Source organism: Gossypium hirsutum, chromosome A09, assembly GCF_007990345.1.
Source record: "Gossypium hirsutum isolate 1008001.06 chromosome A09, Gossypium_hirsutum_v2.1, whole genome shotgun sequence".
NCBI classification, from domain to species: Eukaryota; Viridiplantae; Streptophyta; class Magnoliopsida; order Malvales; family Malvaceae; genus Gossypium; species Gossypium hirsutum.
In genome coordinates this window covers 71,690,183-71,751,130 of record NC_053432.1, presented here as the reverse complement: position 1 = coordinate 71,751,130, position 60,948 = coordinate 71,690,183, and the positions used below count along the sequence as shown (strand labels likewise).

Here is a 60,948-nt window from a genome sequence, read left to right as displayed (position 1 = left end):
ACGGGATTCGATAAGTTTCCACGGCCGTGCGACATGGCCGTAGGCAATCTTGCCAAATCAACAATGACGTGCGACACGTCCGTGCCCACCACCCGTGGTCGAAACTGTCAAAATAACATGGGCGTGCGCATATAGACACGGGCATGGGAGAAGCGAACGAAACAGAATACGGCTGTGCGACACGACCGTGTGCACCAACACGCTCAAAGAACACGGGTGTGGGCCAAATTCCAGACACGCCCAAATTTGAAAATCACGAAACACACGGGTTGAAATAAGGGCACACGGGCGTGCCCCATGGCCATGTGCCCCAATATCTATATAAATCCCCACTATTCATCATCCCTTTCCCAATACCCTAACCCTATCCGCCGCTTTCTCCATCGCCATCGTCACTTAAGCTCCGACCATCACCCCAAAACCCACCATTTCTTCTCCATTTTCCTCCATACGCTTCAAAATATTCTCTCTTGTCCTCCCTTCCCTACACATTCCTTCGTTCTTCTCTCTTTCTCCACTCTATTTATTTATTTTATTTTATTATTTTTAATTTTATCTTTCTTTTAATTATTTTTGAAGACTTATGCTTTTATATTTTGAACTATGTTTATCCTAATGGTTATTATCGAATAAGCCTTAATTCTCTTCCACAGTGGGTTTATTTTCTTATTAGTAACTCAGAAACAGGCCTTTCATTGGCTATATCTATAAATCCAGCCTTCACTATTCCAAGGATTTCATTCAAAAATTCAGGGAAGTTTCGCTTCTATCCCTCTCTTTTGATATTATGCTTATATGATTATTATATATCTTTGTACATTGAGGACATTGTACATCTTAAGTATGGGGAGGTTATTTATATAATTATCAGAAATCCCTGAACTTTTATCTTGTTCTCAATAATTTTCTCATATCATTATTAGAGTGAATTCTGATTGATTTATGATTTTTATTGATATGTTTTTGAAGTAAATCATAGGTAATTGTGCATTGATTGTTTAAACTTTAAAGACATTAAAGAATGAAGCATGAGAAGTTGACTTTTGAGAATTAAAATTGCTAGGTTATTTCTCTGAATTGAGGTATTATCTTGAAGTTTTGAATTTACAGGATTGACATCAAATACCCATATATTTCGTGAGATTTTGAGCCTTTTAGAGCATATATCTTTCTTGCTCACTAATTTTATTGGTTATGAGTGAGTGAACATTGATTCATTATTCTAGAACTTGCTTCGATTATATATGTCAAGACCACCCATTTGATTTTATATACGAAAATGATAAAGGCACTTAGGTTTTAACCCATTTACCCCATAAAAGCCTACCCACATAATTGACCCTTAGTGAACCCCTTTGGACCTTAACTTTTATTTCTTGATTTTACCCTTAATAATAACCCACAATTTAACCCTTTTTGATTCATTATGAATTTCTCCCTTTTCATTGACTCATTTTTATCGAGATTTGATTTAATTAGTTACCTAACTTTGTTCTTTCATTCCAGTTGCTGAATTATTTCTTTTTATGTATTTTCCATCATTGTACTTGTTCTTATTCTTAAAAAAAAACCGTATAGTTACAATTATTTATTGAGCTTGGTTAAGTAAAGTTATTATATTGAGAAAAAGCTCTCATCATTTGCTTTAGATAGCCGAATTCTGACACTTTCTTGTAATTTAGCAATTTGCTTCATCCTTCTAAGTTTGGTAATTTATTAAATTAATCTCGATTCTAACCTTATTTTGCAGCCTTTATCCATACCTTTAACCCAAGCCCCATTACAACCTTGCTTAAGACCTTTTGATTTGTGTATCATCTCATTCAATGTGGTGGAGATTTGATTTTCATGCAAGCTTATGGTAATAACTTTTCATGTTTGGCTAATGAGTGCTTAATCATTGAACCTTAAACACACTAAGTGATTTGAGTGAACCTTTAGTGAGGATATTAATCAATGTCAATTTGAAATTAAAGATAATTACTTAGATAAAGGGGGATGCCTATAATTTTATGATTAAAATGCTCAACTTTGACTATTTGAAACCTTAATGTTCTTTTAGTTAAATTTTCAATGTATGACTGCTTGTGGATTATTTTGAAACATTATTGATGAGAATTATAAGTTGAGAAGAATTTATTTTGATTATGAGTTGAGGATTTTGCTTGAGGACAAGCAAACGCTTAAGTGTGGGGTATTTGATAAGTCGTAATTTATACATATTTTTATCCCATGCTTAGCACATTTTTGGATGAATTATCATTAGATTTGTGGAATTTGATGCTCTTAATCCTTTAATTTCTTGTTTTATACTTAGGTGAGCATATGAGAGTAAAAAGAGCGAGAACGGGCCGAAAACGGAGAAAATGGGTCAACGTGGGAAATCAACACGGCCTGAACTTCCTCACACGGGTAGACCACACGCCCGTGTCTATTTAGCAGACTTTAACACGGCCTAAGCCACCCCACACGGGTGTGGCACATGGCCGTCTCCCTGTCGAGCCCAAGTCTAGTTCTACTCGGAAAAAGCCACTTTTGAGGGTTTTAAAGCATTCTAAAGCCTATATAAACACCTGAGTGAGGCACCTAGAGGGAACACACGGAGTGGGAGGCAAGGAATTACTCGAAGAAAGCTGATTGATTCATCTCAGAAGCCGGATTCTCCTTCAAGACTGAAGATCTCCCTTCAATTTCCTTTAGGGGTTTTTAGGTTTCTTTATGTTTTGTTATTATTATTCTTCTAAGATGTTTTCTTTTACACATATGAACTAAATTCCCTAAATACCTAAGGGGGATAAAACCTAAGACGGATCTTGTTACTATTTTCTAAATTATATAATAAATACTTGATTTGTTCTTAATTATGTGTTCTTAATTCTTGCTTTAATATTCCAGGACATTGATTCAAAGTATTGATGTGCTTATTCAGAGGAGCAAAAGTCACTGTCTAAGAGTAGATCTAGCATAATTAAGCGCATTTGATTGCACCCCTAGACATAGGGTGACATAAATCTGCTGGATTAGGGTCAAACCTAATAAGGAAATTCATAGATCGAGTTAATGCAACACTAGGGGTTTTAATTAGAAAGAGATTTCAATTAATCAACCTAGGGTTAGACGTTGTTAGTTTTGAGAGAGATAATAATAAATTATGGATTTCTACGGATCGAGTCAAGTGAATAAATCGTCTAGTTCAGAGTCAAATAACAAGTGAAGTCTAGGTGGATTCTTCATTGGGTATTGTCTAAATCAATCAGTTTTCCCAAAAGTATTTCCCCAATTTACTTCCTGTGCATTCTTAGTTTAGTTAATTAGTTCAGATAAAGTAAATCCCTTTATTTTTAGGCTAGATAATAAAAAGAAGGTTAATACTAGTACTTTTAGTTCCTGTGGGTTCGACATTCCGGTCTTGCTATAAGCTATACTACTGTTCGATAGGTGCGCTTGCCTTTATCGTGATAATAGTTAGTTTTCAAGTATGATCAATCATAAATATAAAACTTATCACGACCATCACTTGCATATACATATGGCCTCAAATTTGCAACATCTCATGCATTTCAAATATACCAAATTCATCTATACAACTATTCCTTTTTGCCATTACCAAATTACCAATTCTAACTTCCAAAGTTAACAGGTTCATACCACATACAAAACCGACCCAACCTAGGTACATGTCATATAATGAACCAAAAAGAGATTATACAAACATTGTTGAGTCGAGAATCTCTTGTTGGATACTAGAATCACTTCTTGGAACCTTGAAATGTACTTATACCTACGTATGGGAAAACAAAACATACATTGAATTATAATGCTCAATGGTATTTCCATGATTCAAGTTAGTACAATACAAGTTTATATCCATTACATACATTCAATCTCAAATTCAAATATCAAGCAATACATATACAATTCATGATAATCTGCAATCACATACCAATACGTATATATACCACAAAGAACACAAGTTATGTAAAAGGAAACAACTATACATTGCCTCAATTAAGAAAAACTAGATGCACATATCATACCAATGTTATTAGTGTTTACATTTCTATTCAATTTAACACATCCAATCATATCCTATTTTTTATTTCCGATATCGAATCAATTCATTTGCTAACTTTCCAAATCGGCCCTCATAATCGTTTAACCGATTCGCATGGTCTTTCACATGCTATCAATAATCATATATTTTATATATGTACATGTGGTACAATTTCATAATATTAAATCATTTTGAGTATCATTTAACCAATTCACAATTTATATCATTTATTAAAATGACTCAGACTCGAATAGATACACATATCCTAACCATCACACCAATTTGGCACCCAATGCCTCATTGGAATGTCTGAAGTGAACAGAATGCACCCAATACTCATTGGTATAACCAAAGTAAAAGTTGTGCCTAGTACTTATTGAAACGTCCGAAAGAAAATAAGCCCAACGTTCACTAACATATAGTCGAAATAACTTGTACTTTATCAATCCTATGGCATGCCAACAATATTCGACGAGCAGGTCGGGTATGGGGATGTTACACCTATTTTGAACTTTTAGGTTTGATATTCAGGTGTCTCGAGATAGAGAATTCTTGTCTCGAGACATGTTCAACATCTCTCAACATCACTACTCAGGTACACTTGAAATAGTCATTTTTATTCTTGAGGTCTCGGGACATGACCATAATGTATTGAGAACAACAGATTAAATAACCTAAAATAAGCATTCCCAAACATATAACTTTCAACCAACTACGCACTAGCTTGCAGTAACCTATAACCGAACTTATATGCATCAAATTATTCTACCAATCATGATTCCACGTTTGCCCAATTTAGCATTAGGTGTACATAACCGATCCAAGCCAATGATATAAAAAATGATCAACCGTTCCTTGTATATATTCAATTCAACATGGTATATCATACTAATACATTAAGTATTAACAATTTCATAAACTATTCTCTAAGTACCTCAAAATTCCCATCCTTACAATTGGGTCTCCAAAAACACTTAGAAATAAATAAAAAATTCAAGCTTGATTCGAGCTGGTATCAACAATTCCCACTAGATTTCTAACATGATCTAAGCTTAAATCTTCATTAATTATTAAATTCTAAGCTTTATTTGAATGAAACTCAACAATGCCATCTTAAACTAGTTTACATAATGGCTAAAATTAATGAATAGTTTAGTTAAACCAAGGTTTCGAGACAAGAAATGTATAGAAAAATTACTGACCTTAGTAACGGCCTTGGATGAGGGCTCAATTCTTTCTTTCTTCATATTTACTTTCGGTCCATGGAGATGAATAAATGATGATAATACCCCATTCTTTTTTTTTCCCACTTAACATACATCATTAGCAAATAAAGAGATTAATTATAAAATAATTCAATGGTTAAGATCTCACCAATTTAAAGTAAAGGAAATGAGTGGCAAAGAAGAAGCGGTGCCACTACTCAATTTCAACTATGATCTAACTACATTTAGGCCCTTGGTATAATTGCATTTTTAGGATTTGATTGAAATTACAAAGTTTATTTCGCTAGGTTGAATATTTTCAACTTTGTGCTATTTAATTATATTTTAAAATAGATTTAGACAGATGTACGCTTACATTTAAATGAATTGTTCAGGTTGAATTAATCCCCACATTAGGGTTCATTAATTAACGAAATAATTTAATTTATTTATTTTTTTTGTCACGGATGACTCAATTGAGTGTGCCATTTACCCAATCATAAATAGTTACAACAAGTTAGCAGCAACCTTTGGGCTTAATTGAATTACAGATATTCCTATTAGATCGGGTCGGGATCAAAATCTGGCCAAATCTAAAACCCTGCCCAAATCTAGAAAATGAAAACCCTTTCCCTCTTTCTCCCAAAACCCTTGGCCTTTTTCTCTACGATGATGTTCTGTCGTCTCCTCACCAGAGCTTCCCATTTCCGTTTTCTGCCTCTTCTTTCCTCCAAATCCCTGCCATGTCCTTCCTTCTCTCAACCCCATCCACTTTCCCTCGTCCGTTTCCTCTCAACCAACAACAATGACAATAGGAAAGATCAGTCATTTTCCAATCCCTGGAATTTTTCCGAAGAAGCTAACGGCAAATTCGGGAATCTTTTCCCCGATGAATCGCAAAAGAAGAGCGGGGAAGGGGATTGGTTCGTTGGAGAGGAAGACAAAGCGTGGAGCTTTGGAGAAGAAGACAAAGATGATGGTGTGTTTGATTTTAAAGAAGAAGCTGTACAAGATGTTGGTCTAACCATTGATGGTACCGGTATTGCTTTGGGTGTTGATGAGGTTGAGGACCGGGAGAAGCTTGAAGAAGAAGAGAAACAACTCACTGCCGTACTCAAAGGCTAGCTTTTTTTTTCATCGCTTTTTTTATATAGATTTGATCCCTTTTATTACTATAGTATTGTTTTTTATGGTATTCAAAAAAATTAAATTAAGGCTTATTTTGGCCAGTTTTGTATTATTTAGTGCTGCATTTGCTGCTAAATTTAGCTGTGTTGAATGGTTTTTTTTTTGTCTATTAGAATTAAGAGTAGGATGAGAAGTGAGAAAAAGAAAAAGAAATTATAAATTTAGTGTTTGGCGTTCTTGATTATTTGTCAAGAAGATAATTTCCTTTTTCTCTTTTACTTGAATTATCTTTTTGGGTTAACAGGAAGATTATTCCCTTTTGTAGGCCCGAATCGTGCATTTGGTGACCTTATTGCAGCATCCGGTATCACAGATGCGATGCTTGACAGTTTGATAGCTCTAAAGGATCTGGAAGGGGTTGAGGGGTTGCCACCTTTAAGTGTTATAGAAGACATGCGTTATGAAAAGAATACGAGGAAATCCACAAGAGCTGAAATGGAACGCCAGAAGCTGGAGGAGATGGCCAAAGAAAGGGTAAGACAAGTAGATGATAAAGGAAGGGCTTATGGGACTGGGAGAAGGAAATGTAGTACAGCTCGTGTTTGGGTTGAACCTGGTGATGGGAAGTTCATTATCAATGACAAAGAATTTGATGTCTATTTCCCAATGCTTGATCACCGTGCGGCTCTTCTTCGGCCATTCTCAGAGACCAAGACCTTGGGCCTTTGGGACATCAAATGCACGGTTAAAGGAGGTGGTCTTTCTGGTAAGCTTAAGGCATTGGAGTTGCACTTCCTTTCTTTCTTTCCTTAAGCATTAAAAACACTAACTATAATAGCAATGTCTCACAATTATTTTGTCTGACATTAAGGTTGAATCTTTTCTCCCATTTTACTTGTAACCTCAATATCATTAATATCAAGCTGACTATACAAATAGAATAAACCATTCTGGTCGTTAAATTTCACTCCACTTATTATAAATCCTGTCGCTAAAACCTATTTATTATGAGATGTGTGTAGTAAAAAAATGTGCATTGGTATTGAATTCAGCCAGTCATACTGGTAATACTGAAAGCCTTCAGAATAAGAAATAATCTGACGTAATGAAAGATAAAAAAAGGACAGAGAAGGGTTTAGGTTTCTTTATGAAGAATAAGCAAAAAAAAAAGTTATGCCTGTAGTGAACGAGCTGTCTGTTGAGCACAGATTAAATACAAGTTATTGAGTTTGATTGTCTATGTATTTGCTATGTATGTTAAAGGCTTCTGTTATGATGATATATATTCATGCCACTCTTAAAAATTGTTCAGCCTTTCTATGTCATGCCCTAAGGAGAACATATCTGATATGTACCTCAATTACCTTAGCTCAATCATATTTTAAAACGTGAAAGCCCTTTGCCCAAGTCAAATGTAATGGACTCCTAGTTTTCTTCCTTATATTTAGAGCTGACTATTTGCTCCATGACAGGTCAAGTGGGAGCAATTCAGCTGGGAATCAGTAGGGCCTTGCAAAATTTTGAGCCAGAGCTACGTCCTCCCCTTAGAGCCGGTACTTCCTCTTTTTTTATCTTGCAGTTGTCTATCTTTATATATACAATTATATTCCATTAGACCACCTGTAGGGTTTGGGGAGGTCTTTTATTTGTAATCTTTTTGGGATTATATATAGATCTTATGGTTGTAATATAACTAAAAAGCAATTGTGTCCTACCAGCTGGTTTCTTGACAAGGGATTCACGTGTGGTTGAAAGGAAAAAGCCAGGGAAGGCAAAAGCGAGGAAGAGCTTCCAATGGGTCAAGCGTTGATGGTCAGTTTTGTTGTTGCTCAGATTTTTCCTCAAAGGGGCTTCTTTTCTTTCCTTTTTTTTGCATTGGATGAAAAGCAAACCTTTATTTTGACAATGCTGCAATAATTTCTTTCACAAGGTTTGGTGTTAGTTATGTAATGTGCTTGTAATTTCTAGCTTCCCCTACATGATTAGTAGCCAGCAGTGTTAGGAAGATTTTGTTGAGCAAGAATTACTTTTAAGATATTGCCACTATAACAAGGGAGAAATTGGCTCTTTATTTTTATTTTTATTTTTGGTGAAAGAAGGAAAACCGGTTGGCACCTCATTGACTCATATCTTGCTGCACCGTTTTAGGTGTCTGCCATTATTCGGAAGGAAAGTTTAGCAACTATTCATATTATGTTATAATATTGAGTCATAATCATGTTGCCAAGAATTTTGTATTATAAAAAATTTGATATGTTAATAATTGACATTATATATGATTTTGGACATGTCTTATATATAATGTTGTATTCTTACCTTTGTATTCGTGTATTATATACTTTGCTTCACTTTGGATTAATTATTTTTGGGCAAAATTATAAAGTTCAATTTTTTTAAGGAAAAACTCAAGATAAACAAAGATCAGAAGTTCAACCAAGAGCCAGGACCACTGGCTCGAGCAATATACCTATTTTTATGTCCATTAGCTTTGTTTGATACCATCAAATGACTATTCGAAATACAACTTTAGCACGTAATATAGATACTTGAGCAAGGTTGTGAGCCACCCTGTACTACGTGTCCATTAAGAAAACAAAGAATCAATAAACAGGGGCGAAGCCAGAACAAATTTTTAGGGGTCGAATGAAATTTTAATTTTTTATAGTCTATATATTTATAATTTTTAAAGGATTAAATAGAATTTTTATAATTTTAGGGGGGCCAAAGTATAATTTTACCTTTATTAATTTAAAATTTTAAGAAAAATTTAAGGGCCTAAACATAAATTTTCCAATTTAGGGGGGCCAGGGCCACTGCCACCCCCCCTTGTATTCGCCACTGTCAATAAACTGCCTTGAGTTAAAACAATCATCTAATACCCATTTCAGAGTCCTCTTCTGCCGGATTAGTACAAGCTTCTATAACTGTAGGACAATTCGTTTTCATGATGATAGCAGCGATTATCTTGTCTTTAAGCCATGAAAGGGCTTCACGAAGCGCTAAAGCCTCAACCATGTTGGCCTTCATGCACCCATCCCCAAAACCAAAACAACATCCGACAAAAGAGCGAATCGAATCCCTTAACATCGCAACCCACTTAGGGTCTGTTCTGCAGTGCTTAAAAAAAATACTTCTGGCTCCAAAAGTATTTTTTGAAGAAAAGCTGTGTCTAAACAAGTTGCTTTTGGCTGAAATTTTTAACTTTTTAGAAATGTTTTTTAAAAGTATTTTTAAAAAGGAGAAACTAAAATTTTTAGCTTTTTCGCTCTTAAAAGTACTTTTAACGTTTAATTACTTTTTTATCCCTCTAATAACATAGTACTTTTCCTTTTTTCTGTCTTAAAATTATTAATTAAAAATAAATAAAAAAATTAAATACTAATTACAAATAATTAATAGTTTTATTTAAATATTTAAAATATAGTTTATATATTCTAATTAAATTTTATAAATAATTAATATTTATTGCTTAAAAATATTTAAAATTTATATTTCATATATTAAAATATTAACAACAAGTTATAATAAGTTTTTTTTATATTTTTACTAAAATATAATAATATTAACTAATTTAAATATTATTTAAATGCCTATTTGGTACTTAATAATAACATGTTTAAAATGGACATTTTATTTTTCAAAAGTACTTTTTGACAGTAATGCTAAACACTCAAATTTTAAACTAAACTTTTCAAAAACACTTTTTAAAAACAGTTTTCTACAGCACTTTTTTAAAATATTGCGAAACTAGCCTGTAGTCATATTTGCCTCCTGAAAAACAGCTGCATTTGTATTACATTTCAGCGTCCCCTTTGGAGGTTGGATCCATTGGCTACGACCATCAGCTCCATTTGTGTAAACAACCTGCAGTCGAGCAAAGAGACGCGGAGCATAGTTCCAATCGAGCAGCAAAGCGTTTGCAGGCACATCTTTTGATTTCCATACTATCATATTTCTAAAATACTAGAGCAACTACGACAAGGTAAAAAAACGACTAGAACAACCACTATCAGGTCTCAGCGGTGCCGTTTCAATTAGGCTAGGCATCGATCCATGCAACATCCGAAGCTGGCACGATCCTACACCTCACGAACTGTAGCGCAATCACGGAAAACATGTTTGAGACTTTACTCCTCCCCATACCTGTTGCAGTTCGGATTGAAAACAACTCCCTTAACAATTGTTAACATCATTATAATTCTTCTATTAAATTTGACATTTTAAAATTAAAAAAAAATCCTCACTTGGTTATATTGTAAAGAATAATAATTAATGGTTTAATGGGTAGAAGCATACGTAAGAACTGTTTCTTAGTTTTAATATATGTGAGCTATTTTCAAATTTATTATGGTTTTTATGATTAATTATGATGGTAATTATTTGAATGTACTGATTGTAAAAATAAAAATAAATTTTAGCTTGAATTCATTGAATACTAAGGATAAGTTTGGTTAGAGAAAATGTATTTTTTGTGTTTTATTTTCATTTAGAAGAAAACAATTCTTAAACCTCAGTGTTTAAGCAACCTTCTCCACACAAAGAGGATATTTGGATTCTAGAACAAAGTCACAATACCTGAAATAAGTTTGATCTCTAAACCGTTGGCCTTTTTGTGCACCAAGAAAACTATTTCCTGGTTGAATATGTCTTCCTAATAATGGAGGAGGTATCATAATTTGGTAGTAGTAAGGGTAATAACAGGGGAAGATGAGTGAGAAGGTTGGGCATCGCGATGGTCCTGCTAACAGTAGCAATAGGAAAAGACCTTGTAGTCTTAGCGCGATTTTGTGACTGCTGCACTGTGAGCTACCTCCTTGCTCTTAGAAACACCACCTTTTTATATTCTTGGTTATATTTTCTTCTTTTCATTCCTTTTCCTTTCCAACAATACTTTTCTATATCTTGCGAGGTTGTGGATGAAGAATCACGCCTCCTATTTCTCCTAAACATCTCACTTATGGAAAGATCTTTGAAGTCCATACTTTCTACTATTGAAACACTTGTAAAATCGAAAATGTGTCCAAACAATACAAAAAGTAAATAAACTGCACAAATCAGAACTATCGCTTGAACTATTAGGGGCAACAAAAATATTGCAATTTGAAAATTCTCCCCTCGAAGGATATTATATTTCAAGCTGAGTAGGATTTTCAGCATCTGATGAAGAAATATTTATCACCGAGGTTTTGGAATTTCCCTCCTTTACTAGTAGTAGTCATTTCTTTGGAGGCTACATAACTGGTGAGAAGAATGTTAGCACTATCATCAACCTCACCCAGTATAATGGAAGTTTCTTTTGAAACTCCATCACTACCTTATCAAACTCTATATTCCAGGTACATCTAGGACACTTACAAAAAAATGCTAAAGAAATCTGTCCGAGTAATATTTTACTAATCTCATCAGCTGGCCAAGCTATAGTATTTGCTAGCCTTTTCCCATCGTCGGGATAACCCCGCAACATCTCCTCCACGCCTAAACGGGCTTTTTCCTTTCAAAAAATAAAGGAAAACATTCCTCATAGTCACCGTTCCCTCAAGGTATAATTAAGTAATTAAACCTAGAATCAAAGGGCAATTAATCCAGAATAAAGAATGGATCAGTGGCCATCAACCTTGTCAACCGTTTGAATATCCCACCATAAATTAATCATAAGGCATAATAACCATTGATTTTAGTTAATTAAAAATTTAGTATATTAAGATGTTAGTGGAACGAAAGAGAATAGATGTTTCTCTTTTCTTCTTCTACATCCGACTATGAAAAAAATCAAGAAAGGAAAGTTTAGGTGCTTCCACCATTGTCGAACATTGTTAAGGAAAAAGGTACAGTTCTTTTATAATTTTTGTTGAAATTTTGTTAAAAGATAATAGATATAAATAGCCCAATCGTTAGATTAATTGTGTATTAATATAGTTTTACTTGGTTTATCATTCTTAAATGCTTAAAGAAAATTTGGATGTTAAAACTAACCACCTGACATTGCTATTATGGAATTGCTAAATTGTAACATCGCATAATTCACGTTGCAATTTCACTACTTAATAAATTTTGTCGGAAAGTGGCTTTTATTTTTAGCATTGCATTATCTAAGTTGTTTTGGTTTTTTGAAACTTATTGCGATTTCACTACTTAATAAATCTTGTCAAGAAGTTGCACTTATTTTTAGCATTGCACTATTTTAAGTTGTTTTGATTTCTTGAAACTTGTTGCAATTTCACTACTTAATAAATCTTGGCGAGAAGTCGCACTTATTTTTAGCATTGCACTATTTTAAGTTATTTTGATTTTTTGAAACTTGTTTTGGGTTGATTTTAAGTTACTTTTAAATTTGTTTACAACATATTTTTATTAATTTATAAAAATATTTTAAACTTTTCTATCCTTAAATAATTCAAAGATTCTTACTTATACATGTTTTCGGTGGTATCTCTCATATGTACTGTTCGTTTGAAATGGGTGAGAAGTGTTACAAATTCTGTAAAAAAAATATTTTGTGGAAGAGGGCCATAGTTGCTTAGCAACAGGATGAGGGAAGATCTAAAGAAAAACTGGTATTGATCTACTTTGTACTAAATTCTGAAATTTTTATGATAAAAGGTTCATTGGGTCTAGTTTAAAAAACAAGGTATTTTACTTTTGATTTCTGTAGACCAAGATATAAATACTTTAGTGGCTACTCAAGTAGACAACCTTGTTAAGAGTACACTAGCAATTAGTGAAAAAAAATAATATTACATATAGGCATGCTCTACTAAAAGCTAAAGATTGTCATATAAATATATGTATATATATGCATGTACATATAGGATGTGGAATAGAGACGAGGAGGAAAAATAATAGAAGAATTCAAATGCTAAGAAGTTGATATAAGAGATGGAATTACTAATATGTATGAGAAGTTAAAATGAAATTGTGAAGATTAGATTGGCCTTTAGTAAAATTTGAAGCTTGAAAAGTGCCCAATAATGTATGAAAATGAAATAAGGATGTTTAGATATTGTTTTTGAAATGTTTACAACTTGATTTGTGGTACCCTATTCCAGGTCTCAAGACATAAGAGTCAAAGTCTCAAGACAAGTCAATTTTGAATCTAAATAATATAGCCCCATGGGCATGTATGCAGACATGCATTTTTGTCCTGAGCCAAGCAAATTTTGAACCAAAATTACTACAATACTAGTGTAATGTCTTGAGATATGTAGATTTTTATCATGAGACATATAGGTCATGACCATAGATTTTCTCATTTTGCTTTAAAAAGGACCCCAAGCAACATCCATTCGAAACCAGGGCATAAGAAAAGTATAGAAATGGTATAAGAACATTTAAATAAACTTAAATAAGTGAATGAAACAGAAATGAATAATTTAAACTTTAGTAAAATAATTGATTTGAAAATATGACATATTTTGATCAGATTTAATTATAAACTCGAGTAAGGAGTATTACAATGCTATTTATATAACTAAAATGAAATGGCAGTGGACAATATCTCCTTCAATAGGGATATGGACATCTTTGTGTTTCGTCTTCTTTTTTTTCTTTCTCACACTACTTCTAACTCTACCTATCCTACCAACATCTCAGGCTCACTCCTTTTTCCACTAACCGTTTTATGTACAAATTCACAAAGCACTCCCAAACTTGCAAATTTGAAACCCTAAAAATATACTAGAAGCACCAAAAACTAAAAACCCTAAAAACCTAAGCTGCCCTATGTTTCTACTAAATCGCAAGCAAAAGTGACGAGAAAACAAAGACAAATGCAATAGAATACTTAACAAGATCAAATTCCCTGAACTAGTAAATCCTTCAGCAACGCAAAAATGCATCAGAAAAGATTAGTAAAGAAAAAAAAAAAACCTATCAAGAAAAGCCTAATGAACTTTTTCTCTCAATGCCCCACATACCCATTTATACCCTTTGCATAACGTTTCCCAAACACCACCATCCCGTCTGTTGTTTCATTCGGCTAATCAGAAAATGACACGTGTCCATAGCAATAAATTCAAAGCTGACATAAAAACAACTAAGCAACGCTCTCCTTTCGTACTCACACGTGTGACTTTTTGAAAACCCCAACACTTGTCAGCCACATGTGCAACGCTCCATTAGCCCAACTATTATCTATACAAACACTCAACACACCTTCCTTACAACAAACCACTGCCAAAAAAAAAAAAAAATTACCATGCTTAATTATATTTAGATGTAAACTCAAGCCTTTCAAATAATATATATAATGTTGGAGAAGGTGACTTTATAACATTCTCTTCAACTTGAAGGGGGATTTATGTACCCTACATCTCGTTTTGCGTTGCTTCAATAAAAGGAACCTTACCATGTACCATTTGACGCTTGCAAAATACATTGATACATCATCATGCAGATAAGATGGTTTGCGAGAAGACACATGGCTTAGGAATTGAATCTTAGCACATGTGCAAGTACAGTCCTATAACTCATCTATTGAGTGTTGGCTGATCATCACCTGTCTAGAGATCATGTATATATACACTCCCACTTACCAAGAGAAAACAAAACCCCCTTCTTCCCTTCAACATCCCTCAGATTTTTCTCCTTTCTACAACCCTACATCAACAACTGTATATCTCTATTCCTTATACTTTCATGTAATGATGCGTCAATAGCATCTAGATCTATCCCTTCAACTAAAATTTTCTCTAACTTTGTTAATAGTATACCTTGAAACATTCACTAGAGAAGACTGTATAGTGTCTTCAATTATCATGGTAATGTTGTCGGCGGCTTTACACCTAAGAAAAAAAGGCAGCTCTATAGGAGGTTTGAATGGCGAAGCCAAGAAAAACTGTTTTAGGAGCTAAAAATAAATAATTTTTTTAAAGGGATTAAAAGTCTAATTTTATCATTATACTAATATATGAATTTGTAATAAATAGTTAGAAATGTAATAATTAAATGATAAATCGAATTATGAATAATTGATTTTCGTAATATGATTTGATACGCTAAGATGATATAACTGTTCTATAAAGAGTTATTAGGATTGGTTAAAGAAAAATGTAAAGCAGTGGGGTTTCGAAACATTTGTTAAGAAATTATGGTGCAAAAATTTTGTAAGAGGACAAAGATGTTTTGTGGGTCATTAGTTTAGTTGCTATGTCTGCTTGTTTGTTGGACTGGAACTATGGAAGATTGGTGTTGTCCATCCCTATTGGTTTTGTTTAGGTTTTTTTTTAAAAATATGTTGTGATGTCATTTGGTTTTGTTTTCTAAGTTTTAGTTGCACTTATTTGTTTCTTTAATAATAAAAAAAAACAGATGATGCTTTTCTCCATGTTGAAAATGTATGAAACATATATATCTACAATTTTCCTTAATAGGTTTTCTTTTTCAATTTTGAAAAAAAAAAGAAGAAAAAACACTTAATAGAGAATAGCCATTGTTATTAAAGACGTGATAATTAATAATGATTGTAAGACAGTAGGTGGAAGCAAATTAAGGTTTTATTATCATGTTAGTTCAACCAACCAACCAGTGCTACAGTAGGTTTAACTTACAGGCTTGTATACTGTCATGGCAGCTGCCTTGTTCTCCAAAATATAAACATTATTATATATGGTTTTATTTCAATAATTGCTATCAAACATTTGCATAATAATTGATAACGTCCTAATACCACATTACCTTGTCTTTTACTTCTGTGTATTTGCTGGCCTTCTCTTACCACTTTGTTCATTTTTATACACTAGTTGGTGCTTGTATCATTATTAAACTAGTTTAAATAAAAATAAAAATATTATTTTTGAAAAATAAATTTTGATAATCTATATATATAAATGTTATGCCAACGTGATTTATTTTAGGTGAGAGATTGAAAAGGGACAAGTTTTTCTTTATTTATTAAATGATTTGAAATTTGATAGTTAGGAAAATGAATTGAGTGAAATCTAGTAAAAAGTTTAACATTGACATTCTAACTCTGATTAGAAGTCAATGTAAAGAAAAAGATTAAAGAAGCAAGCACTAAGAAAACGATTTAAAATCTGCCTATTAAATTAATATTTGAAGGTTTCTTATATAAAAGTAATTTAATTAAAATATGCTAAGAAAACAAATGTTGTTTGGTAACCACAAAATGAAAACCTATATTAATTAATTCTACTAATTTGGTTTCTTTTAAAAAAATTGAAATTCATTTAATATCTATTGAGCAACTAAAGACAATTAATCACGATGTTAATGTCTTTCATCAATTATACATGATTTTAATTGATATAATAATAAATTAGCGCTCAGAATTTACACATTCTATCAATTTATCCTAATTTAACAAATTTATCTCATAATATTTGTGTAAGCGTTGAGGCTGAATTTATCAGAATTAATGTCAAAATGACAAAATATGTAAATATCAAAGACTAAATATATTTTCATACCAATCAAAATTATGTATAATTGACGAAAGATATTAATGTCATACTTGATTATCCTTAATTACTCACTTTCAAGATTTTTATTACTAATATACTAATCTTACATTAAACCAATAATTTATTATTTGAATGTAAGAATATTTTTAAAAAAATTAATAAACGTAGCTTCTCAGTCTTAAGGTAGTAAACTGGTGACATAATATAAATATGCAATATGTACTCTCTTTTTTCTTTTTTCTTTTTAAATCGATTGAATGTAAAATTATATAAAAAATAATATTTAGGGTAATTGAGAGTTAGAATGATGGTTGTCATGTGAGTGTGCATGTTTTGCATATTAAGGTTGTTTGATTAAGATGGATGTTAGGTGTCTGACAAGATAGAATTAAATTTTTATATAAATTTATAATATTTTTCTGATTAATATTTAATGTGTACCATTAATTAATAACGGGGTGAAGTTAAAAACAATTGGATTGTGAGTCAACTTTTTAAAAATTAAAATGTTTATAAAAGTTATATAAATTAATGTATTAATTATTTTTCTTTTTCCATTTTATTAGTAGATTTTTAAAAAATATATTTTTTAAAATATTTAGAACAAATAAATCTAAACCTTAGACACATAAATGTATTCTTGAAGCTAACATACAATTAGTAATTTTTGGTGGTAAAAATAAAAATCACACTTAAGTGCTTTTTGGTATCATAAGAAATCAATATATCAAATTTTCAAATACAAAATTCACAGTAATTACACTAGCAACAACAAATTCTAATTAAAAATGCTAAATTTCTTTTCAATATTCAAGAAATCCAATATTATAAATACAATCAATCCTAATTTTTTTTAAGGATTTGTATTAATCAATCTCTAAAAATTATACTCAATTACAATGTTTTGAATCTCATACAAATCAATATCCCAAAATCATTTGATAAATAAAAAAACTAAATCTTTCATAATAATCCTAATCATCACAAGAAAAATTAAAATCTTAATTTTCTAGAGATTAATCAATAAAGCTTGAAAAGAGAAAAAAATTTGTTACCAAGTTTGATAGACTCATTTGAAAGTATCGAAAGATTGAATACCTATCTTGTAAAAGATTTAGAGAGTATGAGAAAATGAACGCAATTTGAGAGAAAAATAATGAATTTTTGAAGAAAAAAAAAATATGGATTTTGGGGTTTTAGTGTGCAGAGAGATATCCATTTATTTTCATATAAAATAAATGTTTTAATAAATTAATTATTTTTATAAAAAAATTTTAGACTATTTTTCAAATATTCTGTTGGGTCAATACACCAATTTTATAATCTTTTAAAGAAATTATATGTAATTGACCCCACAATAGTTGATGTGGCTCTGCCACTTGTTACTAATAAAATAATACATCATTAGTGATTATTAGTATAAAAAAAATTAAAGCTCTAGAAAATAAATACTATTAACTTTATTTAAATATAATTAAATATTAAGTATAATTATTTTACCTCTTTTTTAAGTTTTGGATTTTAAGTTTTGAGTTTCAAATTTTAGGTTTAAGGTTTTACTTTTTTGATGTTGGGTTTAGGGCTTCAAATTTTGGATTTGATTTTTTTAAAATTTTTATGTTTAATAAGTATGATTAATATTCAATTTTAAATTAAATTTATTTTAAAGCCTTTTGATTTTTATTTTAGTTTACACCAATGACAATGTGACATCTTATTATTAATTGATAGTGCATGAGATTTATACCCCGACAATGTATCAAATATTCATCTTTTTTATTATTATAACAATTAAGTTACACAAGATGTCGAATAATACAATGGGGGTAGTTCATATCATACGAGGTGTAGAGAGCCGCCAAAATGGGAGCGGTTCACACTATAGATGGTGTGAAGAGTCGCTAGATTTGGTGGTTTTAGAAGGTCGAGGTTATACTCGAGCTAAGCTTTCGTACTTTCTTTTTGTTTAGCCCATTTATTTTTAGAGGATGAAGTATTTATAGGTGGAGAAGTGATTGCGAGCAAAATGTTTATAAATAAATATCAATAAAATAAATATTTTTATTATAACGATAAATAACAATAAATAAATATTCATCTTATTTTTATTATATCAATTAAGTATCACAAGATGTCGAATAATACAATGAGGGTAATTCACATTGTATGAGGTATGGATAGCCATTAAAATGGGAGCAATTCACAACATAGATGGTGTGGAGAGTTACTATACTCAATGGTTTTAGAAGGTCAAGGTTACACTCGAGCTAAGTTTTCGTCATTTGTTCTTGCTTATCTCATTTTTCTTGAAGGATTAGGTACTTATAGATGGAAGAGTGATCATTAGCAATATGTATATAAATAAACAACAATAAAATAAATATTTTTAGCTAAAAAGATTCTTTTGCCACTTCCTTTATGACTCGCTAATATATGAGATCATTGTCCAGTAATAAATTATAACGAAATATTTTCGTTGAAAAAAGTAATCCGAGACTTAAGCCTAAGAGAGATTAGTAACCAAAAAATATAAAACTCTAATTAATTAGTTAAATAACTAAATAAAAATTTCAAATATTAACAAGATTAGCTAAATAGATAAAAGAAGAATAATATTAAAACAAATCTAACTAATGATAACAATAAAACTCGCAAGTAATTGCTATGAACAATTGCAAAAAAGCAATATTAAGAAATCTTCGGTTATTGGGATTTAATAATCTATTTTAGTTATTAAAGGGACTTAGAGTTTATAACTAAGATGATCTTAAAATGCAGGCATCTGTGTTGGTGTATAACTTACACCGGTTAAGAGAACCCTCACTGTCTAAGTTAGTGTATATATTATAGGCACTCTAGATAGTTGATGCATATATAAGCGGATTTAGATAACTATTTAACTAGATCACTAGGGTTAAGCAAACACTCTCGTTGTTTAACTCTCCCCCATATTATTATTCAACCTAACTGTCACTTAGGTTAATTATGAAGAACGAATAGAGCAATTAATCTAGTTATAATCTAAACCTATCTTCAACCTATTCTAATTACTAATCCGTTAATATACAATTTCTCAACCATTTAAAAAGAATTAACACATCATGAAGTTCAAAACAAGGCAAAAGATAAACAATAACATAATAAGCACAAAGGAATACATTAAAAAAAAAGAAAAAGAAATCTTGTTCAATTGAAGTGCAAGGATCTTCAATAATCGAATCCATGGGTTGATTGAATCTCCACAAACAATTCTCTAAGCAATCACTCTTGGAAAGAAACAAAAAGATAAATAGAAAACAAAAGAGTTTTGACGACTTAAAAACTAAAAAGCCTAAAAAGAAAGTAATGCAATTAATCAATCCTCCAAAAACTAACCTAAACTATCCTATTTATAAGTGTTTAGCAGGCTTTCTTAGGCTTACAACTTATACTTGGGTGTGAAGTATCATAAATATCTAAAAACCCCTTTAATTAATGAGAGAATTCTTTCTTCTTTTTTTTTTTGCTTTTCCCCATCAGACTTTAAGGCCGTTTTCAGACCCCTTAGTGTGCAATTTGGGCTGAATTCTAGCACAGACATGTAGAGCACGAAATTACCTATTTTCTAGTATATTATGGTCCCAAAAAGGACATCTATAGCTCAAATTATCGCTAAAATATGAAAGTGGGAGGGCTTGGTATAGTGGCATACACAATTTGAGCTCTAGCACACCATGGCTTGGAAAATAGCATGCTGCAATACACATTTCCTTCGTTACGATAGTTTTTTCTCTTGTTTTGCCTTCGTTTGGGCTCGAGCCTATATCTTAAGCTACTAAAGAGCCGTATAACGCTTATAAAATTTTAATTAAATAAAAACATATAAAATAAACCTAAAAACTACTAAAATTTTATAAAATATAAATATGATGCAAAATATGAAAATTACGCTAAACAACTCTAAATGCATAACTTTTTATTTAAGAAAGTAACAACTCGAAATTCAGTGGTGTCGAAAATTATAGTTTCAAAACTTTGTTTTTGTATACTGAGTCTGTAAATATTAAATAGAGATATTTACAGAGCTAGTGTATAGATGAATTGAAATTCAGTTAATTAGTTTAGCCAAAAATGTGATTAACTAAGACCCAGATACTAAATTATAAAAATCCAATCACTATAGAGTTTTAATTAGGAACAGACTTGAGGATTTAGATAACAATTATCCAAAGAACTTAAATAGTTACTAATGTCATGGGGCTAGATCTTTTGTCTCACGATCCGTGTGGCCTTAGACAATCCATTCATTCTAAACTTGTTTAAGTCAGCCTAAACACCACAAGTGAGGATTTCTTTAGAATTCCTCCAAGGCACCAATTTGTATAGCGGAAGCAATTGTGCCAAAAGAAGCTATAAAAGAACAACAGAAAGCCACAGAAAGAATGCACGAGAGGTGTTTGAGTAAATGCTCTCCAAGAATTCTATTACTCTTAAAATTCAAGTTACAATGGATGATTTACAAGTAAGGGGAGGCTCTCTATTTATAGTTGAGCTCCCCTAAAACCTACAGTCTAGATTAAATTTCATCGACAGATGAGATTAGCATATCCCTTGATTTTAGGGATTTACAATATTACATAATATCAAATCTAATATAATCTTTACAAGATATGATTCTTATCAATCTTCTAATATTAGTTCCCATATTTACCAAGATAGCCTATGTTGCCATATCTTCATCATTGGGCCACCCAAGCTTTAATCTCACAGGCTTCTCCAACAATTCTTTGAATCAGGTCAGTTCTCGTGGGCTAAATGATCCCCATCTAATTGATAGACCTCCATGGGTGCATCTTGTGCCATGGTCACGGGCTTTGCACTTTGGCTCGTGACACTAAACCATTGTTCTTTATGTTAATAGTAGGTAATGATGATGATGACTATTAAATAGTTAAAATTTAAATTAATAAATAAATATAAATTTAATTAATTAACTTAAGTAAATGTTAATTATAATATATATAGTTAATAAGTGGGAAGAAAGATGAAAACATCAATCTTTTTCCACCGTACACTAAATAGAAAAAGAAAGAAAGAAAGAAACTCCATTTTTGTTCTAGCTATCATTCGATCATCTAAAATATACTAAGGTAGCAAAGCTTTTTTCATGTAATTTTTATAGATTTTTTTGTCATGGGAACTTAGTTTAGTTAGCCCAAGTATCAATTTGATCAATTGTTAAAGTTTTAGAAAGTTTCCATTGTTGATTTCTTCAAGAATTAGGTGTGAAATTGATAGATTTTAAGCTTAGTTTGAGAAAATAACTAAATTGTAAAGCTTAATTGTTAATTTCATACATTAGGGACTAAATTGAATAAAAATGTAAAATTGTCATGAAATTTCAATAGGAATAAAATGTAATGCTTAATTGTTGATTTTGTATATTAGAGACTAAAAGCTCTGGCAACGAATGTGACATCTTGTAGCTTAGACGCAACAATCGAGTCGAGTATAAAGTGTTATAAAGAATCAACCAAAAACTAAGTAAAAAGGGCATAAAAATATAGATATGATGAACACTCATTAATGAGGGCCTAAAGTATGCCCCTTATCTCATGATTACCTTTCTGTACAGTTTAATCTTTGGCCGAGATTAGGGCATGGGTCGAATGTGACCATTTTAAATATTGGTGTGTTTGGGAAGTGAGAATCATTAAATGAGATTAGATTTAATGTGATGTTTGTCCTTGATGGCATCATGACGATGCCCCTTCCACATTTATATCCTTTATGGCGTAGGGTGATTAGGTCATAGGAGGTGTCCAGACGTAGAGGTATAGTAGTTGCTTCTAAGTCGAAGAGGAGAAGTTTATAAAGTGAGCTTTTCTGAGACTATGATTTTATAGTGAAGGGGTACTATTTATTTTTTGTGAAGGTTGTTTATCATTTGGGATACCTTTTTTGAGGTTTAATAATTAATTGTACAATATTTTCGAAATTTCAAAATGGCACCTTTAACGGAAATGATTGTCCACTTTTGATATAGCACTATTTGATTAGCCAACCATAACGTTGTTCATAAGGTCGTTTTCCCTTTTGTTGTTTTGTTATCTTATTGCTTCCTCATTTATAAATAAGAGACTTAGGGTTCCTTATAAGAAACTTTGCTTTTGTCTTTCTTGAATATTTTTTGTTCTTTAAGTGCCCTTTTTCTCAAGTTTGTTCTCTTTGCTTTAGAAATTTGTCAAAGAAAAAGTCATTTGGTAAGTTTTTGCTTCATTTTTATTATCTTTTTAATATCTTTTGTTTGCCATTTTTTGTGCTTTCATTATATTCATGATATGTTTGTCCATAATATGTAGTAAGGGAAAAATAAAGAGACAAGGGGATGATATTCCTATTATGAGTAATCGGATCCCCTGTATAGCCACAATGGAAGATATGCAACATGTTCTTTGTCTGAGGGAGAGTGATTTAGTTGATGTATTTGAGTGAAGTTACAACTTTGTGAAGGAGTTGAACTTATTACATATTGTATTGTATATTAATAGTGATTTACTCTAAGAACAAAGCACTGCAAATGTAGAAAAGCTTTCAAACTGCATAACTAACTTCTGTATCTATCTTTTTTATTTTACTTTTCCATGTGTTACTTTAGTTGAATGTGCAACTATTAGACAAATTCAAGGAACTTTCAGTTGCAAATATTTACTTTACTTGATTGATAAGATTTATGTGAGAAATTGAATGTCGATAATGGTAATATATCGCAAAGAAAAGAAAGAAAAATAGAACACACAAAATTTACGTGGAAACCTTTTCGGGAAAAACCACGGGCAGAGGAAAAGAAAATTCACTATGTCGAATTCGAATGATACAAGAAGAGAGACGATTACGTCTCTTTATAGGTTTAAAACCTTATTCTAATCAAAGTCAAATAGAAGTAATGCAGTAGGGTTAAAACATCTTATGGCATCAAAGAACAGGAATTTAGGTCACGCAACTCTAACAATTAATTAATTATTACTTATGGCATCAAAGAAGAGCTTTATAAGAAAGAAACAAAAGAGGACTGAGTGCGATACTTAATTACCATTTGATCAAATTACCTTTGTTGGTGCAAAATGATTATGGGTATTTGTTTCCATTGGTAAGATTCTTCATTTTTTTTAAAAGAAACGAATATTGTTGTGTACTTGTAATTGTTGATTTGGGGAAATATTTACTTGATTGATGAGATTTATTAATGCTCATTTAAGGCATCAAAAAAAGGCCTTATAAAAAAGAAACAAATGACATTGAGTGCAATATACTCGATTATCATTTGATCAAAATTACCCTTGTTGGTGAAAGAATATTATCGGTATTTGCTCAATTGGTAATATTCTTGCATTTCTTTTTCTTGAGAAAAGAGTATTGTTGTGTACTTATTAATAGTTGATTTTGAGAAATATTTACTTGGTTGATAATATTTTTTAAAGATCACTTATGGCATCAAAGAAGAGTCTTATAACAAAGAAACAAAAGATAATTAAGTGTGATGGTCAATTATCATTTGGTCAACATAAGTTTGTTTCTCCTAACGCTAAAATCAAAATAAGATCATAGAAATGTTGTGTAATATAATCAAAATAAGTTTGATAAATGGTTTTCTTTGAACACATAACATGGTAAATGATGATTATAGTTAAATAGATGAGGAAAATATTTATTATGAAGCAATAATTAACTACTTTATAGAAGGTAGAGAGAGAAGGACTACCTTGGATTAAGGTAAACCACTATCTCTTAAACAATCGAGCATGATTGCATTGGCTAAGATGTGGATGTATTTTCTCTCTGTTAGATTAAAACCTTCTATGCATCTGATAAAAGCTACTCGAGCTAGGGTTGTTCTTTTGTATTATATTTTGCTCGACAGAAGGATCAATGTAAGGGAATTGATTCTTAATCAAATGGATGTTTGCAAAGGAAAAGAAAAATGAAGATTATTTACAAGCGAAGGGCATTATCAACTACCATATTTACTTTTAGTTTGTAGGTATGCATGAATAAATGATTCAAAAGGAAGCTGAAGAGGCTATGTATACTAAAGCAATGGCTGATGGGATGATTTATGCCCATTGGTTTAGCCTTGGGATAACCAACATTTTAGCCAATACCTAAACCACGAGCATTTTAAAGAAGATCGATAATTTGTTTGACCATTATGATCAATGTATGACTATACACCACAAAGCATATTAGAGTGTAATGTACCACCTAAACAGCCTCCATTTACATGTGAGGTATTGTCATCATCGGTGTAAGAAGGGTAAAAGTATTATAGAAGCCTTTATACTAAAAGTCAAATTGCATTTTGCCTCCTTTACTAAAAAAATGGGTAAATTAGTCCATATGCATTAGACCTGTGCATTAGATTAAAGAGCAAGTCAATCATTTCTTTTAAAATTTTCATCTTGTTATACTATTAAAAAGTGTCATGCTTGAAACAATAACCAAACAATAACATATGGCATGCCACATGTACGTCATGCTAGTGTACAAGGACAAGTTTTTAATACTAATAAAGGAAAATTTTAATAATAAAAATGGATTAAAATTTTAACAAACATTAATTTATTCTCTAATATAATATATAGAAATTAATTTAATTTTTTTTGAGTAAAAAAGAAAGATATATTCTAATTGTTAGTATTAAGGATAACATTCGATTGAGTTGAGTCAATCAAGTAAAATTTTTTTGAGTTAATCGAGTTGACAAATCTTATTTTAGTAACCGAACTCCATTTGAAATTTTCTCGAATCAAATTAAAAAATTTCGAGTGAAATCAAGTTAAGTTAACGAATTCTATTATTTATACTTGTTAGGATTGACCCGATTAAGCAACGAACAAGAAAAATAGCGGAATAAATTAAGAAATTGAACACACAAATTTAACGTGGAAAAACTCCTCCAAAGAGGATAGAAAATCACGGGCAAAGATAATTTTACTATAATGACAAAAGAATGAAGAGTACAAAAGATGGAGATAAAGACTAAACCCCGAAAACCCAAAAATAAAAAACCCTCAAAACGTAAACACAAAATTTTCTAAATGTGTTATGAGTTCTAATCTCTAAAGGTGTATTTTTCTAAGGTTGTAAAAGAGCCTATTTATAGGCTAAATTCATAGGTCAAATAATAATAAAATAATCTAAACTAATCAGTGTTTGATTGAAACAAGTAAGCCGAGTTTAATTGAAAGATTATCTTTCAAATTTGACAGAAAATAATAGTCATATTTAACAATACTCAATGTTGTATTTATATGCATTGATGATTTAATTAGTAGACGAAATATAATAATTTTTAACTAGATAAATAATATAATAGTTTTAGCTTTTAACTTAATGGATAAATATTTATCAAAACCACATAATATAATTCATATTAGAGTTAAATAAATTTTTTTTTTATTTAAATTAATCTGAATATCTTAAAATATTTAATTCAAAATTTAAAATGTTTATAAAAATTTTTCCAATGGAATCAAATTTTAGTGGAAAAAAGTTATTCCTAAAGATGAACTCATTTACCGAAAGTAGAGTGAGATGGATTACTTTGGTATCGCGCCTATTTCCATCTCTAGACGTGTAAATGTAACAAATGGATCAACTTTTAATTCAACGTGTCGAATGGGGTCCAATCAAAATCTTTTAACACTGCGGAATGGTTTGGTTGGAAGACTGAAAATTTTGTTAAAAGAGAAGAAGACTGAAAAATGCTCTTGCAAACCTTGATGCCTTTGAAAGGCATCGCTTCCAAGGCAAGCAAAAAAGTTCATTTTTTTTTCAACTTTTTGATCTATAAAAACTCTCTTCTTTTGTTATCCACAATGTTTCTCTGATACTGCCAAGGTGAGCTTTCTTTTCGTCATTTTGTTTGGATTAAAGAGGTGATGTTTTGAGGGAAAAACAAAAATGGGTTTTATTTGCTTTACTTTCATTTTCCCCCTTTCACTCCTCATGTTTTTGTGATTGATTGGTGAGAAAAGTGAAGATATAAAAGTAAAAGAAGTTGAATTTTTTTTTCGCATTATAAAAAGTAACTTAGTTATCTATAAAATTGACTGCAATGTTTGAAACTTGAGAACTTTGAAGCAATTCAAAGTTCTATTTCTGGAAATCAATTTTGTCACAATGTAGCTATTTCGGCAACTACTTTCTACTTACAAAAAAAAAAAAAGAATTTTATGTTTTCCACTTTCGAGTTACTTTCCTCATTGATTTTTTTTCCTTGGGTGTAGAAGACAGTGATTTTTTTTTTGGTGAGGTGAAAATGTCCTCGAGAAGAGAGTCGAAACCGAAGAAATCAGGTTTAAGCAACTCAAAAGCTGTAAATTCGCCTTCGTCTTCCACAACTTCGTCATCCAAACAATTCCCAGAAATATCTATCGATGGGCAGAGCTCACCGGCATCTTCATCGGCTCGAAGCAAGCTACAATATATTTACTCTGCCAATTTGCACGCGGATGCCGACCGATCCAAAGAAAACGTTACTGTCACCGTTCGGTTCCGTCCTCTCAGGCATTTACCTTTTGCTTTCCTCACCTCTGTTTCAGTATTCTGTTTCATGTATCTGTTTGATGACGGCTTTGATTGGCGTCTTTGGATGTAGTCCTAGAGAACTTCGTCAAGGGGAGGAGATTGCTTGGTATGCAGATGGAGAGACTATTGTGAGAAATGAACATAATCAGACTACAGCATATGCATATGGTTAGTTTTGTAGACTCTTCAACCGAATATTTTTTCTTCTGTAAAGAATTTGAATGATCCTGATGCACTTGATTGAAGAAACCTTTAGGTTTTACTCAGTTACATCCACTAAACACCGACTAATGAAAACTAATAAAATTATGTTGAGGAATTTCCAGTGCCAAAGAGCTGGAGAAATTTAAACCATATATATATTTATAACATTGGTGTAGGTCTTTAGGTTGCTTGTAACCCCTAAAACCGTTTTATTCTTTAACCCTTATTTCCTTAATGTCAATTCCCTCGATGATTTACATGTGAACTTGATATTCTTTTCTTGGACACGTTTTTGTTTCATTTTTTTTATTACGTATTGAAACATGTTTCAGCTAAGGTTTATGCGTATGTGTGAAATAGCGCTGTGTTGCTGTATGAAGTTTGTGAAGTATGTGCTGTTTGAGTTGTATATAAAATTAAGAAAAATTTACTTTTTCTGTCATTTTTATCTTAGGCATCTGACCCATTGGCATGAAGTATACATAATATCTAGTTACCTTTTTCTTCTTTTGGTCAATTTTTTTCTTTTAAATCATTCTACATCTCACTTAATTTATGTGTTCCTAGATCGAGTGTTTGGCCCTACAACTACAACACGCCAGGTCTATGATGTTGCTGCTCAGCATGTTGTCAGTGGGGCCATGGAAGGCATCAACGGTATTTTGTAAAGATACCTCTTCTTAGCAAACATGGCCTCTTAATCATGCAACAATTGCTTGAATTTTATATCTGATGGAGTACAGTGTCCTTGTTTTCTTGATGATTCTTTACTTTTCTAGATAGGAAAGGGAATTCATCATTTTTGAATAATCAAAAGGCCCAGAAAAAAGTTAATCTAGTTGATAGCCACATGTTAAGCTAATGTTAAGGCTTTGAAATTTACTAGTTTTGCTATTTTCATGCAACATTGGCTGATAGCATATGAATGTTACAAATTGCTTGCATGTACTTATCCATCAGAAATTAGACTAGGCAAGGCTGTTGCTGGCTTTGGACCTGCCTTTTTGGTGACTCTTTCAGATTCAGAAACTTAACAAGATGTGAGGTATTTGCAAGGCTTCCAACTAAGCAAGAATGATTCTGGCGACTTAGGCATATAAGTTGATTTGTTTAGGCTTTTAGAGTGTAAGGTTTTCAGAGTGCTGGTGCATGTCATTTGCTGGTGACTACTGTTTTATCATGTTCAGAGCACTGGATTGAGGCCTAGTTGTTATTTCGCCCTATTTCAGCACTGTACCCTGTAATCACTCTGTAGTTTAACTTTAGAAATGTCAGTTTGATATTTCTGGTACCAATAGATTTTTTGCCAAGGTATCTGGTATTGTGAGCTTCCTTGGCAACTACTATTTTAAGTTAGAAGCCACCTTGCCTTCTCCAAATGGAGGTACTCACAGGGTTGTGTTAGAAGCTGATGGATTGAAACCAAAGTTATGGCTTTTAATTTGTATTTTTTTTGAAGCATTTCTGTTTATATAGCTTACCGCTATGGTGTTAAATTCTGTTTGCAGGCACCATTTTTGCTTATGGCATGACAAGCAGTGGGAAGACTCACACGATGCATGTAAGACTAAATAATTTTCTACATCATTTCCTTATCTTGTCTGCTTATTGTGGATTCCAGGACGGTCTATCCTATTTTAATTTCATATTTATAATTTTATTTTATGTTGGTTTTTCATTTGCATTCTCCTGACCAAATGTTTGGCTGTTTTTGTTATCACGTGTCAATGAAGAATTGATTTATTAATTACTCTAACCTTGTAGTAGAGAATTGGGTAATACTTAGTTGCTTTTGGATACAGGAGCAAGAAGGGGTCATTGCAGCAATTTTTTGAATTAAACCAACAATATCTTGCTCTTCTACTAGTGTCATTGCTTCCACACTAGAGCCTAGCTACCTTTTGTTTCTATTTTTGCAAATTCTGTTTTCTGAGAAGTCTATTACATGGTTCATTCTGAAGGGTTGTGGACTCCTTTATATAACCTTATAAGTTAGTGATCAAGTGTTGAAACTGCTCCCTTAAGTAAAATCTATTTTATTTATCTTCCTCTGTGACATGCTTACAACTATCTGTAACTAAAGCAGCAATTCCTGTTCTTTGTCCGTTAGTATCTCATAAATTTGATTTGTTTCAACAGTTGAGCCTAGCTACTTATTTCAACCTTTGCAAATTATATTTTCAGAGAAGTGGTAACCATGATTAATTGAGAACTATCAATTGGAAACATTTTATATTAACCTTGATGCATTCGAGGATAATGATTATGTTATATTAAGGGTATTTACTATCCTGCATCATCATATCTATCAAATATTTCTGCAGCTATGGAATTTCTTTGACAAATACTCATGTTTCCTTATGGAGCAACTGCAAAATCTTTAAAACTTCAAGACCGTGCATTTCTAATTTAGAATACAAGTAACATGCTTAATTTCATCTGATTGCTGAAATGGCAGGGTGATCAGAGGTCACCTGGAATTATACCATTAGCAGTGAAGGATGCTTTTAGTATTATTCAGGAGGTACCATATGAGATGTTGACTTATTTAACTTCTATTTCTTGTTCCTTTTTATGGATGGTAATGGGCAACTTATGCTGTAGACACCAAGCCGGGAGTTTCTTCTTCGTGTTTCATACCTGGAGATCTATAATGAGGTGAATTTCTTCCACTTTTTTCCTTAGCTATTAGCCTGATATTCTTTCCTCTGTCTTGACAGACTTCCTTTTCCCTTGACAACTTAGGTAAACTATCTTCAAATCTGCATTGGCTTTTATGCAACATCACTATTCTCAAGGTTTTTATCTTTTCAGGTTGTTAATGACTTATTAAATCCAGCAGGACAAAATTTGAGAATTAGAGAAGATGCTCAGGTACCTTTTATTGGTTATGATATCCTTGTTCAGTTGTTTGATATGGTTTCTATGTCATTCTTTACCTTATAACGCTTCAATATCTACTTAGATTGACTTCAGTGAATGTGGAAATTATGTTAATTGGAGATTCATGCTGAGCTTTTGGCATGATAATGTTTCAACATCCAAATGAGGCCAACTATAGTTTATGACCACATAATTTTAGCTTAGTATCATAATGTTTCAGAATGATAATGTAGCAAGTACACATCTATAAAGTTGCCTAGTGGCTTCTTGCCATTTGTGCGTTAAGGAGTTTGCTGTTTGTGCCTTCTCTTAAATTCTGCATGAGTTTCCATTTCTTTTATCTTGGATATTTTTGGTATTTTCTCATAATATAATATATTCCTCTTATGAATAGATTGTTATTGGTGTATGCAATTTTGCTGTTAATATGGGTGCCTAGTGTTTTTTAGCATGTTTGAAAGTGTATTATTTATCTATTGCTTGGTTTATGGCTTTAGGGAACCTTTGTTGAAGGAATAAAGGAAGAAGTTGTACTATCCCCTGCTCACGCCCTCTCACTTATAGCAGCTGGAGAAGGTAAAGCATGCTGGCATGTTTTGCTATATCCAGATCAGATAGAACTCAAGACTGTTTAGAGCCTTTTGAACCCTAGCTTCAGATGATGTGCCTTATCAAAACTAATCTTATCTATGAATTTTTGAGCTGGATAAATGACTAAATAGTTTCCTGGCACAGACAATAGGGGGCTCATGCACATCATTTGTTGATGTAGATATGTATATGTCTGTGGCTGTCCTCTTCATTGCACCTCTTGTTAATGTTTGTTATTTGGGCCAGTGCCTTTCCTTCTGCTAGCTGTAATGGAACTTTTTTCAAGCTATGTGATTAGATTTCGTTCTTTTTAAACAGAGCACAGACATGTTGGATCAACAAATTTCAATCTACTCAGCAGCAGGAGCCATACAATTTTTACATTGGTATTTCACTGTTACTCTGCGTCCTTTAGAAGTTCCTTGTTCCCCGTTTTCTAGTTTTAACACTTTTAAGTGAAAAAAGATGTTTTCAGACACTATTTTAAGTGGTATTAATTGCAATCTTTTCATCTAAGAATTTGTGAGAAAAAATGTTAACTCCTATTTTGAAGTGTGGATATGTTATATGATGTTAATCATTTTTGCTATTGTTCTGATTTTGGATGGTGTATGTGAGTAATTGATGATCATTGACATGTTCACAAATTCACTGCCACAACTGAATATAGTTCCTATGACTACCTTGTCTACAGACAATAGAGAGCAGCCTGTATGGTGAAAATAGTGAAGGTGAAGCAGTAAATCTATCACAGCTGGTAATTTCTACAGCCTTAGTTCTGGGAGCCATTTCAGTTATTTCTTGTTACTTCTTTCTATTTCGAGTTTTGTCTTGTTTTTTATTTTATTTAGATATGTTTATCCTATTTTCTATTTTGGAAGGAGCTAAAGATTTTAGTGTTGACTTATCACACTGTTGATTAAAACATTTTACTTTTTCCTTCTTTTATGCATACATGCAGAATCTCATCGATCTGGCAGGTTCTGAGAGCTCGAAGGTTGAAACAACAGGCATTAGGCGAAAAGAAGGGTCTTATATCAACAAAAGCTTGCTAACTCTAGGAACTGTGAGCCCTAATTTATTGTTCTTTTCTGGTCATAGTCTAAATTGAATTGTTTATTCATTCAGTTTTCTCTTTAATCTCTAACTCAATAGTTGGATCATATGTAGTTCATCATTTCTGGTGTCTGTGAGATCACCGTCTGCAGGGGCGAATCCATAAAATTTTTTGGGGGGGAGGGGGGGCACGGAATTGAATTATAAATTTTTAAGGGATCAAAATTTAATTTTATCATTATTGAAGGGACTAGATAGAATTTTTTCATTTTTGAGGGGGGGCAAAGTGCAATTTAACCATATATTAACTTATAATTTAATCATTTATGAGAGGGGCTGAATTCCGATTCTCCCATTTGAGGGGGGGAGGGGCACAAGGCCCTTGCCTGCCCCCTAGATTCACCTCTGACTGTCTGTGAATACAGTTAGGTTATTTAACTATATGATAACTTTAACAAAGCATTTGGGGAGAATATATGCAATTACAAAGCAGAGTAACATCAAACAAACTTCCTATTTAATATTTTTTGTCATGCCTGTTAATCTTTTTCCTGCTCAAAATATTGTTAAATTTTAAAGGGATACACCAAAAGTGTTTTTATTATGTTAATAGTGTAGCTGTTGACTGAAACTAATGTATGGTATGATTTTAAATTTCTTTTGCCAAAATATACTTGCTGAGATGTTGGTTTCTTAAATTGTTAAAACAAGTTTGTAAGAAGCACAATTTTCAAACACATCATGGATAAACTCACTAGATTTGCCTCTGGCTGTCTGTGTATACAGTTAGGTTATTTAACTATATGGTAACTTTAACAAAGCATTTGGAGAGAATTTATGCAATTACAGAGCAGAGTAACATCGAACAAACTTCCTATTTAATATTTTTTGTCATGCCTGTTATCTTTTTCTTTCTCAAAATATTGTTAAATTTTGAAGGGATACACCAAAAGTGTTTTTCTTATGTTACTAGTGTAGCTGTTGTCTGAAACTAGTATAATGTATGGTTTGATTTTAAATTTCTTCTACCAAAATATGCTTGCTGAGATGTTGGTTTCTTAAATTGTTAAGACAAGTTTGTAAGAAGCACAATTTTCAAACTCATCATGGATAAACTCATGCTTCTGTGTCAAGTACCTTTCCTGTGTTCTGTGTTTTTTTATGGTACTTAGACCATTAGACATACAAATATAAGACGCTACATGACTGAGCTAAAATTTTTTATTGTCTTACATTTTTAAGTTTTTAATCGGATATGGGTGGTTCTGAGATGTATTCTTTAACATTTTGTGGTATGTTAATCGCTCATGATATTTTAGAGCACATGCTTTGTTCTTATAACAGCTGAAATTTACTGCGTGTTAGAAGTGAGGACATAGAGATGTCATTTACTGGATCTTTGTCGAGCAATAGTACTTTCTCTTTTTTCCTATATATATTTGTCAACACTATCGTAAATGTCTCTCTTATGGGATAAATTGTAGGTTATTTCTAAATTAACAGATGGGAGAGCCACTCATATACCATATAGGGATTCTAAGCTTACCAGGCTGCTTCAGTCTTCATTAAGTGGTCATGGGCGTGTATCTGTAAGCATAATTGGATGCCTCTGTTGAAAAAGATATCTATGTTAACAAAAGATATTAGAAATTTCATGCCATTTGTTTCCATGAATTTGTCATACTTGCTTATTGGTGTTCTTTTTTGTTTCTTTTCTGTCCATAATTTCAGCTCATTTGCACTGTAACTCCTTCATCAAGTAATAGCGAAGAGACACACAATACATTGAAATTTGCCCACCGTGCTAAACACATTGAAATCCAAGCAGAACAGAACAAGGTATGCATCTGTTTCTATTGTATGTATATATTTTTTAATAATTGAAGGGGGTTATGCTAGGGATTGAACCCAACTCTTACGCCACTCAAAATTTGTGCCACTGGGCTAAAGGGTTGTTGGCATATTGTATGTGCTTAATATGGATATATATGTGTGCATGAATTGTTTTGCGTGCCTGTGTGTACACTATGGGTGTTTATACTTGATGCACACACCACACACAAACAAATATACTTAATCAGGATTTTCTTTTTTGTTATTTACTTTATCAAAAATGCAGATTATTGATGAGAAATCACTGATCAAAAAGTACCAAAATGAGATACGTGCTTTGAAGGAAGAGCTAGAACAATTAAAGCGGGGTATTCTAACCATTCCTCAACTACATGATATTGGAGAAGATGATATTATACTCCTAAAGCAGAAGGTACATTTGTTCTGTTTTGACTACAATAGCTGAAATTTTAATGTTTGATTGTATTTTGGTCTAACTATAAATCTACTCCAGGGCTAAAATTTGTCTTTTTATGTAACTATGTGATTTGAGATTGTAGAGAGATGGGCTGTAGTACAAAACACTGACTCCTTGTAGTAGTTGTGGTTAAAGTTTTGACATATCTTAGCAGTGCTTCTTCTTTCTTAACCAGTAGTGAATATTTATTTGTGGGGCTTGTTGATTGTGAAGTTATGTTTTGTCTAATATTGGTTGTCCTCCTCACCTACTCATTGCTATATTATGGATTATTCTGTCGGTCAAATATCATCCAAGGTTTGTCAGCCATTGATCATATTGTTCCTAGCACATAATCACCCATTTGGTTAGTATAGCTTTATGTGTTTTGAGTAATCTTTTGCATAATAATCAGTCATTTTGATTTTGCTACGTTATTTGATCCTTTTAAGCTAGTTCCAAGGATGCAAAAAGTAATATGTTTGACCCATTAGCTGGAACCCCACTTTTTGGCTTTGTTTGTATGAAGGACTGAAAGGAGTGAGGATGGAAAATTTGTTAAGATCCATACCACTTTCCTACTTTATAGCTTAACCATTAGATTAACAAATTTTCTGTCCTCGCTCCTTTCTATTCATCATACCATGCAGAGCCTTCAAGTATTTTCTAGAGAGGCTTGTAAGCTTATTATAGATCTGGTTACCATAAACTAAGTACTGACCCTGCTTACCTGATTTTCTTTGCAAACTAATAGCAGGTGTTGGCAATGTAAATTAAAGAAGGTTTTTCTTCTACAACATGGTTTTTGTTCAGCAGGCTTTTCCATGATTTCAATAAAATGACTTTTTTGTTGTTGCTAAACATTTTGAACTTCTTTGTAGGTTGCCAATCTGTGGATTTCTACTAATGCAGTCTTCCTAGTCTTTGAATCTTTTGATGACCATAGAATACACGCTTGGGGATAATAAAGTACCAATTATAGGTGCTTTTGGTAGAATGAGAAAATAGTGACTTCCTTAATATGGGGAAAAACCATTTTCTTTTTAATTGCCGACCTTCCTATCCTGCCACTCTTTTGGCACTGCACACAAGATGCTTAGTTGAGATTGAATACTGATGTGAAATCATAGGGGAAAGACAACTTCAAGATATTTATTTATTAAAAAATCCAGATTGATGTTATCTCATGGGCTCCTGTCACGTTAAATTGGATTCATTTACATTAGATTTCTACTCAAAAACATATGATAATAGTATGCTTGGCATATTGCTGGCGTAAGGTGTGAACCTAAAGAACAAGAACCTTGAATTTGTGTTCTATTAAAATGTTTTTTGTACTTCTCCTTTCCATTTCCCTTTTAAATAAAGTAACATACGTTTTTTATGTATCATTTTCATGTCTCATTTTAATCATCTGGTGTCAGATTAATTTATTTGATGTAAAATAGTTCTTGAATCATAGCTGCTAATTTTATCCCAAAGGGGAAAAGAAAGATGAATCACATCTTGACTTTGACAATTCATTTGTTATGATCTGTAAAGCTAGAAGATGGTCAAGTCAAGCTGCAATCAAGGTTGGAGCAGGAAGAAGAAGCAAAAGCAGCTTTATTGAGCAGAATACAGCGATTGACAAAATTGATTCTTGTCTCCACAAATGCTTCACAATCATCAAGGTTACCGCAACGCCCTGGGCCAAGGAGGAGACATTCATTTGGAGAAGAAGAGGTATGATTGTTGATCTTATTTACTTTCTATGTCCATTCTTTATGTTTTTCTTGATGGATGGGAGTTATTTTACACACTAAGTCTTCCACTTTGACTTAATCTGATTGTATCTAATTATACTTACTTATATCTAATGCACAGCTTGCATACCTACCACATCGAAGGCGGGACATGACTCTGGATGGTGAGAATGTTGAATTGTATGTTTCCCTCAAAGGGAATGCTGAAACTGGATGTGATACATTGAAAGAGGAGAAAAAGGCCCGAAAGAATGGCTTGCTAAACTGGCTTAAGCACCGAGTATGTTTGTTTTAGTACTCTGTTCTCCTAATGTTTATGTTTATTGTTTTATATTCAAAATATGAGCTTTGGGGTTCTTGATAAAGTAGCTAGGATAGATTAGTGATGAAAATTTTCTCACCATCTGATCTTACATTCATTTCAGCAACTCAGCACACACCAAAACAAAATTATTTGGAAGAGTCTTACTTCTCTAATGATAAAAGTTGCCATTTGTTTCATTAATTTCAAGTGTTGGCAGTGGTTTCCCATCTATTATCATGGGAGATCTGCATTAAACTGCAATAGTCAACATTTTAAACAAGAGTTCATGATTTTTATTGATATGCTTATTAAGATTATAAAGAAGCCTTAGCTGCATTTTTTTGGCTTTAATATTCTTTTCCTCATTTAGGTTTATTTTATTAATAATTTATTTTTGCCTTATAAGGTCAGTGGCTTTGCACTTCTCTATTGCTGAACTTTGCTACACCAATATATCCTTTAATTGTGGTAAAAATGTAAAAATTGGTAAAAACCTTAACTAGAAAATGGATAGAATAAAACTTAGTCTAGATGCTTGAAGCAAATGCTCTTTTCTTATTATTATTTTTAAAATTTCACAATTGATGCTCGGTATAAAGGGCTAAAGATAAATAGTTCATGCAAACTAAATAACATCATGCAAGCATTAACACCTACTAGTTGGTTTCAGTTACATGAATAGTTTCTTATGAAGCATGTATAGATGTAGATCTCTTTCCTCAATAGCTTATACTAATTTATGTTTCCTCTGCAGAAACGTGATAGTGGTATGGAGTCAATGATGAGTGCCAGTGATAAGTCAAGTGGAAATAAATCTAATAGTACCCCTTCAACCCCTAAATCAGGAAGTAAAAAATTCAATGTGGAATCTAGGCTTTCCCAATCCTTGTTTACAGAAAGTTCTCTATGCATGGATCTTCTCTCAGATGCTAGACGGCATAGAGAAGTTCCAGAGAACGATTACCTTGGACAAGAGACTCCTTTGGTATGCAAATATATTTTGTTTCCACAACTGTTTTTATTTCTTTTTCTATTGCACATGTTAGTCTTGGATTAATCTCTTTCCTGCTGACTTAATTAAACGTTTCAAATTTACAGCATACCCTTACTGTTGCATAAATGTTTTTTAACCACTGTTGTATTTAGAATTTGCTCTGACCTCAGTTATCTCCCCTTTTTTTTGGTATCATGCATGATTCAGCAAGTATATTTGATGCCTTATTTATTTCAGACAAGCCTAAAAGCAGTTGATCAGATAGATCTACTAAGGGAGCAGCAGAAGATTTTGTCTGGAGAGGTAGCACTTCATTCAAGCACTTTAAAACGATTGTCTGAGGAGGCTGCAAGAAACCCCCAGAATGAACAGATTCAGGTAAATACTGGCATCATGCTTTCTGTGTTATTCGCTTTATAGTCTCCCTGGATATTGGTTCTTTCTTTCTTCTTACTTATTATTTTTATTATTTTAATTTTTTCTAGGACAAGATGAAAAGGATAAGTGATGAAATCAGGGGAAAGAATGAACGAATTGCTTTGCTAGAAAAGCAAATTGCTGATTCCATCACGGTTTCAAGCAATATGGAGAAATCAGAAATATCACAAGTAAGTTCAGCTTTTGTTATTGGTTCCATAGGCCATTTGCTGCATCCTGCAACTCCATCTTTACTCTGTTTTATAAATGCTACAGTCTACTGTTGCTGAATTGGTGGCGCAATTAAATGAGAAATCCTTTGAACTTGAGGTAATGTATGCTTCCACATATGTTTCAAATGCTTCGCATGAGTCTCTGTATTGTATGGTAAGGGCAGTTGAGTTAATCACGTTAAATTTGGTTATAGAATGTTCTAGTAACCTAACTGTGGACTCAGCTCACAAGTTCCTACATTTTATAGTATAGGAATCTATAGAACCTGCTTCAGTGACCAAGTTGAACTACAGGAGTTGGAGGCAGCAAAGAATTCTTTAAAACATTCCTCAACCTTTTTCCCTTTGTCCCTTTGCTTTGTCTGGTTTTCTCTTATGAGTCTATTATTCTGTTTCCAGGTTAAAGCTGCAGACAATCGGATAATTCAAGAACAGCTTAACCGGAAGGTAGATATACCTACTTAACCTATGGTTTTAAGTAATAATTGTCCCACACTCATGCCTTGCAAGTAACATCTCTTTCTGGGGTTCCATTCTAACTTCACATTTTTACCAGATTTGTGAATGCGAAGGATTGCAAGAAACAGTTGCATCCTTAAAGCAGCAGCTATCTGATGCACTAGAATCACCCAATGTCCATTCTAAAGCCTCCTATTCCCAACAAATCAAAATGAATGGCCTGCAGATGGACAAAGAAGTTGCGGCACCAAAAGAGATTAGTAGAGATTTGCTTATAAAAACACAGGTGCTTTTACATGCTCAGATGTGGTGCTGATATGGTACCGTACTCGAGTGTTGCTATCTTATTAAGGCCAAGTCATGCAAACGCACATAATTCAGTCATTTTCACTTGTCCCCATGCTCTGCTCCTTTTTGATGATTGAATATGTCTACATCTTGTTTCTCTGTGTCTCGGCAAACATACAAGGACGCTATATGCCGTCTTATGTTTTTATTCCCAGATTATACATCACAGCGACATTAGCATTTATGATTAGCCTAGCATCAGTTTTATTCTGGGTTTACTTTTTACTGATTTCACTTTCATTACAGTAAATGGTATAAGCTAATTTCCTTGTTTTGCTCAATCAGGTGACCGAGATTGAGGAACTGAAGCACAAAGTTGTGGGACTAACTGAGTCAAAAGACCAGCTAGAGTCGCAGAACCATAAACTGGCAGAGGAGAGTTCATATGCCAAGGGGCTAGCCTCAGCCGCTGCTGTGGAGCTTAAGGAATTGTCAGAAGAAGTTGCTAAACTAATGAATAAAAACGAGAGACTAATGGCAGAACTCGCTGCAGCAAAGAATCCTCCCACACAACGTCGAACAAGTACAGTACGGAATGGTCGAAGAGAGAGTCTGACCAAACAACACGACCAAGTTGGATCATCCTCTTATTTAAAGAGAGAACTGGCGATGAGCAAAGAGAGAGAACTTTCGTATGAAGCTGCTCTTCTAGAGAAGGATCAACGTGAAGCTGAGCTACAAAGAAAGGTTGAAGAATCAAAGCAAAGAGAAGCTTATCTAGAAAATGAACTTGCAAATATGTGGGTTCTTGTTGCCAAATTAAAAAAATCCAATGGACTTGATACTTAAACTGTAGTTTCCCAATCAACTAAAGGGAAACAGTGAGGTGAGCTTGAAACCTGGAAACGACTGGTTCAGTTCAGGGCACAGTTTATTCACAAACAATAATTCGGCTTCGGCTTTGATTTAGTATTTGGTTTCAGAGAGTAGTGTCCTGAGAATGTTGTGCATTGCATGTAGAGGGGCCATTGTACATTCCATAGGAGTTTTTTCTTATTCATCAAATTTGTTGCATCTTTTGGGTTCTCTTATCCATGGGGGCATTGTATTGAAAAGCTTCAGTTTTTGTACATAAGAGTTTTGAAGCAATGCAGCTCTCAAATGTGTAGTTTTGCTTTTCATCAGTTAATTTTCATCTCTGTTTCGCTGTAAATGTCTTATGCTTTAGATTGATATGGTTGCAGTGAACCATATATACATGTGTGTGTGTGTGTGTGTGTATTCATGTTTCTGATTTAACACCATAATTAGGCTTTGAATGGATTACAACTGCTTCCTCATTTGATTCCTTTAACAACTCTTCGTATGTGGAAACCATCTAACTGTTCAAATAAAAAAAGAAAGCGAAATGAAAAACATTCCCAAAATGAACAAATGAAGAACACCCAAAACCTTCGATTAATATTATCTTATAATTAACCCTTATTTTTTAAATTAAGCTTCATCGCAACTTTTGCGGAATTACATCCGTTTTGAAATCTTTTGGTTGGTGTATATTAAAGTTTGCAAATTTTAAGATTGAATTAACTGTAAGCATATTGTGCAAACAATTGTATAGTTATTTTTATAATGAAATACTTCGTTTTAGTATTTCAAAGAGGAGAATCAAAGCAATTAAAATTTTCGACAAATTCAATATTTATAGTTTAATTAAGATTGTGCCATGTTATGTTTAATTCATTAGACATGTTTTTTTTTTCTTCTGTGTTACCATTAGATCCATTCCTAATAATTTCGTTCATTATTTTATGTTACTTCGGGTTCATAAGTGATTCTTATTGTGCAGGGGCAACGGGATGAGGAGCGATAGGGATGGAGTAAGGGATGGGCGGTGATGAGGATTGGTGGTACTTTCGGTGGGTGTTGGGCAATGATGATAAATGGTGGTTCTAATTGTCGGTATTTTATCATAAAAGAAAACTAAAATGATGAAGAAAACTGAACTGAGAAGTCAAGTAATTGAAATGGAAAATGTACATTTTATTGAACTGAAACTAGTGTTCATATAGTAAACAAATTAATAGCTACTAATTAAAAGTAGGCTACTAACATAATCATAATCTCAAAAAAAAAAAATCAAAAAAATCTAAAACAAGTCAAAGAGTTATGATTATATCTAAAATTAGTTACTTGAGTTATGATTATATCTAAAATTAGTTAGATTATGATAACTAAAGCAAATATTCAACACTCCTCCTTGCTTTAGTTGATGCAAACACCAAGTGTTGTTCTCAAAACTTCAAATTTGCTTACTGGGAGCAGCTTGATGAATATATCTGCAACCTGCTCCTCTATTTTGCAATAAACCAGTATAACGTTACATTCTTTTTGCACTTCCCTCAAAAAGAAAAGCTTAATGTTGAAATGCTTAGTCTTCCCATGAAATATTAGATTATGAGAAATTGCAATGGCAACTTAATTATCAACGAAAATCTTTGTGCTTTCATTCTGTTCAAGGTTAAGATCACTTAATAATTTTTTCAACCACAAATCTTGATTAACAGCGGTTACTGCAGCAACAAATTTTGCTTCAACAGTGGATTGAGCCACAGTTTCTTGCTTTTTCGAGCTCCATGATAAGACACCAGATCCAAAAGTAAAATAATAGCCTGATGTACTCCTCATGTCATTAATGGAACCTCCCCAATCACTATCAGAGAAGCTAACAAGCTTGAACCTTTTGCTTCTTGTGAATTTAACACCAAAATTACTCGTGCCTTTGATATAATGAACTACTCTCTTGGCAACCCTAAGATGCAATTCATTGGCATAATGCATAAATTGTGACAAAATACTTACAACATTTAAAATATCAAGACGTGTTGCTGTAAGATACATTAAACAACCAATCAAACTTCTAAAATATCCCTCATCAACTTTATTAGCTCCATCTTTTTTACACAACTTCTCCTTTTGATTCATAGAAGTGCTTACTTTCTTGCATTCTTCAAGTTTGAATTTCTTTAAGATTTCCTTGGTATACTTCTTCTGGCAGATGAATACTTCATACTCAGCCTGTTTAATTTCCATTCTAAGAAAAAAGGGCATCAATCCGAGATCTGTCATATAAAAAACCTTAATCATCTCCTGCTTGAATTCCTCAAGCAACCATGCATCATTTCCCATTAGCAAGAGATCATCAACATAAAGAGAAACTATCAAAATATTATTATTCCGACGTTTGACATAAAGTGTGGTCTTGGACAAATTTTTTTCAAAACCCAACCTCAGCAAATGATCATCTATCTTACTGTACCAAGCTCTTGGAGCTTGTTTCATCCCATAAAGAGTCTTCTTGAAAAGAAATACCTTGTCTTCCTCTCCTTTCTTCACAAAATTTTTAGGTTGCTCAACATAAATTTCTCTTATGTCACAAAACCTTGAGAAGAAAGTAAAAAATATGCTATGTCAGCAATAGGCCTGTCCATTAACTTGGCCACCCTTGTAGCTTTTAAGGAGTAGTCGTCACGGGTAAGAGGTTGATTTAGAGCAGGTGCAAAAGTCGACGCTATTTTCATGGCATAATGGCTTTCCTTTTTCCCATCTAGTCTACTTCTCCTTTCACCATTATTGCAGCTGTGTTTTTTCTAATAAAAAAGTAAAAGCAAAGTGTTAATATATATGGAGAGAGGGAGAAAGTGTTAATATATATGGAGAGAGGGAGAGAGAGAGAGAGACAGAGAGGGGAAAGGGGGGGGGAGAGGGAGGGAGTGTAACACCCCTAACCTATATCCCTCACCGAAAAAAGGTTTTACAAGGCATTACTGATCAATATACATTGTTTACATATATAACATAATCATTCATACTCACAATCCGTTCATATCAATCACATTGTCCCTTATAAGGTCCTATAAGACCTTAAAACATGCTTAAACGAGGTTTGGGACTAAATCGATAACATTTACAAACTTTAAGAAACTTAAAAAAAAATCTTCTTTGATTTCAGGGTCACACGCCCGTGTGAACAGGTCGTGTGCCTCACACGACTATCAGACATGCCCATGTCACAGGCCGTGTGAAAACAGCGTATACATACTGGCTTACACCACACGGTCGAGGACACACCCGTGTACCAGGTCGTGTGAAAACTAGGGAGGTTATTGACTTGGGTCACACGGCTGACCACACGCTAATGTGTTTAGCCCGTGTACCCTTTGAAATGGCCACACACGCCCGTGTGCTAGGCCATGTGCCATTTAGGGGGTATACTGACTTATGTCACATGATCAATCACACACTCATGTGTAAGCCCATGTGACACACACGCCCGTGTGTCCAGGCCGTGTCAAACCTGTAGGGTATACTGACTTAATTCGTAGGGCTACTCTAAGGGACCCACGGCCGTGTAACATGACCGTGTGTCGCACATGGCTGAGACACATGCCTGTGTCTCTGCCCGTATAGACAAAAATAGAACACAAGCATACAAATCAACCAACATAGTGCTATTTCAATACATTTTTAGGCAACCAAAAACATGCCAAATCAATCACATATCAAGTTATACATATATATATCATTAACCAATTCAACTACTAAGTTCCATATACTAATATATCAAAACCATCAAAATTTACCATATAATAGCCCAAATTTGACCGGGCTTAAATAAGGCAAAAGAAAATAGATTTATTATTTATTTATTAAACAGTCCATTAAAAGTCCAGGTTACAAAGCCCAAACAGTTGGGGCCCAATGTCTAAGCATAATGGATTGACCCGTGTAACCCAAATACACCCGAAGCCCAACACATACACCAAACCCAATAACCCTATCAGCCCCTAAAACCCCAACACCTTGACCTAGGTTAACACGGGGCCCAAAAGGCCCAAAGCAAAAAAACAGGCTAGGAAACCCTAGGGTTTCCTGAGAACTCAGCGCCGCAATGAAATTCTGGAACCTTCGGGCACTCTAAGCGACCCGACCTTTCATCTCGCGCAAATTCGATGGCCCAATCAACACCACCAAGCACGTCATGATCAGATGTCACGCCACCATCGACGCGCAAGACACGCCAGAATCCGGCGTTGGCTCCATCAGCGCGCAGACATCAGTGATCGAGCGAGGTTCTCGTGGATTACCTACGAACAAAAGAGGAACCAAAGACAGAAAACCAAGGCAAAAATGGAAAGAAATCTTTGATTTCTTTCCTAAAACATAACAGCCTAAGGCTATAAAGCCTTTCTTCAAATCTATAAAACGGGGGGGGGGGAATTGTTTTACACACAAACACAGAGAGCAAAAATACACGAGGGATAGAGAGAAACTTCAAACTTGTACACAAGGATTCTACGAACAGTTGTAAAATTTTACTACTGATATATACAAAAAGTAGTTTTCTTTCTGAGAAAGGTGATTTTCCTCTTCAGATCTACTCTATTATTTATGATTTTTACATGTAGTTTGCTTAGTTTACAGATAAAAATAAAGAAAGAGAGATGATATACCGAAATCTGCATCGAAAAGGGCGAGGGTTTAACCCTCCGATCATTGTGTATGGTGGCGCATGAGGCACACGAGCCTGAGTTGCTCGGAGGCGAAGGCAGAAGATCAGAACCCCTCTCTTCCCATCTGCAGAGAGTTTCAAACCTTTTTTTTTTAAAAAACCGGTGTAAAATGAATTTTAGGCTTAAGTTTTGGTTTATATAGCCTTAACGAAATGGTGTCGTTTTGGTTTAACCCAATAAGCTTAAAACGGCATCGTTTTTAGATTAAGGATCCGCGCGCTGACCCGATTAGCCGGGGAGGATCCGCGTGTTTTTGGGGATTGGGTTAATTACTCAATTGGTCCTCTTGCATTTTTTAATATTTATAATTCCATTTTTATTTATTTCAAATTTAGCCCTAAGGATTTAATTTTGTTTCAATTTAGTCCTCACGGTAGTTTTAAAATGGTATTTGAGAAATGGCGTCGTTTTAGGATTAGGGTGAAATTGCCCAATGAGTCCTCTGAATTTAGCGCGCATTTCATTCAGGCCCAGAATATTTATTATTTCGAAAATTAACCCCCAGATATCTTAATTAAATTCAATTTTAATCCTTTTTATTTTATATATATATTTTTAAAAAATTATTAGTAATATAAATAGAATATATATTATTCATTAGATTATTATTATATTTTTTTAAATTTTTTTTTATTTTGTTATATATATATTCATTCCGTTTTTTATATGTTCTATATATTGTTTATATTACAATATTTGTATATGTAAAATACTTATTATTATTTTATATATCCCTCATCATATTATATTCTATTTATATATTCATCACATATTATATTTTATCATATTTCAAGATATTTTTTATATATTATATTATATACATTGTATTATATATTTTCATAATTTATATCATTATATATTTTTATTTGTAAATTGTGTTATACACGATATGTTATGCTATATTTCTTTACATTACCTTTATTTTATTATAAAGCATGCATTATTATTTATTAATGATATATTTCCAAAACCTTATAAATAAATGTAATGTTAATACTTAGAACATTTTTATGTATAGCTATTATACCTTATAATATAATCTAAATATAAATATTTTTTAAAGAAGGGGGTTCTCTTTTATCATTCTTATATTATACTTTTAAATGTCTTATTTCTAATTATTTTTTATACATTTTTTTGTCTTTGTATTTCTCTTATTTTGATATTGTTTAGTTGATTAAATCTTACATATCATTTATAATTATTATTGAGAGTTGTATTTTAGAATTGACATGTATGTTGGGATTATTTTAGGCATGTCTATGTTAAATTGTATGCCATGCATCATCTCTTGTCTATTATTTAAAAAAAAAAATAGAGTATACCTTATATGTTTATATATGTTTACTTATTCATTTTTAATGCATGTCGTATATGTTTGTATGTATGTTTTACATGCTTTAAATTTGCCATGTTTGTTGTTTAAAATTTGTTTAAGTTCATGCTTTTACTTGCCTATTAAGATAATATGTTATCTTGTATGATGTTCTATAATGTTAATATGCTCCTTCATGCATCGATTAAAAAACAAGATTCCAAAGTTTTTAAAAATAAAAGGCAATGCTTGGTGTTTGGAAGCTTCGAGAAAAGTAGTGCCCTAACTTATTGGGTTTCAATTTTTCTCGTTGAGTTCGAATAGTCAAGTACCTTCTAAGTTTTTAAAAATTTTCAAAATACGAGCAACTGTCTTGGAATTTCAAAGCGTTGTGTCCTAACTTACTGGATGTGGCGTTTTGTCGTTTCGAGATAAGGATTTCCAAAAAGGCTAACTTAGTGTAAAATATCTTAAAAATATTGTGTCCTAACTTATTGGATGTAATATTTTGATTTATTTGATACAAGTGAACCCTAATTTTCAAAAATCAAATATTCTAAAGAGGATTGCATCTTAAAACTTTTAAATTTCTGACCTTAAAGACATTTGATAATTAATTAGGTACCAATTTTTGGGCGTTACGAGTGTGCTAATCCTTCCTCGTACGTAACCGACTCCTGAACTCGTTCTTTTTATTTCGTAGACCAAAACTAATGATTTTAAAACAAAATGTTTTAAAGGTGATCCAATCACACCTAAAAAGATTGGTGGCGGCTCCCGTTTTCGTTTTTCTCAAAGTCGATTCCCATTTTCCAAAACTCAATTTTAAAAATGGTTTCGACAGCTTGGCCACTCCGCTGGGGACCAATAAGAGAGTCAAGCCGTGTAATTGATTATCACTTGTCTTAGTGTCGGAAATTAAAAATTTTAAAATTTAATCCTCTTTGCACTACATATGTTTGTATTATTTCATGTGTTGCTATATTCTGATACGCATTGCATTTGCATGACCGTTGTGGTCACACCCTTAAGTGGGAGTGAGAAACTACGCCTTCGTGAGGTTTTCGCCTCCGTGCAGGATAGTGGATCACTTTCGGGATATATCCGTACCTGTGGTTTCGTTAGATTTTCATCTCCGTGTAGCCATAGGGAAATGTATTCCCCTAAACTGAACTCGATTCAAATGAGCCTATAATGGGTGAGAATCGAGAAATTTGCTGGTTCGGGTACCCTAAACTTTAGAACCAACCTCATATAGAAAAACCGTAAGAACCCAACTTAGTTAGAGTTGAACTTTAGATATTACCCTTATAAAATATCGTTGAGATTTATTGATATCATGTGATACTTACTATTCTTTTCTTGTGTTTGCATGTCATTTTGCATTTACAAAGGTATCGATTCACGGCCAGTTTCTAAGTTAGGAAGTTTTATTATGGAGAACGGACTTCTTAATAGAGTGGAGGGCAACACCGATGTTCATAGATGGTCAGAGCAAACTCAACTAGAAAAGGGAGACATTATAACTATGGGATATGTATCAGAGCTGCCAGATTATACTCGTATAAGTGTCACACATAATAATCTCCAAGAGCTTAAGGAAATTTGGGATCAGTGGGGCAATGAGACCAAGCAGTTATTCTACGATAATTACGAAGATTTACCTTACTTGCTTGATATTCAGGTAAATGAGCACTTATTCTGAGCCCTTGCTCAGTTTTGGAACCCGGCGTATACTTGTTTCACCTTTGGGGAAGTAGACTTGGTACCTACCGTGGAGGAGTACACCGCCTTACTTCATTATCCTAGGTTTCAGAGTGATAGGATCTATTCTCGAGCTGCTTGTGTCCCTACCTTTTGGAAGAAATTAATGGCCATTACAGAGATGAGCGAACAGTGGATCACGGCCAGAATTAAAGAGAAGGGTGAGTGCAAGTGCATTTTGTGGGACGCTTTGAAAGATTTGATTTTGACACACCCTGATGAGACGAAGAAGGTAGACATTTTTGCTTTAAGTTTGTATGGACTGATGGTTTTCCCTAGGGCTTTGGGATATTTGGACGAGGCAACCACGGATCTTTTTCATCGACTCAGCAAAAGGGTCACTTCCATCCCTGCGATTTTGGCAGAAACATTCAGGTCCTTAGGTGCATGTAAGAGGGCTGGTGCAGGCAGGTTTATAGGATGTGCTCAGTTACTTTTGGCTTGGTTCTACAGTCACTTCCGGTTGATTGATAGGATTGTTTGTCGAGTTTTCTTTGAGAACTACTCCCCAGTGAAAGATATAGTAGCCTCGTCTAGAAAAGTGGATGTGCCGGAAGAGAATTTGATAGCATTACTTCGGAATCTTCAATTAGAGGATGTTGAGTGGAGAGCTCCATGGATGGTTCCTGGTGAGATACTTTATCAATGTGGCAGCTTTGATTGGGTTCCCCTGTTAGGAATTTGGGGTGCTATTGGTTATGCCCCTTTGCTCGTGTTGAGGCAGTATGGATTAAGACAGTTTGTACCAGTGACTCAGGGGTTAGCTCAAAGTGAGTTTGTATACAGAGGAGCCGATTACAAGAAGAAGGTTAGCGAAGTTTCAAGTACTTGGAACAAGACTTATCAGTTGAAGGGAGTGGCCATTAATCCTGCTACGACACCGGAATATGTCGAGTGGAGGAGTAGAAGGATTAACGATAATGTCCCTATGACAAAAATGGAGGAAGTTCGACCAATGGAGGAATATCTACAAGTGATGCCCTCAGAGCTTGATATCATGAAGCAAGAATTTAAGAGAAAGAATTTGGAACTCGAAAAGAAGATAGAAAAGCTCGAGGAGGAGAAAATGTACCTGAGTCTAGATGTCGACCTGCAAAAGAAGGAGGTTGAAAAGGGTAGGAAGGAAAAGAGGAAGGTTGAGGAAGACTGAGATGATTTAAAAGAGGAGTATAATAAGGCACAAATATCTTTAAAGCGAGTGGCGTTAGGAAGGTCTTCGGAACAGTGGCAGAAAGAAGTTCAAGAGGAAAAAGCTAGAGTCGAGTATTGAGAGAAGAAGTGCCAAGAGATGCGGTCGCAGAATTTGGCATTAGAGAAAGAGAATAAAGGGTTGAAGACTAAAGTAACTGAGCTTGGAAGATCCCTTCGTTGGCACTGAAACCATAATCCTACGGTCGAGTTAGAAGAGCTAAAAGGTAAGGTTGAAGATTTGGAAGTGGCATTGCATGATGGTAAACTTCGGATTGAACAGCTCGAGGCGCAAGAAGATTATCTCAAAGAAGATCTCCATCAAGTTAAAAGTCAAGTCAGAGATAGGGATTACATTATTAGGGAGACTATAGCTTAGATCCGAGAGGTTGCTGAATATGTTCGAGACTTAGTAGTGCAAGCTGACGCTTTGAGTATGATGTATGAGTCAGCGTCTGATAAAGGTCGAGAGTTAACCCTTTTATTAGATAAAGTTAAAACTTTGGGCCTTAAGGCAAAGGCGTATATGTAATCCATTTATATGTAAAGATATTCTTTTTCTAAATAAATTTTTCTAAATGAGATTGAATCAGAATCGATGCCTTTTTGCATTTATGCATTTGCATTACACTACATTATATGCATTCAAAGTTATAGAAAGACCCTAATTAGTTAAAATTTAATTCCAGAGAGGTAGAAAAGAAAATCTAGAAATCACACATTCTTACGACACTCGCACTAAAACTAAGAGTATGGATCAAATGTTCGAACAATTGCAAAAGGATATGCAAGACCAATTGCAAGAACAATTGGCCAAAATACAGAATGACATGAGGGAGCAAATGCTAGAGGCTCAGAGGAATATGATGGCTGAAATGGCTCAGCTGTTAAGGGCCACTGATAAAGGAAAAGCTCCCATGGCAATCACTGAATAGGAGAATGAGGGTCCTCCTCTTGGTTTTACTCCGCCTCATGTGCCACTGCAAACCGAGGCACCTCCTAGAAGGCCATCTGTCACTGTGAGACCTCAACATGGGCTGGTTGATGTTGGAATCCCCATGAATTTCCCATCTGGGTCGGGAAATAATTTGGGTGATAGCCTGATCAACCTTATCACTCTTGATCTGATATGATGGAGGGGGAAAGAATGGTAACTGAATCCTCAAAACAGTTGGAGGATCGTTGCAAGTGGTTGGAAGAGAAATTTAGGGTTTTGGAAGGCGCTGGAAATCATCATGGGATCGATGCCAAAGACTTAAGTTTGGTCCCAGACTTGGTACTTCCTTACAAATTCAAGATGCCGGAGTTCGAAAAGTACAACGAGACTACTTGCCCAGAGGCACACATAACAATGTTTTGTAGGAGAATGACTGGGTATGTGAACAATGATCAACTATTGATCCATTGTTTTCAAGATAGCTTAATAGGAGCAGCGACGAGGTGGTACAATCAGTTTAGCCGTGCAAGAATCGGTTCATGGAGAGATCTTACACAAGCCTTCACGCAATAGTACAACCATGTGACTGATATGACGTCAGACAGGATCACGCTTCAAAACATGGAGAAAAAGTCTAATGAAAGTTTTAGGCAATATGCACAACGATGGAGGAAGGTGGCAATGCAAGTACAACCACCACTGTTAGAAAAGGAGACCACCATGTTATTTATCAACACTTTAAAGACGCCGTTCATCACTCACATGATTGGAAGCACCACGAAGAGTTTCGCGAATATGGTTATGGCAGGAGAGATGATTGAGAACACCATAAGGGGCGGTAAAATTGAGGGGGGAAACGGCAAAAAGATCAGCCCCAAGGAGAAAGGACAACGAGGTGAATAGCCACAACTCGAGGACAATCACAGTTGGTCAAATCAAAGCAGCTGAGGTCGAGCAACAAAGTACTCGAAGACAGGAATCGGGCACAAGACAGAATTCGGAAAGGATACAATTCACGCCTATCCCTGTGACGTATCGTGAGCTTTATCAAAGCTTATACGATGCACATGCCATTGCTCCATTTCACTTAAAACCACTACAGCCACCGTACCCCAAATGGTATGATACAAATGCTAAATGCGAATATCATGCGGGAATACCAGGGCATTCGATTGAAAATTGCACCGGATTCAAGAAGGTCGTGAAGAGGCTTATCAAGATGGAGGTTGTGAAATTCGACAGTACCCCTAATACTGAAAATCTGTTAACAGATCATGGCAATCAAGGAGTGAATGCCATCGATGAACAAGGGAAGGAAGAATCAGGGAGGATATTGCTGAGGTGAAGACACCCATGAAAGTAATTTATGAGGAGATGGTGAAGAGAGGTATGTTGACCTCTGGAAAAGGTAGAAGAGGAATAGAGAATTATTGTGAATTCCATGAAGAGGTGGGTCATATGATCCAAAATTGTGAGGAGTTCAAGGCCATGGTGCAAGGTCTTATGTTTAACAAAGAGCTACAGATTTTTGAGGGTAGTTCTTACAAAAGACAAATATGTGTGCTGGAAAATGAACGATAAGGAACCAGCTGGCCAAGAATTATTATTTTCTTACCGGGGAATAATAAAGTGAGGGAGCAAACCGGGCCCAGGGTTGTCATCCATAAACCCAATCCTTTCTCTTACAAGGATGACAAGAGGGTACCATGGAGTTATGATTACAGTGTAACAGTGCCTGAAGGGGAGAGTATAGCCAGTGCGTCTAGGGGCGTACAAAATGAAGGTTCCCATACGCGGAGTGGGAAACGTTATGATACATGGGGCATCAGAGTGGAACCCACAAAGACAAAAGGTGTCGAGGTTGAGAAAGAGAAAGAGACCGAAGTACCCATCAATGAGTCGGTGAAGGAGAAGGAGGCTAAGGAGTTTCTAAAGTTCCTTAAGCATAGCGAGTATAGTGTGGTCGAGCAGTTGCGTAAGCAGCCAGCGCGTATATCAGTATTAGCCTTACTTCTGAGTTCTGAGTTACATCGGGATGCATTATGGAAGGTGCTTAACGAAACATATGTCACCCACGACATATCCGTTAACAAGTTAGACCGGTTGGTAAATAACATCAGTGCTGATAATTTCATCTACTTCAATGATGATGAAATTCTACCTGGGGGCATAGGGTCAACCAAAGCCTTACACATCACTACTTGATGCAAAGGATACACGCTGCCAGGTGTACTTTTTGATAATGGGTCTGCTTTGAACGTCCTTCCATTATCCACATTGAACAGATTACCCATTGGCAGTTCACATATGAAAACATGTCACAACGTGGTAAGAGCTTTTGATGGAACTGAAAGAAAAGTGATGGGATGAATCGACATCCCTTTTGAAATTGGGCCAAATACATATGAAGTTGATTTCTTGGTGATGGATATCAAGCCCTCCTATAATTGTTTATTGGGGAGACCAAGGATACACTCGGCAGGAGCGGTGCCCTCCTCATTGCACCAAAAATTGAAGTTAGTGACAGATGGATGGTTAATAACCATCAATACGGAGGAGGACATTATAGCAGCAGTCTCTAGCAAGGCCCCTTATGTCGAGGCGAATGAAGAGGCTATTGAGTGTTCTTTTCGCTCTTTAGAAATCATCAATGCAACTTTCATTTTGGAAGGAAGTGAGGTGCTGGTACCCAAAATGTCTAGAGCAGTAAGGATGGCTCTGCAAATGATGATGGGGAAGAGAGCATTACTAAGAAAAAGGCTAGGAAGACAGTTGCAAGGAGGGGTTCAAATCCCAAGACTGATGGAGAAGAAAGATTGCTTTGGTTTGGGCTTCAAGCCGGACCATAAGCACAAGAGGCAAGAGATTGAGAGACGCAAAGCGAGAAGAAAGGTGCGTTTGAACGGAGGAGAAGTGGAGTGGGAACCGATGACATTCCCATTTATATCCAAATCCTTTAGGTCAGGAGGGTTACTGGTAGAAGAAAGTCATCAAATTAATACTGTACACAATGAGGGATTAGAACAAAAAAACCTCGAGGGCATTCGCCCTTACGAACCGGGGAGCTCTCTGAACAATTGGACTGCGGAGGATCTTCCTGTAGTCTTTAGGAATTTTTCAGAGTAATTCTCGAAACATGTCTATTACTCTAGAGCCTATGAGTAGTAAGATTACGTTTGTGAAAATAGGCTCATGTTCATCTATTATTATTTAAATAAAACATAACTTTTATCAATTTAAACGAGTATTGTATCATTTTATCAACCAATATTCCTTTAAATTTTGGCAATCCTTATTCTTTTATTCATAGCACATAAACAATCATTCTTAGATTCATTCATTCTTTGTATATTCTTTCATACCCCCACAGGTTCCTAGATATCAATGATATGAGCACTGATACTGCAGCTCCTGATTTCTTTTGCGAACAAGACATGTGTTTAGAGGAACCTCAGGATTTTGAAGATGTTCAAGATTGTGACGTATCTCTTGATCTGTTAAGAATGGTAAAGCAGGAGGAGAAACAAATCATGCCACATGAGAAAGAGGCAATAGAGAATATAGCCCTAGAGGAAGGGAAGGAGTTGAAAATTGGAACATTGATTACCGAGGACACAAGGCATGGTCTGGTTGAGTTGCTTCGAGAGTTCAATGATATCATCGCCTGGTCATATCAAGATATGCCCGGATTGAGTACTGACATTGTAGTACATCGTCTTCCGATAAGACAGGATTGCAAACCAGTCTAACAGAAGTTGCGGAGAATGCGGCCAGACATTGTTCTAAAAATAAAAGATGAGGCCAAGAAGCAGTTCAATGAAGATTCTTACAAGAGGTCAAGTACTCCGAATGGGTAGCTAATATTGTGCCGGTCCCTAAGAAGGACGGGAAGGTACGAATGTGCGTTGATTACAGAGATTTAAATAAAGCTAGCCCCAAAGATAATTTCCCCCTGCCACACATAGACACTTTGGTGGACAACATAGCAGGATATTCATTGTTCTCTTTCATGGATGGTTTCTCAGGATACAATCAGATAAAGATGCATCTTGAGGACATGGATAAAACCACATTCATAACATTGTGGGGCACTTTTTGTTATATGGTAATGCCTTTTGGGTTGAAAAATACAGGGGCAACGTACCAACGGGCCATGGTAAACTTGTTTCACGACATGATGTATAAGGATATTGAGGTATATGTTGATGATATTATTGCCAAGTCGCGTACAGAAAAAGAGCATATTGAGGTCTTGAGAAGATTGTTCTTGAGATTGAGAAAATTCTAGTTGAAGCTCAATCCAGCAAAGTGTACCTTTGGAGCCCGATCGGGAAAGCTATTGGGTTTCGTAGTCAGTGAAAAGGGAATAGAAGTTGATTCAGATAAAGTTAGAGCAATACGAGAATTGCCTCCACCACAAACTCAAAAAGAAGTTCGAGGATTCCTAGGAAGGTTGAAATACATCGCTCGGTTCATTTCACAACTAACTCAAAAATGTACTCCTATCTTTCGCCTCCTCAGAAAGCACAATCAAGGTACTTTGGATGATGAATGCCAGAATGCTTTTGAAAAGGTCAAGCAGTATTTGTTGAATGCTCCGATATTATCTCCACTTAGCCTAGATAAACCGTTAATACTGTACTTGTCAGTGTTCAGTAATTCTATGGGATGTGTGCTTGGTTAGCATGACGAGTCAGGGAAAAAGGAAAAGACAATTTATTACCTCAGTAAGAAATTCACTGACGGTGAAATGAGATATCCACTAATTGAAAAGTTGTGCTGTGTGCTGATTTGGACAACTCGGAGATTAAGACAGTACATGCTATACCATACCACTTGGCTCATCTCAAAGCTTGATCCATTGAAATACATGATGAAGTCAACGGATCTAAATGAGAGAATGGCGAGATGGCAAATTTTGCTTTCAGAGTTTGATATAGTCTATATAAGTCAGAAGGCTATCAAAGGAAGTGCGGTAGCAGACTTTTTGGCCAGTAGGGCTCCAGAAGATTATGAGCCATTGAACTTTGATTTTTCAAATGAGGAGTTAATGTGTATAGCAACGATCGAAGATTCTCCTTGGAAGCTAAATTTTGATGGGGCTTCTAATGTAGTCGGAAATGGAATTGGGGCAGTCTTAGTCTCCTCGAATGGTGATCATTACCCATTTACGTGCAAGTTGGACTTTGATTGCACGAACAATATGGCTGAGTATGAAGCATGCATTATAGGACTTCAAGCAACCATAGAGCAATGTATAAAAACCCTAGAAGTATATGGAGATTCTGCGTTGGTAATTTATCAGCTTAGAGGTGAATGGGAAACAAGAGACCCTAAATTGATGAATTATCGAAAGGCAGTTTTGGGGTTACTTGAGGAGTTTGATGATATCACCTTCAATTATCTCCCACGAGACGAGAATCAGATGGCAGACGCTTTAGCAACCTTGACCTCAATGATTAAGGCGAATAAAGAGGAAGAGATGACACCAATTCAAATGAGTGTCTACGAGGCTCCAGCTTATTGTTGTAACATTGAGAGGAAGGAAAAGGATGATAACCCTTAGTATCAAGATATATTACGATATGTGAGGGATCGTTAATACCCTGAATAGGCCAATGAAAATGAAAAACGAACTTTGAGAAGGTTGGCTTGCAACTATGCTTGGATGGGGATATCCTGTACAAAAGAAGGAAATACCAAGTACTTTTGAGATGTGTTGATGCTGTGGAAGCTAAGCTGATTTTAGAAGAAGTTCATGAAGGTGCATGTGGGACGCATGCAAATGGGTTCACGATGGCAAGGCAAATCATGAGGTTTGGCTATTATTGGGCTACTATGGAAGGGGACTGTATCAACTATACCAAGAAATGCCATAAGTGTCAGATTTATGGGGACAAAATTCATGTACCACCTTCACCTTTGCATGTTATGACTTCTCCATGGCCTTTTTCCATGTGGGGCATAAATGTCATTGGACAATATCACCGAAAGCTTAGAATGGACATCGATTTATCTTCGTGGTAATTGACTACTTTACAAAATAGGTAGAGGCCACTTCTTATGAAAATGTTACTAAGTCAGCTGTGAGTCGATTCTTGAAGAAGGAGATCATTTGTCGGTATGGAATGCCTGAGAAGATCATATCCGACAATGCATTGAACTTGAACAACAAAACAATAGCAGAGGTTTGCGACCAGTTCAAGATCAAACATCACAATTCTTCTCCTTATCATCCAAAAATGAATGGGGCAGTGGAGGCCACCAATAAGAACATTAAGAAAATAGTGGGGAAGATGACTGAGACCTATAGAGATTGGCATGAGAAGTTACTGTTTGCACTCTTGGCCTATCGAACGTCTGTCAGAACCTCTACTAGGGCAACCCCATTCTCGTTAGTTTATGCGATGGAAGCAGTGTTACCTATTGAAGTAGAAATACATTCTCTTCGAATTTTGACGGAGATAAGGTTAGATGAAGCTGAATGGGTTCAATCCCGATATGACCAGTTGAACTTGATTGAGGAAAAGAGGCTAAGAGCAATTCGACATGGTCAGATGTATCAAAAGCAAATGATGCGAGCTTATGATAAGAAAGTTTGACCATGAGAGTTCCATGAAGGAGACCTTGTACTGAAAAAGATCCTTCCTATTCAAAAGGACTTTAGGGGGAAATGAATGTCGAATTGGGAGGGGCCGTATATCGTGAAGAAAGCTTTCTCTGGCGGTGCATTGATCTTAATGGAAATGGATGGGAAAAGTTTACCCAACCCAGTGAACTCAGACTTAGTTAAAAAATACTTTGTCTAAAGGAGAAGAGAATCCAAGGTGAAAACCCGCAAAGGGCTCCTTGAGATTTTAAAAAAAAAGAAGAAGGAGAGGTCCAGGTGAAAACCCACAAAGGGCGCCTTGTGACCAAAGGGGCTTTGAGTTGAAAACCCGAAAGGGCGACTCAAATTTTGAAGCATCCGGTAATCTTACTCAACAAAGAACGAAGAACGTTGCATACTGGGGCATCGACAGAGTACTTTGAATCTTCTAAACACATGCCTTCATGAAGTTGATGTATAAGCGCTCAAGCAGTGATATCTAGGGCATCTAATTTTGGCCTGTTTGCTATCTTTAGATTTTTTTCTTTCTTTTCTCAAAGATAAGCTTTCAGATTAATTTTCTTTGTATCTTTTTCGATAATTCATTCAAATACAATTATTCTTAGAGTTTATTCATCTTCCATTGTTCTTTGAGTATGGAAATAATGATAGATGAACTAAATATGTTCATAAAAAAAGTTTTGCACATGACACTGGAATTTCTAGATAATACAAGAAACTAAAACAAGACAATTGTTCGAGAAATTTACGTAAGTAAGGAATGAAGGAACTGGAGGAATTTCTTTCTTCCAGTCCAAAAGGAAAATGGACAAAACCAATGATTCAATTCCAAGAAAAGATTATTTTACAGACATCCTCAATGGATCGTAGCATTGGAGGAGGGAGTACAGGCCTACAGGCTGAGCAAGAATAATACTTTGAGAAAAGAAAAGACAAATGAAGGAATGAGTGATGACGTTTAGGATAGGAGTCATGTTCACAACATTTTGCATCGTAACATGTTTAATTAGGAACATTCGACTCACTTCGATCATAGCATCCTAATTATCAGGCATAATCATTCTACAGGTTATCAAAGACGACGCGCCTTAATCCCTTAAGTGGTAGGGTAATAGGCTGCAGCATAGCAGATCCAACCTTCAGATGTTTATACTGAAGTAGATCCAAGATGGTTTGGTATCCTTGTGTTTACAAGGAACAAATTGAAGACATAGCTGATTTGGTTTTCACGTACTTACGTTGAAGCAAATCTAAGATGATTTGGCATCTCTGTATTGTCAGGGAACAAATCAAAGTCTTGCATCTCCATATTCGACAGAGAGCAGATACATAACAGATCACGTTCAGATGTTTATACCGAAGAAGATCCAAGATGATTTGGCATCCTTGTACTTACAAGGAGCGAATAAAAAACATAGCTGATTTGGCTTTCACGTGTTTACGATAAAGCAAATGTATGATGATTTGGCATCTCTGTATTGCTAGAGAACAAATCGAAGTCTGGCATCTCCACTTCGACGGGGAGCAGATACATTGCAGATCTCACCTTCAGATGATTATACTGAAGAAGATCCAAGATGATTTGGCATTCTTGTGTTTACAAGGAACAAATCGAAGACGTAGCTGATTTGGCTTTCACGTGCTTACGATGAAGCAAATCTAAGATGATTTGGCATCTCTGTATTGTCAGAGAACAAATCGAAGAAGCAAATTTGGCATCTCTGTGTTCGGCGGAGAGCAGATCGAAGATATCAACATGACAATCTTGAGTTTACATTAAGCAGATTGAGAACCATGATTTGATAAGACCAGTCAAATTTGGTCTTTCTATGAGTCTTTGCTCGATTCCCATCACACAGCAATGAGCAAAGAGGGGCAGCTGTAATAGCCCAAATTTGACCGCGCTTAAATAAGGCAAAAGAAAATAGATAAATAAATAATTATTTATTTATTAAACAATCCATTAAAAGTCCAGGTTACAAAGCCCAAACAGTTGGGGCCCAATGTCTAAGCATAATGGACTGACCCGTGTAACCCAAATACACCCGAAGCCCAACACATACACTAAACCCAATAACCGTATCAGCCCCTAAAACCCCAACACCTTGATTACCTGTGAAAAAAAAGAGGAAACAAAGACAGAAAACCAAGGCAAAAATGGAAAGAAATCTTTGATTTCTTTCCTAAAACATAACAGCCTAAGGCTATAAAGCCTTTCTTCAAATCTGTAAAACGGGGGGGGGGAGATTTTTTACACACAAACACAGAGAGCAAAAATACACGAGGGATAGAGAGAAACTTCAAACTTGTACACAAGGATTCTATGAACAGTTGTAAAAGTTTACTACTGATATATACAAAAAGTAGTTTTCTTTCTGAGAAAGGTGATTTTCCTCTTCAGATCTACTCTATTATTTATGATTTTTACATGTAGTTTGCTTAGTTTACAGATAAAAATAAAGAAAGAGAGATGATATACCGAAATCTGCATCGAAAAGGGCGAGGGTTTAACCCTCCGATCACCGTGTATGGTGGCGTGTGAGGCACACGAGCCTGAGTTGCTCGGAGGCCGAAGGCCGAAGATCAGAACCCCTCTCTTCCCATTTACAGAGAGTTTCAAACCCTTTTTTTTAAAAAAAAACCGGTGTAAAATGAATTTTGGGCTTAAGTTTTGGTTTATATAGCCCCAACGAAATGGTGTCATTTTGGTTTAACCCAATAAGCTTAAAACGGTATCGTTTTTAGATTAAGGATCCGTGCGCTGACCCGGTTACCCGGGGAGGATCCGCGTGTTTTTGGGGATTGGGTTAATTACTCAATTGGTCCTCTTGCATTTTTTAATATTTATAATTCCATTTTTATTTATTTCAAAATTTAGCCCTAAGGATTTAATTTTGTTTCAATTTAGTCCTCACGGTAGTTTTAAAATGGTATTCGAGAAACGGCGTCGTTTTAGGATTAGGGCAAAATTGCCCAATGAGTCCTCTGAATTTAGCGCGCATTTCATTCAGGCCCAGAATATTTATTATTTCGAAAATTAACCCCCAAATATCTTAATTAAATTCAATTTTAATCCTTTTTATTTTATATATATATTTTTTGTTTTTTAAAAAAATTATTAGTAATATAAATAGAATATATATTATTCATTAGATTATTATTATATTTTTTAAATTTTTTTATTTTGTTCTATATATATATTCATTCCGTTTTTTATATGTTCTATATATTGTTTATATTACTATATTTTTATATGTAAAATACTTATTATTATTTTATATATCCCTCATCATATTATATTCTATTTATATATTCATCACATATTATATTTTACCATATTTCAAGATATTTTTTATATATTATATTATATACGTTGTATTATATATTTTCATAATTTATATCATTATATATTTTTATTTGTAAATTGTGTTATACACTATATGTTATGCTATATTTCTTTACATTACCTTTATTTTATTATAAAGCATGCATTATTATTTATTAATGATATATTTCTAAAACCTTATAAATAAATGTAATGTTAATACTTAGAACATTTTTATGTATAGCTATTATACCTTATAATATAATCTAAATATAAATATTTTTAAAAAAAGGGGGTTCTCTTTTATCATTCTTATATTATACTTTTAAATGTCTTATTTCTAATTATTTTTTATACATTTTTTTATCTTTGTATTTCTCTTATTTTGATATTGTTTAGTTGATTAAATCTTACATATCATTTATAATTATTATTGAGAGTTGTATTTTAGAATTGACATGTATGTTGGTATTATTTTAGGCATGTCTATGTTAAATTGTATGCCATGCATCATCTCTTGTCTATTATTTTAAATATATATATATATAGAGTATACCTTATATGTTTATATATGTTTACTTATTCATTTTTAATGTATGTCGTATATGTTTGTATGTATGTTTTACATAGCTTTAAATTTGCCATGTTTGTTGTTTAAAATTTGTTTAAGTTCATGCTTTTACTTGCCTATTAAGATAATATGTTATCTTGTATGATGTTCTATAATGTTAATATGCTCCTTCATGCATCGATTAAAAAACAAGATTCCAAAGTTTTTAAAAATAAAAGGCAATGCTTGGTGTTTGGAAGCTTCGAGAAAAGTAGTGCCCTAACTTATTGGGTTTCAATTTTTCTCGTTGAGTTCGAATAGTCAAGTACCCTTCTAAGTTTTTAAAAATTTTTAAAATACGAGCAACTGTCTTGGAATTTCAAAGCGTTGTGTCCTAACTTACTGGATGTGGCGTTTTGTCGTTTCGAGATAGGGATTTCCAAAAAGGCTAACTTAGTGTCAAATATCTTAAAAATATTGTGTCCTAACTTATTGGATGTAATATTTTGATTTATTTGATACAAGTGAACCCTAATTTTCAAAAATCAAATATTCTAAAGAGGATTACATCTTAAAACTTTTAAATTTCCGACCTTAAAGACATTTGATAATTAATTAGGTACCAATTTTTTGGCATTACGAGGGTGCTAATCCTTCCTTGTACGTAACCGACTCCCGAACCCGTTCTTTTTATTTCGTAGACCAAAACTAATGATTTTAAAACAAAATGTTTTAAAGGTGATCCAATCACACCTAAAAAGATTGGTGGCAACTCCCGTTTTCGTTTTTCTCAAAGTCGATTCCCATTTTCCAAAACTCGATTTTAAAAATGGTTTCGACATGCCATTTCT

General features: G+C 34.0%; 3 protein-coding genes across 10 annotated transcripts; all 3 read left to right on the top strand.

Annotated features, from left to right (window-relative positions):
- The first annotated feature begins 5,791 nt into the window (after positions 1 to 5,791).
- On the top strand, positions 5,792 to 8,458 carry LOC107889490 (30S ribosomal protein S9, mitochondrial). Its single transcript, XM_016813930.2, has 4 exons — positions 5,792 to 6,379; positions 6,713 to 7,153; positions 7,860 to 7,940; positions 8,106 to 8,458. Exons 1-4 carry the CDS (start codon positions 5,878 to 5,880, stop codon positions 8,195 to 8,197), a joined length of 1,116 nt encoding a protein of 371 aa, XP_016669419.1. The 5' UTR covers positions 5,792 to 5,877; the 3' UTR covers positions 8,198 to 8,458.
- A 17,982-nt stretch (positions 8,459 to 26,440) lies between these two features.
- Positions 26,441 to 40,019, top strand: LOC107889491 (kinesin-like protein KIN-7K, chloroplastic). Of its 8 annotated transcripts, none has more exons than XM_016813933.2 (24): positions 26,441 to 26,593; positions 27,074 to 27,353; positions 27,445 to 27,542; positions 28,146 to 28,235; positions 29,087 to 29,139; positions 30,037 to 30,102; positions 30,183 to 30,236; positions 30,393 to 30,452; positions 30,959 to 31,037; positions 31,371 to 31,438; positions 31,747 to 31,809; positions 32,014 to 32,118; positions 33,593 to 33,697; positions 33,840 to 33,947; positions 34,228 to 34,374; positions 35,941 to 36,123; positions 36,265 to 36,423; positions 37,202 to 37,432; positions 37,679 to 37,819; positions 37,927 to 38,049; positions 38,135 to 38,188; positions 38,491 to 38,538; positions 38,648 to 38,836; positions 39,184 to 40,019. In XM_016813933.2, exons 2-24 carry the CDS (start codon positions 27,106 to 27,108, stop codon positions 39,685 to 39,687), a joined length of 2,976 nt encoding a protein of 991 aa, XP_016669422.2. In that variant the 5' UTR covers positions 26,441 to 26,593; positions 27,074 to 27,105; the 3' UTR covers positions 39,688 to 40,019. The 8 variants fall into 8 exon arrangements, with proteins under 8 accessions (XP_016669422.2, XP_016669421.2, XP_040932554.1 ...); XM_016813932.2 differs by having other exon boundaries at positions 26,504 to 26,684; positions 27,077 to 27,353; XM_016813931.2 differs by having other exon boundaries at positions 26,508 to 26,684.
- Positions 40,020 to 47,158: 7,139 nt separating this feature from the next.
- On the top strand, positions 47,159 to 48,637 carry LOC107890116 (uncharacterized). The gene is made up of 2 exons (XM_016814626.2): positions 47,159 to 47,407; positions 47,441 to 48,637. The coding sequence occupies exons 1-2, from the start codon at positions 47,159 to 47,161 to the stop codon at positions 48,635 to 48,637; spliced, it is 1,446 nt and encodes a 481-aa protein (XP_016670115.2).
- Positions 48,638 to 60,948: the final 12,311 nt, after the last annotated feature.

Bases quoted from the DNA above. Each gene is read 5' to 3' on its own strand.
- LOC107889490 (XM_016813930.2), top strand. From the start codon at position 5,878: ATGAAAACCCTTTCCCTCTTTCTCCCAAAACCCTTGGCCTTTTTCTCT. The intron at 7,154-7,859 runs GTAAGCTTAAGG...GCTCCATGACAG, and splicing joins TAAAGGAGGTGGTCTTTCTG to GTCAAGTGGGAGCAATTCAG. The intron at 7,941-8,105 runs GTACTTCCTCTT...GTGTCCTACCAG, and splicing joins ACGTCCTCCCCTTAGAGCCG to CTGGTTTCTTGACAAGGGAT.
- LOC107889491 (XM_016813933.2), top strand. From the start codon at position 27,106: ATGTCCTCGAGAAGAGAGTCGAAACCGAAGAAATCAGGTTTAAGCAAC. The intron at 37,433-37,678 runs GTATGCAAATAT...TATTTATTTCAG, and splicing joins TTGGACAAGAGACTCCTTTG to ACAAGCCTAAAAGCAGTTGA. The intron at 38,189-38,490 runs GTAATGTATGCT...TTCTGTTTCCAG, and splicing joins AGAAATCCTTTGAACTTGAG to GTTAAAGCTGCAGACAATCG.
- LOC107890116 (XM_016814626.2), top strand. From the start codon at position 47,159: ATGGAGAACGGACTTCTTAATAGAGTGGAGGGCAACACCGATGTTCAT. The intron at 47,408-47,440 runs GTAAATGAGCAC...GCCCTTGCTCAG, and splicing joins CTTACTTGCTTGATATTCAG to TTTTGGAACCCGGCGTATAC.